General features: G+C 44.6%; 1 protein-coding gene across 2 annotated transcripts; it reads left to right on the top strand.

The window, feature by feature from the left end:
- The first annotated feature begins 21,280 nt into the window (after positions 1–21,280).
- Positions 21,281–63,185, top strand: LOC136611528 (uncharacterized). Of its 2 annotated transcripts, XM_066591200.1 has the most exons (10): positions 21,281–21,374; positions 24,074–24,123; positions 33,789–33,854; positions 36,536–36,601; positions 38,867–38,920; positions 45,298–45,330; positions 45,754–45,828; positions 50,969–51,034; positions 57,132–57,290; positions 63,025–63,185. In XM_066591200.1, exons 1-9 carry the CDS (start codon positions 21,326–21,328, stop codon positions 57,282–57,284), a joined length of 612 nt encoding a protein of 203 aa, XP_066447297.1. In that variant the 5' UTR covers positions 21,281–21,325; the 3' UTR covers positions 57,285–57,290; positions 63,025–63,185. The 2 variants fall into 2 exon arrangements, with proteins under 2 accessions (XP_066447297.1, XP_066447298.1); XM_066591201.1 differs by lacking the exons at positions 45,298–45,330; positions 45,754–45,828.
- The last annotated feature ends 8,904 nt before the right edge of the window (positions 63,186–72,089 follow it).

Raw genomic sequence — 72,089 nt, 5'->3', positions numbered from 1 at the left:
TCAGAGGCAGCACTCACCCATTCGTAAATTCATATATTTAAAGCCTTTCCCCGAAAATCACTGCAGGGCTTGCCGGCAGCCCATTGCTTTCAATGGAGCCAGCTGTAGCGCCGGCTCCATTGAATTTATTGGGAGAACATCACGCTCCTCTGCTACAGCTGTGCCAGAGGTTCGCAATTTTCACTATATGTTCTCAATGGGGTCGGCGCTGCTGTTGCCGGCCCATTGAGCACAAGGTGAAACCCTGAATGCGACAGCATCCAGGGATTTCACAATCAAAAAATACAGATGCCGCAGTTACCTGTGATTTCAAAAGCGGTGTCCTATAATTTACGCCGCAGACGTTTTTCTGTATGTAAAATTCGAACATGTGAGTGCTGCCATTGAAAAGCATATATGGTGCAATCTTTTTCACCTGCGAAAAAACGCATGTTAAAACGCCTGTGTGACTGAGCCCTCATGGTAATCAAAAAGGTTTTATGTACATCAAACTGCTATCAATGAAAACTATAGCTTATCATGTAAAACCAAGCACTAGGTCATTTCTGTCGATAAAAAAATGAAACATTTATGGGCCTTTCAATACAACAATGCCAAAAACAAATAATTTACCGTATATACCGGCGTATAGGGCGACCCCCCAACTTTCACCTTATACGCCGGTATTACAGTGGAGAAAAAAAAAATCAGTACTCACCTCCCCCGGCGTTCTGTCGCGCTCCGGCAGGATGTCGCTCGCTCCTCGTCCCCGGCGCAGCATTGCTTTCTGAATGTGGGGCTTGAAATCCCCGCCTCCAGAAAGCTAATACACACGTCGTCAGCAAGTTACATCCATTCAATGACATCATTGAATGGCTGTGATTGGCTAAAACACACGTGGCTTCAGCCAATCACACTATTCAATGACATCATTGAATGGGTGTGATTGCTAACACACGTGCGCCTTCAGCCAATCACAGCCATTCAATGATGTCATTGAATAATGTGATTGGCTGAAGCCACGTGTGTTTTAGCCAATCACAGCCATTCAATGCTGTCATTGAATAGCTGTACCGGCTGACGGCGTGTGTATTAGCTTTCTGGAAGCGGGGATTTCAAGCCCCGCATTCAGAAAGCAATGCTGCGCCGGGAACGAGGAGCGAGCGACATCCTGCCGGAGCGCGACAGAACGCCGGGGGTGGTGAGTAATGATTTTTTTTTTTTTACACTTTTTTTTTTTTGTATTACCGGCGCATAAGACGACCCCCGACTGCAGAGCAGATTTTTCGGGGTTCAAAAGTCGTCTTATACGCCGGTATATACGGTAGCAAAAACAATAATTTTGTCATTGTTGCAACCTCACAGGCAGCCAGAAGAGTTATTCTTTCATTTACTCTACACAGTAAACTCCATTACTATAAGTTATAATTTAATAAAATCTCAGTTCTGCAGCTAAGCAATTACAGATTTCCGTGTTGAACTTCATAACAGAAAACTTACTGGCTGACGTACAAAATCATTTCTCAGAAGAGCCACGTGGAACATCAGATATTTACTTATTTCATCAGCAGTTCTCATTGCACAGCCAAAACAGACAAGGAAATCTTCCTCTTCTATAATTGCACCTGTAGTCTGCAGCCAGATAGAGCTATGATGTGCTTGTGCTGATGCAAGAGGCATTCAGCAACTCCTAATAGAATGCTAGATTACTGGGTTATACTTTCACTGGGCAAAGCATATCAGGTTTTTGAAGATACATCAGTCCAATGCAGATTAGCAGAAAATGTATTCTTATAAAAATGCCAGAAAATTACAGTTTGTTAAGTTGATGATCACTAGTCTTCTGAAAAAAAATAAGTAGTGTACTATATGTAAGTCCATCATTGTGTACTGAGTGATGGTATTAGTGCAGTATGTCTCCACCAGAAGTATGGGTAGAGCAATGGGTTGGCAGGGGTGGAACACCCACAGCTGCTGATTGGCTGCCGGACACATACCTTCACAGAGCAATGCCCACACCAGCTCCTCTGGTTGGAGACATACTACAGGGACAACACACCTGCCATCATCACCACCCGGGAGCCGACATGGGATAAACACATCCACAGCAGCAGCTGCTGGCTCAGCTCTCCCTCCTTTCAGGCGATAGCAGGGCAGTTATCCAGCCGGCGGACTGCATAGGCATTCAGATGGAAGGAGAGAGCTGCCCCAATGCCTGAGTCACAGGGACTGCCTACAGCATTCTGACTGCTAGGTGGCGGCGGCTGTCAGAAAGGAAGACAAGTAGCTACTGTCTGCCAGCATCCGCTTCTCCATTGGCTGAGAGTGGCATCCTCTGGCGGAGTATAAGGAGTGCTGGGAACACACACACTCCTAGGTCAATGGCTCACGGAGCTTCGGGGGGCCCGCCACAGCGAGCTGCTGCTGACGCTGGGATGAGGAAGGGTGATGACTGTAGCAGATGGCCCTGAGTACACTCTCAATGTGGGTGACATGTCCTCCTCCTCACAAGGCTCCTCACGGGAGTAAGTATGCAGGGATCTGAGGTAGTAGAGCAGTCAGGATGCTGCAGACTCGTGAAGGTTTGTGTCCGGCCAGCCAAGCAGCAGCTTTGCGTGTTTCCTATAACTCACCCCTGCCAAACCATGTCTCCATCTATACTTCCAGTGGAGACATACAGCACTAATACCCTGAGTGATAAGTTCAGCAACTACTAGTATGAAACATGTCTCATCAATATAGTTTTATTGGAGTCCTACAAGAGCATACACATAGAAAAATGTGAGAAGGCAATGATAAAACCATAACATGCCACTTCCAATATAACAATAATATTCTCACAGATAGCTGGGTATTATCCAGAAAATAGAAAGGGAGGGAAATAATGAGAAGAATGATAAAGGAACATCAATAAGCAAGCTGTCCGTGGAATATACAGACAACACATGACCCCAATACACGGCCATTTGAATCGGCTTTAAAAGGTGTCTGTCACATACTTTTAGCCCTATAAAATAAGATTATCGCTTGAAAGCAGGTGAAGCTCGAGTCTGGGGATGTACTTTTTATACTTACCTTCCTTATCTTTCATCTGGTGTAAATGCTGAAAGGTGTCGATGAATACTTTGAGTGGAGCTACTAAGTAGTTCGCCAATTATAAAATTAGAATGGGTGGACTATTTAGCAGCGCTACATAAAGCATTCAGTGGTGGCTTTCAGCACTCACAGAGTAAAACTTACATTCTAGCACTCCAGGGGTTACATACCTTCAGCCCATAAACTTAATTGGTGGCAGATTACCTTTGCTAGCATAGGTGCAACGACCATTAGTCTGCTTCAGAGACCAATAAACAGTAGGGGGACAGGATGATAAAAACCACAGAGCTGGGACAGGAAGGCAATAAACAAACACACCCATGAGGGTAAGAGGCAGTGGGACTGACAACTAGGACTTAGACAGGATCTGAACAAAGACTGGGAGGCAGCAAACAAACAAATACAGCTTTGAATCCAGAAAAAGCACAAAATAGTGGGAGAAAGGACCTATGCTGGGTGTCTGAGGCAAATGCATAGCAACACTGAGGCAATGAGAGACAGACTCCTGGGGTGCTGTGCCAGTCAAAATCTCAGGGGGATGGCCCATCACCAGTTACTACTTCACTGGCTGCTCTGCTAGTAGGATTCACAGGCACGGCCAACGCAAACAAAGCAGGCAGAGGATACTACCTACATGCAATAGCCATTCTACCTCACCTCCTTTCTGACCCAGCTCACAATCTCTGATCCCAATATTAGACTGTGCCATACAACCATTCAAGGCTGTAGCCAGCATTAGGAAGGTGCTGGGCTAGCCACCAAGTCCAACGCTCCACCTCTCGTAGACTCTCAGGTTGTCTTACCTGAATGCCAGGCCAACTCTTCAATAAGGATGTACTGCAATGTAGAAGAGCTAACCAGTATTCTGGGAACGGCACCTAAGGGTGTGTAACTTCACATGGGCATGCATTTGTCCCACTATGTGGCTATGATAATCAAGGGCGCATAACGGGATAAAACATAACAATTGATTTAATAAGCGGTATTCTCACCGATTATTAGTACAGGCCAGAAAACATAGGACCCTAGTAAAAAATGAAAAAAGCACATACAGAATGGGAGGAACTGACCTAAGCATCAGTAAATGTGAAAAAGACTTGGGGATACTAATAGATTACTAAATGTCTTTTAAATCACGGCATGGGTGTGTCCCGTCTGATCTAAGCGGTCCCTCGCAGCACAAAAAGTACAGTAAAATGTGCAGAAGAGGGGCTATAATGTGATATCCACAGAGCAAACAGTCGCGCTATCATGACACACAAATATGAACCCCATTCTTTTGAATGAGGTCATACACATGAGTGATATTTTCGCACATGGCAACGCGAAACCAATGAAATTCTGGGGCGGAGTTTGAACTACCAGCTAAGAAAAAGAAATCTCCGTCGTTCAGACGCAGCTCCCCTTCATATTCCCGAGTGTAGTTGTGCCTGCAGCAGTGTAAATAAGACCTCACAAGCATAATATCGGGCAAAGTTTATCAGGCTGATACCGCGCTCGCCTGTGTTAATGTAGCCTTATTATGTGTAAAGGTGACCTCTGTTTTACAAGGTTTCAATCCCTATTAGGGCTCCTGCAGACGAGCGTAAGCGCAGATATGGTCACTCCTTCACAACGTATTTGCACAGTGAATGGGTTTTTCTTTAAGGTGTAGCAGCATGTATATCTTCTTTTTTCTTTCTTAATAGCTGCGCTGTTGTGTGAACATAAAAACACGCTAGCAATATGTCATGTTATCATCATTGACTCCCCCTGTAATCACCCAAAATATTCAATGAATGGCTGAGTGCTGCCTCCGATTGGACACAGCGCTCACTCAATCAGCCCCAGCACTTTCTGGAGGTGGGGATTTTTAATTCTCCGTCCAGGAGAACATACTTCAGAAGACTGCCAGGGAGCCAGGGAGAAGACTCGCCAGAGTGGACAGCGCCGGAGAGGTGTTGTATATATTTTTACATTTTTTTCAAGCAGCTTAGGCTTATTTTCAGGGAAGGGCTTATATTTTAAGCCCTTCCCCGAAAATCACTGTGGGGGTCGCCTGCATCCCATTGCTACTAATGAGGCGGCAGCAGCACTGGCCCCATTGATAGCAATGGGAGGACATGGTGGCTGTGGCAGAGGATCACAATCTTCTATGTATGTTTTCTATAGGGCCAACGCTGCTGGCACCGACTCCATTGAAAGCCACGGGCACGGAGCTGCGGTCAGGCGCATTTTGCACATCCGTGCAGCGCAGTTTTTTTGCGCACATAGCTGCGCAGAAAAACCTGCTTATCTGACTGAGCCCTAAGGGCGAAAGCACAGCTATGGAGCATAGCTGCACATGAATGAGGGGGGAGGAGTGTTCCGTTCTTGAACTTTTTAAACACAGTGCTAGTGTACACGACAGTGTGTGGGAAAGATTGGGTGAGAAAAGATTCGTCTTGCCCATAGTATTAATGGATGAGGATATTGCTAATGAAAACAAATCCATTGAAATCAATGATTTTGCTTCATTCTGTTATGTGACCAAGATTGTCACCTCCACATAATGTGACTGAAACACACCCATGTGAAGAAGACCTAAGGGTCTGTTCAGCTTCCCCCACTCATAGGCTTCAGCAGCGATGAAAGAATCACCACTGAAGCCTGCTGCCGTTTCTTCTGGGTTCTATAATGTGGGCATTGGGGTTGCAGTGCTGGGTGAGGAGCTACCGGGATATGTCAGTATTCAATGTTATTTTAATTCTATTATTGTCCCGGAAGACCCCTTTCAGGCAGTGTATTGCTGCAAAGAGCAAGACTGAAAAGTTCAGATTGCACTTTAAGGCTGCATTCAGACGAACGTATATCGGCTCGGTTTTCACGCCGAGCCGATATATGCTGTCCTCGTGTGCAGGGGGGGGGGGGGGGGGGGCGGGGGAGGATGGAAGAGCCAGGAGCAGGAACTGAGCTCCCACCCCCTCTGTGCCTCCTCTCCGCCCCTCTGCACTATTTGCAATGGGGAGAGGCGGGGTGGGGGCGGGGCTAATTCTCAGAACGAGAGGAGGCAGAGAGGGGGCGGGAGCTCAGTTCCTGCTCCTGGCTCTTCCATCCTCCCCCCCCCCTGCACACGAGGACAACGTATATCGGCTCGGCGTGAAAACCGAGCCGATATACGTTCGTCTGAATGCAGCCTAAAGAGAGTACGACAATATGGAAAGTTTAACAATGATAATTTATTCAAATGAAGTGATAATTGAGCATTGTGGGGAATAATTATCCTTTTGTAATTTATTATATCTATATACAAAGGATAAAGGTTGCAAACATCACATCACAAAGTATACGAAATGCAAATTAGATTGTTAGCTAAGTATGAGGGTTACATCTTATAATGTCACATGATTAGCTTATTGCCCATTTTTATGGCACGATTATCGTTCTGAGTTGTTAAATTCCAGGACTCTCATGGGAATTTGAACGATAGTCACCCCATGTAAATGCATGCAGTGACTGAATGAGAACTGTTCAGTCATTTGGTTTCTGCATGGAGAAAACTGAATGACTAGCCACTAGAGATGATCGAACGTGTCCGTTACGGACACTTACGCACCCGGACACCGGCTTTCCCGAACACTTCAGTGTTCGGGCGTAAATGTTCGGGGGCTGCCGGGGGGCGGGGGTCGCCGTGGCAGCGCGGGCGGCAGCAGCGGGGAACAGGGGGGAGCCCTCTCTCTCTCCCTCTCCCCCCCACTCCCCGCCGCACCCCCCCGCGCTGCCACGGCGACCGCCGAACATTTTTCGCCCGAACACGGAAGTACTCGCAAAGTTCGGTGTTCGGGCGAAAAGGGGCGGGGCCGAACATGTTCGATCATCTCTACTAGCCACTCAGTGTAAATAGAGATCATTCACTTCTGAACAACTGTATGCTTACAGTGAATGGAGGCAGGTGGGCGAGAACGCTCTATGGCCCGCTGGCCATGTTGTAAGCGATCCCTGTGATATTCACTCCTGTGTAACAGCACAGGAGCGAGCATCACTAGGACATGCTGTCAGGCATCATTTGCCTGACACTTCGTCCTGTGTAAATGGCGCTTCAGAGGTTTACAGTTGACATGTTACCAGGAACATAACTGGGAAGTTGACTCATCTGAACCAGCAACTAGGGGAGTCGAGCAGTGCTAAAACAGAGTATGTTCTTCAGTAGACCGATAGGCATGACACATCCTCATCCTGTCACCAAAGGTTTTCCTCACTTCTAGGGGTTTGGCAGATACGACATGCCCTTATTCCGCTCCAAAGCTTCCAATTTGACTCGAGAAAATGGGACCTTTTATTTTATTGTAATACAGGTGACCACATGTCTGCATTCCAAAGGCTTCTAGACAGAAAGCTGCTAACATATCTCTGTTTGAAATGGAGATCAAACAAACAGGGCCTTTTATATGGGACAATTACCACTCAAAATTCTTTCAAATTTGTTGGAATTCCGTCCAGTCAGATAATGGAATAGATTAGATTAGATGAGGCTCTATGAAGCGGAAAAATTCCCACTTGTATTGTATGCCTGTCCCCTCAGGTGGAAGAATCCACAATAAATAGCCAGGGTGGTCTGTCCAAGATGAAGGACTAGGTCACTACAAATAGACTTGGTGATTTCTATCCTGGCCATTAGATACCAAGAGAGTCAAATACTAAAAACTGGAGCAAAATCCTGAATGTTAAGTGGTGCTACCCCTATCCCTATGCTACTGCCTAATAAGAAAGGTCAGCCTAAGTAGCAACAATTGAAAAGTTGTGGTGAGGTACACCAAAATAACAAAGCAGCAGACAAAGCCTCATAGACTCCAGTCTTGATGAACCAATTTCTTCTGTAAGAGCAATGTATTGAAAGCTATCAAAACATCACTGTGAACTATCCAGTGCTGACTAGTAGGTGGGGACACTGTTGTCGTGCTTCACCTAATCTAATCTATTCCATTATCTGACTGGACTGAATTGATTCTATTGAGGGCACACTGGGAGGCCGAATCCATACTGGTACCCTTTTCATGCCACTCTTGAACAATCCCTTGGTTCAAACACCACATCTGGGTTCTCTTCTCCCGGATCGGATAAGGGAGTAGTGATTGTTTTATGCAATTGTTTCTGCATATTGAGTCTTCCATTTTTAAATTTATATTATTATTAAAAGCTAAGTTTTGAAGGGAATTACGCATTGAAGGTATTTCTAGTCCTTAAAATTCCTCTGTCGCAGTGAAAGACCATGGGATGATTATCGTTCAGAATTGTTCAAAATCATAGTCATCCCATGTAAATGCACTGTATGAGAATTGTTCAGTTTCTGTACTAGATGATGCGCCATTTAGTGTAAGCAACAGTCATTCAGTAATGACCAACTGTCTGTGAATGGAGGCGTGCGGGGTGAGAACGCTCCCCGGCCACTCCACCTCCATGTCAACAGCGCTTTCAGTGATACTCGCTCCTGTGTGACAGCCCGAGAGCAAGCATTACTGCGATGCGATGTCGGGCATTGTTTGTTCGACAGCTTGTTCAGTCTAAATGGAGCATCAGACACAAACCTATTTGCTTGCCTTTTTTTTCAGAACAATGATGGTTCAGTATATTTCATTCAAAGACTCAAAATTGTAATCAAATTGGCTGAAAAAAAATCTAAAAAACATATATTCAGTATTTTCCTGACAGGCATGCTGTTCAAGAGTCATAAATAGGTGCAAAGCTTTTCTTTTGGCATAAAGACAAACAAACAAGGTTTTCAATGAGTTATTGCGTGCACAAAATATACGCACAGAATACACAGAGAATGGGACCCATTGATATCAATGGATTAGTTCACATTAACCATTTTCTGCGTGCATTATGTGCAGACATAAGCGTATCATGAGGTGAAGCAGGGGTTGCCGCTCTGCGGGGGCCCAGAAGCCCCGCCATATTCAAAATGCACAATTGTGCATTCTGTAGAAGGCGGAGCAGTGCGACTGGCATTACACTGGCAGTCGCGTGATTGGTGCGGTTGGGGTGTGTGGCTGCTGGAGAGGAGAGGGGGGGGCGAGGCAAGGCTGACATACCCAGGCAGAGAACACTGCAGCTGTGGCTCCTCCCGGGTTACTTCTCTTCCACTAGCAGCGTGTCGGCAGCCACCAGTGGAACGTCCCGGGAACCAAGAGGCTGCTATCTGCTTCCAGAAACCTTCTTTGCTCTAGTAAACTCCTGATTGGCTCCTCCCACATGCTGGTCACATGACTGGCCACATGAGTGTGACATCATTAGAGGTCCTTGACCAACAGCACCCACCGGCACCCGACTCAGGTAGTTAACCATGTGCTGCCGGCTCCCGGGAGGAGGACCCCTCTGTCTGCTGGGAGTCTCACAAACTAGTGGAGTTACAGAGGTGAGGAGATTTACATGGAGTTCATGCAATAACCCTCCATCTATAACCTCATTGACCAGCAGTGAATGCCTGCCGTTAACTCCTTCATGACTGGCCTGTTTTAAGCACTAATGAGCAACCAATTTTTAAGTCTTTATTTTTGCGCATTCCTTGGGTCAGAACTTTTTTTTTCTTGTTGACATGCTTGTTTTGAGGATTTGCTTTTGCGTGACAAGTTGCTTATTTAACCCCTTCCCTCCCCATGACATAAGGGCACATCCTGACAGCGGGGTACTTCCCACAAAATGACGCACCCTTGCGTCATAGGGATAGGGCAAGATCATAGCAGATCTTGCACTCTCCCGCAGCGGGAGTCGGCTGCAACAGCCTGGCGCGATCGCAGAGAGCCCAACTGGTTGCCATGGCAACAGGATGTCAGATACCGGCGTCCTGTATAGCCATTGCCTAAAGATCGCTGTAATAAGAGATAAGGCATAGCAGGAGAGAAGTCATGCCATGCCTTATCGTAGCGATCTTCAGTACTACAGTCAAAGTCCCTCAGAGGGACATAGATGGTGTAAAAAAATATAATGTGCAAAAAATAAAAATGTAAAAATGTTGAACCCCTTTATGCTTTTTCTCATATTAGCATAAAAAAAAATCCGACATATTTGGTATCGTCGTGTCCGTAAAGACATGTACAATAAATAAAACATGCTTTTTATCCTGCACGGCAAAAAGGGTTAAAAAAAACGCTAAAAAACTGAGGCAAAATGCTAATTTTTAGCATTTTGCCTCCCAAAAAAACGCAATAAAAGTGATTAAAAAAAAGTATGTACCCCAAAATGGTACCAATACAAACTTTTTTTTTCACCTCAATTTTGAGCAGCATTTTTGAATGCATGGTAAAGCAGTTTTAATGCACCCCGTTATTGTGATGGGTGGGGAGGTGCGTTAGAAAACACAAAAACAGGACAGCTAGCTCTCGAAAATCACTGCTTCCGAGCTCACGTCTGAGTAATCACATTCAAATCAATGGGAGCAGTGTACCGCAATAAAAAGCGGTGTGTGTGTGTGGGAGAGTGGCCTGAGGGGCTACAAACAAATTTTCATGTAGTGCAGGAAACGCGTTAATGGGGCTAATTCATGTATGGAAATTCGTTTTGCAGATTTAGGTATGGGCATGTGGTGAGAAGGAGGGGGGGGGGGGGCGAGCTGAACTTTTGCACCCGGGCCCCTGAGCCTTTAGGTACGCCCCTGCGTGCACACATTAAAAAAATTGAATATGCTCTATTTTCCTGAGTATTTGCGCACCAAAGGGTCCCATAGAAGTCAATTGGGATGCATAAATATGCACGCAATATGAAAGGACATACGTGAAAACCAGTGTAATGGTGTAGCCACCTGTATGGATGCTACAAAGTCTTCTGGAAATTGTATGGCAGCCACAAAAGATATTTTGAGTGGGTGTTGAGCTTTTTTTCCCTACCAAAAAGGTCAAGAGGAGTCGCTATGGAGATCCTGATCTCCATGGTGGAGAAGAGGCCAGCGCTGTGGGATACCATCTGCACCGATTAAAAGGACACCGGTGGCAGGAGGTGGCGCAAAGCGAGTTTAGCAACTCTTGAGGACTTTGTACCCTTTCCTCCAGCAGAGGTACAAGCTTGCATTTCTGGCAGGTGAAGTTTGTCTTTTCCTCTGGTAGGTCTGTAAACATATAGCATACGTTGCTGCTCACCATATGGCTCTTCTTCTCTCCCATGTTGTCAGTTGGTGTCCACCTTGAAGATATATAATGTATAAGAAGTTATTAAGTGTACAGCTAACGTTGCACGGTCTGACGATGTCCTCCCAGCAGCTAGAGTTGGCTAAACTCAGCAATCTTCCCGCTCACAGCGACTCTTCCCAATAAGCACATGGGATATGTAAATTAGCTTCCTAAAGCTCCAATCCCTCTTTTTATTTCAAACTCCCATTAAGTGACCCCCCATTCTTATGGACTTCCTAATAGTCTGACATCCATACATGTGTTCTACAGCAGTGTTAGTAGGCGATACTGTAGTTGTTGCATGATGCAATGATCCGTATAACAGCGCCAACTCATGGTAAGCGTCATTTGCCTTCAAGACAGCATTTTGCGCAGTTGTGAGGAAATCATGGCAGAGCTGACAGAAATCCAACACAATCAATTGTTGGGACCCGTGTAGTGAGTGCTTCTATAACAAAGGTAGCGGAAGATTTGCTGTATCATGAGGCACAATATCCAGGATTATGACAGGGCAGAGCTAAATCACTGTGTGGATCTACTGCAGAAACCACGGCAGAATAGCTGCAAATTTTTGATGGAGTCTTAAAGCATAAAATGATGAGCGAATGAGCAAGTAGGCTCGTCGCTATGGAACGTAGATGCACATGAACCGTGGTTATTCTTTTTGAAAAGCGATAAGCCGCCAGCTTCTTCACACAACTTCTTTCTTTATTGAAAATTCATACCTAGAACAGAAGACACAAGATAAAATAAGCCCCCAACAGCCCTTGAAGCAAACATATACCTTGCCCTTTGCGCTATCATCCAGGTGGATCCCATCTCCATCCTTCTCCATGTGGGCCGCTACCGCAACTCCCTCCATTGGTGCACCTCCCACCCCGGTGGAAGAGCTTCCACCAGGGATGCTCTCCCTGCTAGACCACCCACTAGCCAGCAGGTTCAATGCCGTAACCGACACTGGGGTGGGCCAGATGTAGATGACACCCACCGCCTGCTCTACCCCAGTCCCTCCAGCCAAGCTTCTTCATCTCCCCACCAACGCCTGACACACCTGTGAGCACCTTCTCTCCCCTGTAAGTGCCCCCTAATCTACCTTCTGCAGGCGCCAACTGACTAAGCACATTAGACATAGCAGCATAGATTGTATCTCACCTGGCTGCGCAGGGGCTGTAAGCCCACCAGCCACCGATCCGTCTTCCAGACGATCCATCCAGTCCTCATCGCCACCATTCCCCTGCGCTGACCTGCTTCTCCCTGGCTGCGACCAGAACCTAGCCACCACTGTAGCTGCTATCTGCCATCTGCCGACCTCTCCTCCACTCCTGCCTCCACTGCTATCTCCCGCTGTGCGGTGGCTGCTAGCTCCTGCCTGATCAGGGACCCGGCAGGGGGGCCTCTTTACCCCTGGAACTCCCAGGGGGCCACTCCCCACACCATCTCTTTACTCTGTTGACTGTCTGGTGCTAGGCCCTGCCCCCCTGGCAGCACGGGGCTTAGTACCAGACGCAGTGCTACAACGCCAGGTGGAATTTCTCCCAGGCCTGCCGCCCCGCTCGTTGGACTTGTAGGAGAGTGCCTAAATGGGGGCCTGAGATGGACTCTTGATGCGGTGCCTGCGTGAAGGCACGTGCTCGGATCTTTGCCACGCCGGCACACTTGCCCTCCTCTCTCTCACTGCTCCTGCTGTGGGCACTGCCTCCACCACTTCCAACACATCTCCTGACATTCTCTGCAGCCACTCCAGACCATGTTCCTCCGCTGCCACCTGGATCCTTGCCAAGACTGCCTCCATCTTGGGTCAGTAACCGCCATCCTCTTCAGGCTCTTCCTTCTGTCTTCCTAAGAAATAGGGGTCACGGAGGGCGCCAGACACTTTATATATAGGCTACCAATGATAGACGTGTGATCACTCACCTGGTGCAGGGCATATCACCCCGAGGTGATTATGCCCGCACCCAACATCCTGGTATGCTTATAGCGATTACTTTATCCAGGAAGTAACAGAATCCAATGACACAAATATCCAAATTACTGGAGAGCTGCAGGTCACAAAAACTCCGTGCCTCATCAGAGGTCGGATAAAAATAAAACAGAACTACAAGAAAAAGCTGTGGACCTGCGCTACTTTCATATATAAAAAAACAATATTGAATGTCTCAATAGCCAATATTTGGATAGAGACAAAAACAGATTTTTATTTCATACACATAAAAGAGTGAGGTCTCAACCTCATACAATCGTATAAAAATACTTGCGGGATCCTATGCAACGCGTTTCGGCGTAATACACGCCTTTCTCAAGCATACAAATACATCCATAAACAGTGGTATAAATAGAACTAAATAAATTACCTACCTATTACCAAACCTCCTTGATCATGAGTGAGTGGCGATGCGTGGTGTTGTCTGGGGCGGGAGCGGATGACGTGTTAACCGTCATCGTGCGCTGTACGGCGCCCCGGATGCGGCGTATGTAGCCAACATCGGGGACATCCCCTGTATCTTGAAGCCACGCCTCCCTGAGCGTGGCGGTGCGTTCCATTGAACCCAGCACCTGTCTAACTGACGGCAACAAACGTGATGACGTGGCTCGAGATACGAAGTCACGTCTCGCTGAAGTAAATATGGAACGCAGCGCTGCGCTCCAAAGGTCACGTCTCGCTGAAGTGAATATGGAACGCAGCGCTGCGCTCCAAGGGACGTCAGAGCGGCACGTCACATAAGTTATAGTGGCACTACACGCTCTTCATATAGAGGGCTAATAAATAGACAATAACTTTTTAAATTAAACGCTTGATGCTTTATCAATAAAAAATTCTATTCATAATGATGTTATATTCTTATGTATATCTCAAATCGTTTGTGTGGACGCTAAAAGATAGCTAATACTTAATATATTGAGGTCAGAGCTCTTATGATAATAATAATATTAATAAATATATGTCAGATGTATATATATAAAATATTTACATATCGATTATTATGATCAGGGACCCGGCAGGGGGGCCTCTTTACCCCTGGAACTCCCAGGGGGCCACTCCCCACACCATCTCTTCTCTCTGTTGACTGTCTGGTGCTAGGCCCTGCCCCCCTGGCAGCACGGGGCTTAGTACCAGACGCAGTGCTACAACGCCAGGTGGAATTTCTCCCAGGCCTACCGCCCCGCTCGTTGGACTTGTAGGAGAGTGCCTAAATGGGGGCCTGAGATGGACTCTTGATGCGGTGCCTGCGTGAAGGCACATGCTCGGATCTTTGCCACACCGGCACACTTGCCCTCCTCTCTCTCACTGCTCCTGCTGTGGGCACTGCCTCCACCACTTCCAACACATCTCCTGACATTCTCTGCAGCCACTCCAGACCATGTTCCTCCGCTGCCACCTGGATCCTTGCCAAGACTGCCTCCATCTTGGGTCAGTAACCGCCATCCTCTTCAGGCTCTTCCTTCTGTCTTCCTGAACTTCTATTGCCACACCACAGACACCGGCCATCAGTCCTAGGACTTCTCTTGCAGCTGTGCATTTTTTCTTCCCTCTTCTGTCCACAGTCTTTAATTTCTCTTTTCACTCTTCTTTCCAACTCTGGTCTTCTTGTTTTTTCTTCTGCTCCCGGTCTGGCTCCTCCTCTCTTTTTCTCGTCCTTTCCACTGACTAATACCCCCACTTTTTCCCCCTCTGCTCCCAGCATTCCCTGTACTAATTCACTCCTTCATTCCCTGTTAACCCCATAATGTTTGCTTTTATTTAATGCCCTCCGGGATCAGCTCCGGTGTTTCTATACAATCAAAAAGATTAATGACCTCGCCAGATACCTGTGCAAGAGGTTAGCATGTACTAGAATTGTGCAATATGCAGGGGTGTCTATACGATGCGAAAATGAGCATTTTTCCTCAGGTATTGGCAGCTGGCAGGAAGAAAAGAAGGTATTGTTGACAGAAGAAGTGAAGACTTGCCTCAATATGTTGATGGTAACTGCCTCAGGTCCTATAATGATGTCAGAATGGGGTGGAGCTCAGCAGTGGAGACTTGTATGCGGGACAGGGAGTTTGAGGGTTCTGTGCAGAATTTTGGCTGTTCATAGTATTACACTCTGCTGGATAGTGTATTTGGATGTGGTTCCTTGGATTTGCTGGTTAATTCCCCAGCTTAGGAGTTACAGCCTTAAAGAACTACTACCACCACTGGGACTAAATTGGCTTTCACTTTCCACATCACTTTACTTATTTCAGACCTTTGTACTTCTTCAACTTCTCATACTTCTTCCTGTTGTTGCTGTCACTTACTATAGCTACATCTATTGCTACTGCTGTCTTCTGCTCCTTGCTAATTACTGCAAAGTCTGGTTGATCGGCCAATACCTGTCGGTCCATCTGGAAGTCCCCCAGGATCTTAGCCCTGTTACTGTCATTCTTCACAAATAATGATGCCAATATTGTGTTTATAGTTAATATAGATTAGGAATAATAGCAATTATAATGAAACAGGTACATAACTATATATTGCACTGAGATAGCGAAGGTCACAAGAGATCAGTATTATAAATACATGGTAAGTGAAGAATGACATTACAGACTTTGCCCTCGGACCCAGGAGCTTCAAATTAAACCTTTGGCCAATGAAAAATACTATTACTACTGGTATTTAATCTTTTTTTTTTTTAGCAGTGAATGCTGGTGGGAGCTTGTGGTTATTCCAGCTTCCAGTGGCCTGAATAATCAGGCAAACATTCTGGCAGGCAGCTATTTGATCAGGAAGAGCACATTATAAGCTTCCTGCCAGATCATTAAGTGGTCAGGGAGGTCTGGCGCAGCCGGGTTTTTTATGACTTTTGACTAAAACATGCAGAGACTTTCTGGCAAGATTCTGTTATTACTAGAGATGAGCGAACGTACTCGTCCGAGCTTGATGCTCGGGCGAATATTAGGGTGTTCGGGATGTTCGTTATTCGTAACGAACACCACACGATGTTCGGATGTTCGGGTTACTTTAACTTTCTTCCCTGAGAAATCATTTCTATATGCGCTCAATGGGGCCGGCGGCAGCAGCGCCAACCCCATTGAGAACATATAGAAGACAAATCCTTCTTCTCTGCCACAGCTGTAACAGCTGTGACAGAGAAGAACGATGTTTGCCCATTGAATTCAATGGAACCGGCAATACAGCCGACTCCACTGAATGCAATGGGCTGCCGGCGATCGCGGGATGAATTGTCGGAAAGGGGTTAAATATATAAGCCCTTTCCTGCAATTCATCCAGAAATGTGTAAAAATAAAAAATATATATATACTCACCTGGTGCCGACAGACGGAGTTCAGCGCGGCAGGCTGCAGTTCTCCTGAACTGCTCTGAACAGCTGTTAGTAGTATTCAGCAGCCGGGGATTTAAAATCCCCGCCTGCTGAATAAGATGCCTCTGAATGGTCACAGCCTGACCAATCAGAGGCCAGCCCTCACTCACACCCATTCATGAATTCATGAATGGGTGAGTGAGGGCTGCCTCTGATTGGCTCAGGGGCAGCTCTCCTGCCCCTGAGCCAATCAGAGGCAGCCCTCACTCACCCATTCATGAATTCATGAATGGGTGTGAGTGAGGGCTGGCCTCTGATTGGTCAGGCTGTGACCATTCAGAGGCATCTTATTCAGCAGGCGGGGATTTTAAATCCCCGGCTGCTGAATACTACTAACAGCTGTTCAGAGCAGTTCAGGAGAACTGCAGCCTGCCGCGCTGAACTCCGTCTGTCGGCACCAGGTGAGTATATATATATTTTTTATTTTTACACATTTCTGGATGAATTGCAGGAAAGGGCTTATATATTTAACCCCTTTCCGACAATTCATCCCGCGATCGCCGGCAGCCCATTGCATTCAGTGGAGTCGGCTGTATTGACGGCTCCATTGAATTCAATGGGCTAACATCGTTCTTCTCTGCCACAGCTGTTACAGCTGTGGCAGAGGAGAACTTGCTGTGTCGTTCCCATCATTTTCTTGAATTGCCAAGATTTTCACACATGAAAACCTTAGCGAGCATCGGCGAAATACAAAAATGTTCCGGTCGCCCATTGACTTCAATGGGGTTCGTTATTCGAAACGAACACCCGAACATCGCGGGAAGTTCGTTTCGAATAACTCGAACCCGAACATTTTGGTGTTCGCTCATCTTTAGTTATTACCATAAAGTGCATTTTATAGTCTGAAAAATATGGTAACTAATTTTATCTTCTTAACTAAATTAGTTTTTTTCTATTTCTTGCAGAAAAATTGGACCTTCTGCAGTTCAAATAAAGAAAACTCAGATCACAGCAAGGTTCTATGGTGACCTGAGATTGGTTCAGCAAAACTGTAAGATTTGATTGCTCTGGGCAGTAATATTGTAGTAGTTACAAAGACAACTAACCCTCTTGATGGATAAGGATAATATCCATTTTAGAGAAGCCCCTACTACTGCCCCTTCTCACCCAGAGGACTGCTCCCCTGCACACCCTCTCCCTTCCAGACTTCTCTTCATAGACAATGCCTCACCTCTCCCTCTAGTACTCTTACCTATGACCCTTCTCTTTCACAGACTGCTCTACATGGCCCTTTTCTCACAGACAGCTTTCACACCCTATTTTGACAACCATAAATGTTCTATGTTTTAATCAAAATAGCTTTGTGTGGCCTTGTTTTTTCCCAGGGTGAGTTATACATAGTTTCTGTTGTTGCCCGTTAGAGTACATATAACTTTTAAATCACTTTTTATTCCCCTTTTTTGGGCAGTAAAGTGATCAAATAACAGCATTTTTGACATTGTGCTTTTTAACCCATTCCCGCTTCAGGGCGTAAGTTTACGTCCTGGGAGCGGGGTACTTCCCGCAACAGGGCGTAAACTTATGTCCTGGGGATAGCGCGAGATCACATATGATACCGCGCTATCCCGCAGCAGGAGCCGGCTGTCAGTCACAGCCGGCGTCCCGCTGCAACAGTAAGTAGATCGCGGCAGAAAAAGAGTTCACAGAGGGAGCGAACTCCCTCTGTGTTTTCGACCGGCTCCCGCGATGTCATCGCGTAAGCCCGGCCTTTCGCCATGGCAACAGGACGCCAGACACTGGCGTCCTTGGTTGCCAGTGCCTGAGATCGCTGTATAAGCGCTAAGAGCTCCGTACATCAAAAAATAAAAAAGTTACAGGACTTTGAATGCAGCGATTTAGAAAAAAAAAAGGATTTCCAAAAAAAGGGTTTTTATTGCAGAAAAGTGGAAAAACCTAAAAAAAGTAAGAATTTTGGTATCGTTGTAACCGTACCGGCCCGCAGAAAAAAAGGATTGTGTCATTTATGCTGCATGATTAACACAGCATAAAAAAATAAATAAATAAATCTATGAATTGATGCATTTTCTCTCCTTGCTATCATAAAAAAATAAACGTTTTAAATATAGTCAATGTACCCAAAAAGGACGCCGATAAAAACTACAGTTCGCCACGCAAAAAACAAGCCCTTATACGGCCGCGTCGACAGAAAAATAAAAAAGTTATGGCTTTTGATAAATGGAGAAGAAAAATTGTTGTGTCCTTAAGCCCAAAATAGGCCATGTCATTAAGGGGTTAATGGTGTATACTGTGTTGGATAATAATTAGCATGATAATTATTAGAATGTTTTAATAGCTTGGATATTTAAAGGGGTTGTCTCGCGAAAGCAAGTGGGGTTAAGTACTTCTGTATGGCCATATTAATGCACTTTGTAATATACATCGTGCATTAAATATGAGCCATACAGAAGTTATTCACGTACCTGCTCCGTTGCTGGCGTCCCCGTCTCCATGGCTCCGTCTAATTTCGGTGTCTTCTTGCTTTTTTAGACTCGCTTGCGCAGATGGGTCTTCTCCCTTCGGCTCCGCTCGGCAGCAGCGGCGTTTTGGCTCCGCCCCCTTGTACGTGTCATTTCGTAGCTCCGCCCCGTCACATGTGCCGATTCCAGCCAATCAGGAGGCTGGAATCGGCACATGTAACGGGGGCGGAGCTACGCGATAACGGAGCCATGGAGACGGGGACGCCAGCAACGGAGCAGGTAAGTGAGACAACCCCTTTAAGGAGGCAGCAATACAAATTATGCTTTTAATATTTATATTTAGCATATGCTAAATTAGTTTTATATTTTAAAATGTTGAAATATTAAAAACATGTTTCAGTCCCACAAGTGGACTTGAGCATGTGAGTTCTTGGTCACTTGTACAATACTCCAGGATACTTCTGTACTGCAGTATATAGTATTTTAGCCTGGCAGGGTGTAACATAACTATTATGATGGCTGAGCTGGGAACCTTTAATAGGCTCACTCCAGAGAGGCAGTGTTTTGATACCCTGCAGTAGTACAGCATTGGTCCGATCAGCAAACATCGGTGTTATGGTTTCACAGACATTGTCCAGGATTCGATCTGGACCTGATGTGACATCAGAGCATCAGCCACAGACCATGTGATGTGCCTGGTAGCGCAGATGCAGATTCAGTATGTATAAAACATTGTGCTCTGTGGTTGTCTAATAGGCTGGCTGGGATGTTTTGGTGGGGTTACACAGGTACTGGTTATACTATAAGCTATCCTGGTTCTGTGTAATGAGGATAGGGAGTTGTTCTGGTCAGTGTTTGGTGCTGTGTGGATTCAGTGTCAGTTTGTATTGCTATCCTGTTGTTCTATTCTGCTCCTTCCATGTATTCTCGCTCCATTTATTCCCATTTATTACTATTCCATTGGGGATCCTTTGGGTGCTCTTCTTTAGCGCTTACACCATCTAGTCATGTTTCAGGAAGCCCAAGATTCTTGTTGCCAGGTTGCCCTTTTTAAAGTGGGTGCCACCAGTGGTTAGGCAGGTTTAGTTTTTTTTAGATCAGGGATATATCTTGACCCTCCTTTTTGGTTTCCCAGATATGTATCCTGCCTCTTTGTCCCATCTAGTCATTCTGGTCTCCCATGTTGTCCATGACAAGAGGAAGCCCACTCCTACTCTCTAACCACTCAGATGCCACAGTAGCTGTTGGCCAAAGCAACTGAGGCATTAGGTGGATGGAAGCAGAGTTTCGTCTAATTCTGGCCATTGAAAGCAGGTATTACCTTGCATCCATCACACATGGAGCAGGCTGAGCTGCTGAACTCTAATGACAAGTTACCAAGGGTATCTCATTTTGAAAACACATTTAAATACTTTATAGTGATTTATGAGTTAGAGTGGAGTTCCCCATTCAAGAGGACTACTTCAGGAGACCCATTGATTTTATTGGGGACTGAGTAATGCTCCATTGCCCCCGCACATGATCTGCTTGGAAACTGAACTCTGGCTGTCAGGTTCCTGCACAGATTATAGATGATTGCTGGAGTTTTCCAGAGACAGAACATTCTTAGATAAGCTCATTGTCAAGGGACCTCTCAGAGACAGGAATTGTCCAACGTGAACATCCAATTTAATAAGAAGCTGGTAGGAATATTGCCCCTGTCATGTTTTGATTTTTGACTTGTGATTTGCTCTAAAAAGAATTTGTACATGAATTTGTAATTGGGATGAAAATAATTAAGCCAACAATGTATTTATAGTTAATACAGAATAGGAAACCAGGCACACAGCTATAAACTGCATAGAAATGGCAAAGGTTAAAAGAGAAAATTGCTATAATAAATGGAACATGGTAGGTGGGGGTGCCATGACAGACTTTGTACTGGGGCCCTGGAGCTTCAAACTAAACCTGGCTAATAAAAAATATATTTTTTACTCTCTGTTTTGTATTATTTCTATTATTGGTGTAATTATTACTAAATAATTATTACATTTAAAACATCTTCCTATTTTAAAAACTTTAGAACTTAAAAATATAATCAATTTAGAATCCTGCGCATCTAATCACTGCAGGTACAATGGGACCCAAAGTGAATATAGAATGTTTAGAAGAAAATACATCTTTTTGATAAATATAGACAGTAAGCACATCCTAGTAATAAAGTTTTGGCATAATGACAACATTTACTACTGTGCCAATCAGCAAATAAGGAAAGATGACAACATCGCCCTCAAGCATCATCTTGGATCTATATAAAGGGTGCCCGTAACACTAAGATTTAAAACCAGCTCTTATTTTCTCTTGAAGTTAAGAGCTTAACTACACCTGCATCATGAAACTTGCAGTCATCTTCCTCTGTCTGAGCGTTGCCAGTTTCATTGGTAAGTTTTACATTAATTGCATTTTATTGGTTAATTAGGTAAATTAATTGTCTTATTATTTTCATGATGCTTATATGAAAATCTCTGTTTAAATATCGACTTAAAAATTAGTTTTGCCGTGTTTGGTGCTCTATGGGTAAGGAAAATTACCTCCTATCTCTCATCAGTCAAAAGTTGTCCCCATATGCAAGTAAGGAAAAACGGTTGAACATAACCAAAACTTTGCCTCTGCAGGTTTGTAAAATGTCACGGTAGAAATTAAATGAAATGCAACAAATTGTTATTATAAGTAAAACAGTTTAATGAAAAAAATCATAAGTGAAAGATTATAATTCTTTTCAGTATCTTACATTTTTATGTTCTACTGGATAAAAACATACAGTGATGCCATGTACTATTTCTATCTTCTATCTGTCTCATCTATGCAGTCAGTTTAAATTCTCATCAATGGTTAAAATAAGATTTCATTTCTATTACAAAACATGACGTATAATAATACAAGGTCATTTAACTGTACCTGTAAATGTACCTATAAGATTTGTGTTAATTCATAGTTATTATTACCTTAGTATCCACCAAGACTTGTTTGGGCCTTTATGGCAGTCTTTATTTTATTTTGCCTCTCTGAGTTTCAGCAACCATAACTGTATATTTTTTTCATTGACATTGATGTATGACTCTGTTTTAAGAGGATGACATTGTAGCTTTTTATGCACTATTTGGGGATATAAATAACTCATTGTGTCATTTATAGACTATTTTTGCTTGGCAGATACAAAAAAATGCAATTTTGCCCTCGTGTATAATCATATTTCATAATGCTTGAGGTTCGAGGTCACTTTAAATAACCTTTTTTAACTTCTCCCAGTTTTTATGGTCATGTGGATATAAACTGTTTTTCATGCAGCATATGCGTGACAAATGTTCTTTCATGCTTAGAATGACTTTTTAAATTTTTTTATTCCTTTTAATACAAGTTTTTTTTAAGTTCCATGAAGACATTGCTTTTTAACTCACTTAGAATGTATGGGCATACTTCTTTATGCTAAAACATAATGCTCAAAGACATTATGACGCAAGCTGTGCTGATGCAACATCTAATGTCCTAACAAAGGCTTTGTAAAGACATCTCTAGGATCCTTTCTAGGTTATTTGAATTCTTTGATCATAACCCATTCATATTGACTGAGGAAATGAATGAGTTAAATGATTGGAATCAGCATTTCCTCCTATCCTGAATGATAGAGGAGACAGTAAAGCCTGGTTTAGATACAAGGATTATCGCTCAAAAGATGTCTTTTGAGCGATAATTGTTGTGTGCCTTTACAGTGCAAGGTGATCACTCAACCGATGAGCGATCACTTGGCGCTCCGAGCAGTGGATGCAGAAGACTACTTCTGCATCCAGCTGTTTTCTTCTCGGAGCACCCAGCTGTTATACAGCCAAGCGCTCCAGGCGGGCTATGCAGAGCACAGCTGGACCGCTGTGTTCTTCATACCACGTCTGTGTTCAGCGAGTGGGATACAGCTGAAATAATAGTATCAGCTGTATCCTGCTGTGAATTCCTGATAAGACAAATCGTTGTCTTTCAGCATGCTGAAAGACAACAATCAGCAACTGCTTAAAGAAAACTGCATGATGTCGGAGCAGTTAGACACGACGATTATCGCTCAAAAGACAGCTTTTGAGCAAATATTGAGCGATAATCATTGTGTCTAAATGGGCCTTAAGCTTTTATTAGATAGCTGAGCACCAGTGTAGGATATATTGAAAATTATTTAAGCCATGATATGATTGGGTTAGTGAGGGAGGTGAAAAATCTCTAAAACACAATTTACAATAGCAACAAAATGCAATGGATACATTCTATAGTAAATAAGTGGAACCTATGCTGCATGCATGCCCACAGTATGTGATGATTGAGCCAAAGAGGTCTTATAACATAGGAGGACTACTTTAACCCCTTAACGACCACCGATATGGCAAAAACAAACTATATAAGTTTGGTATCGTAGTAATCGTACTAACCCATAGAATAAAGTTATCATGTCATTTTTGTTGCACTTTGTGTGCCGTAGAAAAAAGAAGCACTGAAAATGGCAAAATGTTTTCCAGTACATTAAATATCACCATTGAAAACTACAATTTGTCCCGCAAAAAACAAGCCCTCATACAGTGACGTCGATGGCTAAGTAAAGGAGCTACGATTTGTCATAAGTGGGAAGGAAAAAACGAAAATGAAAAAAAAAAAAGGGCTGCGTCATTAAGGGGTTAATAAACAATATTATTTAAAACAGAATGATGTACAGATGCTGACAGAATCCTATATTAAAACACTGCAATACATAAGACAAACCGATTCAGTGTAGAACAGGGTAATTCACATGAAAGGAGAAAAGAACGTATCAGTGAGACTTGGGTGACTCTGGAACCATACGGTATCTCCATTGCTGGTAACCTTTGCTATTTTCCATCAAGTGATGTACACATTACTGTATCATAAGTACGTTACAAAGTTATGTAAGAGAATTGGAAGTTTGCTTTATTGCTTTTTTGTATCCTTTGGTTCCCTTTATATGCTGGATATGGACTACGGGGCAATGATTGTCCTTGGGCTCTCAAATGTTTCTTAACATCAAAGGATAACAAGTTTCTGGTTTTGCTTACAATGATGTCTCCCCTGTTTTAATTCCTTACAGGCACCAGCAAAGAACAAGTCCCTGATACTGGTTCTACTCAGACTTTGACAGTAAGAGCAATTTTTTAATACTTTTTTATCTTACATAAGATATAGAGATGAGCGAGCACGCTCGGATAATGCAGTTACTCCAGCGAGCATCGCTGTTCTCGAGTAACTGCATTCTCGTCCGAGCAGGTGCGGGGGGGGGGGGGGGGGGGATAGCGGGGGGGGGGGGATAGTGAGGGATCTCGCTCATCTCTAATAAGATACTATTATCTAATTATCACCACAGATAGTGTACACCAAAGTGTTAATGAAAACACACAAGCTTTTCCAAATCAGATGCAATAGTCATCTTCTATGGATTGTGCTAATGGAAGAGTGGGCCATTCTCTAGATAGATGTGCAATAAAGATAATGATTAGTATGGTGCTGCTGCAGCTTTGTAAGGATAAATGGATTGTAGAGAGTTGTTGAGTGTGGAAAGTAAGAATCAGGTGGTAGTGTATAAAAAAACACAGATAGATAGATAGAAATACAGGCAATATATGTGGTTGAGTGACCAGTCATCGTTGCATTGAGAATTGCACAAGATGAGATGCGGTTGGAATGAATGATATGTATATTATATGAGGTTACTATAAAATAAATAGACACGTTCAATGTTATGTTAATAACTAAATTCATTAAACATGTAGACACGCACTATGCACAGTACATGCATGACGTCAGCATCGTGTGAGCACCCAGGAAGCAAGATATTTCAGAAGATCTATTTGCTAGTAGCCTGCAATATTGGTTCAGAGGAAAGCAAAAAAATTGTCTGTTGAGCACAAATCTGTCAGTCAGAATAAATATGTGATATTGTGGCACTCAAGAAAGACATCCAGGCCCTTCCTAAACTCTTCTAGTGAGTTACTCATCACTACATCCTTATTCTGAGGACATTGTCCCAGTCAATAAGGCTAAGGGGATCTGTAAGCTGAGTCAGTTCTGGCTTCCTGAAGTTCGGTGTATTTGAGGTTCCCCAACAACAAAACACCCAACTGAAAGACACAAGTGGAAATGTATTATATTATGGTCACCATTTCCTAGGTTCCCCCTGAGCTGCACCTTTTGCGGTGGCCGCTAAAGCCCCATTTAGATGGGACGAATGTCGGGCAAACAATGCCCAATACTCGTCCCCGCACAGACTTGCCCTGTGCTGCTGCTGGGGGGCTAGTGTCGCTGGCTCACAGCGGGGCGGCAACAGGAGATTTCTCTCCTCAGGCTCCCACGCCCCTCTCTATTTAGTTAACATAGTGGCTATTCAGTACTGAACAGCTACTATTTACACTTATCACTCATAGTTAAAGTTATCACTCATCATTTATGCAACATTTTTTTTCACGTTTCACTTTTAGTGGGTTATAACGTTGTTTAGGAAGTATTACGCTATTTCATGCGGATAATTGCTTTTTATTTTCTTTACATAGAAAGAAAACTAAATAAAATTAACCCCATAGTGACCAAGCCTGTTTGCGCCTTAATGACCAGGCCAAATTTTGGAAATCTGACACGTGTCACTTTAATATAGAATAACTCTGTAAAGGTTTTGCGTATCCAAGTGATTCAGACATTGTTTTTTTACATGTTTTATTTCATTTTAGGTAGTAAAAATAATGTGATAGAATTTGTGTATATTTATTAAAAGCGCCAAAATTGGGAAAAAGTTTAAAATGTTTTAATTTTTTTCACATTTTCAATTGTAATATATCAAATATGTGCAATTGCGTCATTTTTGTACAGCACTCATATGAATGAAGACTTTCACCCCAAAAGTGATACTCCTGCTTGTCCCGTGTTGAGAAACATATGCATTGTGGCCCTAGTCTACTAAAAGGACACATGGCTACGTGTATAATGGAGGGAACACCCATTGGATTTCAGGGCACAGCTGAATAAAATCTAAGCCCCATTGCACACTCGTGCAAAAAAAAAGTTACTCCCTAAAATGATCCCCCCATCCCCATTTTTTGCCATTCCCTAAATCTTAGATAAAAGAAATGATGTAAACTGTGTGGTATGTCTGAAGACAGGGAAAATTACAGAGGCTGGTTGGGGATGGGCACATGGGGCAATAAAACTGTGTATCCCTCCTCCGCTATTTTTTGGGGGAAGGGGGTTACCTCAGCAGCAGGGATGGGGTGTGAAAAGTGAGCCCGGCTGTGGCCCTGCGTACGGCCGTGTACTGCGCATAACTGCGTACTCACACAGGCGTTCACCCGCTATACACCTATATTTGTTTATATTTCTTGCACTGCGACTTAGCGATGATGTGGGTACCTGCAGCCCGTACACAATGTAGTTGTGTATGCTCTGCGGGTATATTGATGACCATGGAGCACAATGGGCTCTATGTCACGGACATCCGCAGTTGAATAGAACATATTGTGTTCTGCTTTCTGCGAGTAGATTATGTAATTCCGATCTGCTAATGTGAGCGGAATTGTGCAATCCAATGCATTACCGCTGATCAAACGCATGCGGAATCCGCAATTGATATACGGTCATGTGAGACTGGCCTAAAGGTAGATCACTACCTTTTTACCATGTAACTGGGGACCGCTCAACAAGGCCACCGGTCACTGCTCCAGGCTCTTGGCTACCGTTGGTCGCCAGAAGCAAGGGGATTTTAAATTTCCCAAGCCCTTCCCGTCTTCTGCGCATGTGTCTATCATTTTTTACTCATTTGGTTTAATGCATGTCTATTGACTGCTCCACTGATTAGGAACCTTACTATAATCAGTTCTTCATAGTCAGTTTGTGACCAAACCTCATATAGGGGTAAATCTGTCTATATTGACTAGATCCGATCCGATCAGCTATCTGCAGTCAGTTTGTCACCAGTTCTGAACTGCAGACGGGAGTGCTAATGAAGAATGACAATGCATAAAACTTCTGTAGGTGTGCATCTGTCTATGGTAACTAAATCAGGTCCTAACCCTGTTTAGTACTACCTGGGAGAATGATTCAGTAGCAACTAACTGAAATAGAGCAATGTCTATAGCAGGACCCCACGGTGGTCTTGATCCAATAACCTAGGCTACCTAGAAATGTCCTACAGAGACCACTAAACCTAACTAAAGATTTTAGAACCTATGACCTGCAGCAACAAAAGAATAAAAAATAAACATGCGGAATCCATCTCTGCTGTGTGCAGGTGGCCGTAGGGTGTAAGTCCTCATTCATAGGTGTGTTGTACAATAAAAGCTGTCGTTACAATGACAAAATTGGCAAAAAAATGAAAATCACACTTTTTTTCTTCCGTTTTGCTTACATTCATTCAAAAATTATGAGGCCAAGATACACAGTACACCCCTAGATAAATTCATCATGGGGTCTGGTTTTCAAAATGGGATCATTTGTGAGGTTTTCTATTGCTTTGGCAGCTCATGGGCTCTACAAGTATTCAGTGGTGCCTGAAACACTTTTAAGGCGAAATTTATGTTCTGAAAGCCACTGGATATTCCTTTTCTTTTGGGCCCCTTTGTGCATAGAGACATAAGATTACGTTCACAAGGGGGATATTTCTGTACACAGGACAAATAAATTCTGGGATGTGCATTCTCGTTTTCACATGCATTATGCAAAAAAAAGTCTTTAAAATGACATATTTGCAAATATCTTTCTCCTCTGATTTGCATTTACTCCCCAATAATTAATTGTTGGGTCAAAATACTCATGACACCTATCAACGAATACATATACGGATTCAATTTTTAAAATGGGGTCATTTGTGGGGGCATCTATCATTCTGACTAGAGATGAGCGAGCACGCCCGGTAAGGTCAGTTACTCGCTCATCAGCCTCACTCATCTCGAGTAACTGCCTCCTCGTCCGAGTGTGCCCGGGGTGGCGGCGAGGGTGAGAGCACACTCAAACGAGAAGGCAGTTACTTGAGATGAGCGAGGCTGATGAGCGAGTAACTGACCTTACCGAGCGTGCTCGCTCATCTCTAATTCTGACACATATGATCCTTTGCAATCTTGGCTTGGAGTAGGAAAACAAAATATTCCTCAAAAACTGCACATCTCCTAAATTGCTTCAAATGTGCTTCTAGAATAAAGTAAAAAGAAGGAAATACATATGTCCTCAAAATGTGTACAATATGCTTGCACAGATTTGACATACTGCAGTTGCAAATATGGAAAAATGACAATTGTTTTTTAATTTGTCCACAATTGTTGTACTTTTAATAAAAATACACAAATTCTGTGTTAAAGTGAGACATATCAGAGTTCCTAGATGTGGCCTGGTCATTAAGGCACAAACATACTTCGTTACTAAGAGGTTAATATTAAGTCCAAAAGAGTCATCCCCCTACTTGGGTCCTGCACAAGTTGATGATGACAATTCTCTTTAGTTATTGACACAAACTTGATTCCTTTATGAGATCCTAGCTTTCAGTTACTCAGTTTCCCATAATTTGCTATATTTGGTGGTTTCTATCAAACTACTATTAGGACCGTATTATTATTTTTCGCTCTATATATTTCTATACACAGAGACTTCACCTATATCCTCCCTCACATATCTCTTCCCAGAGTGCTGCCTTTAAATAGGATTTTACATCAAGTAAAACCTATTTCTGGCTTTTACCATCCCTTCTGAACAAACAGTAACCCTTTACATTAACCATGCAGCCATAGCTCTCCTCCAACCATGTCTTGGTCATTTCCACTAGGTCATACTTTTTCTCAGAAATTATTACTTCCAGTTTGCCGCCTTTATTAGTCACACTAGTCACAGGTCTAGCATGCAGTTTTGATGGGTTTTTTTTACTTGGTGTGTCTACATTAACTGCTTTAACTGTACCCCTCCTATCATTCCAATCCACATTTTGATCACTTATGCTTGTTTTTGAGCGATAATCGTTTACAGGGCAAGGTGATTGCACAAAATTCGCTTAAACAGCAGTTTGATTGACAGTTTTGAGCGATCACTTTGCGCTCCGGGCAGGGTATGCAGAAGACAGCTAAAGCGCTGTCTTCTGTATACTCCTGCTATGTTCACGGACCGCACAGCTGTTATACAGCTGAGCACTCCGAGCGGGGTATGCAGAACACAGCAGGAGAGCTGTGTTCTTCATACCAGGGGTGTTGCTAAAGGCTCAGAGGCCCAGGTGCCAAAGATCAGGTTGGGTCCCAACCTCACCATAACCAAACCTAGATCATGCTGCATACAGCTGCAAAACGAATTTCCATGTATGATCTAGCCCCTTGGCATAATCTTTCCAAACATGATTCATTTCTTCTACTACATGAAATATAGTTTGCAGCCCCTTAGACCACTCTCACACACACACCACTTTTATTAGTATTAGCGAGGCGTCCGGAGCACCGTGCTAACAGTGATACAATGTTCCCATTGATTTTAATGGGATTACTCAGACCTGAGCTTGAACGTGTTGTTTCTATCGATGCAATCTTCGAGAGCTGCCTGTTCTACTTTTGCGTTTTCACAGTTTTTAATGCACCTCCTCACCCATCACAATGATGAGGTGCATTAAAAAGTGCTGTCTAATGCTGGACTATGCGTTCAAAAACACTGCTTGAAATTGCAATAAAAATGCCATGATTTTGAGCTGTGTTTTCTGTACGCATGTGTGAGAGTGGCCATAGGGTGTATTCATGTTTTTTGTTATACTTTTGAACCACAATAAAGTGGTTTAATTGTGTGTAAGGTGTGCAATTATATATAGCATATACAGGGAGATGTATACCTTATACCAGCCATAGATAGATATGAGAGAGAAAGAGAGATATGAGAGATAGATGGATGGATGGATAGATATGATAGAGATAGATATAACATAGACAAGCAGATAGATAGATGCATACCCCGGGGCCTGGACCAGCTGTATAGAGTGTCAGCAAGAGGGGAGCAACAGGGAGATGACATCATCATCCCTGCTCCACTTCATGCCATGGCTTGCTGTCCAGTGCATCTGTGTCTGCTTCTCTTCTCCTCCTTCCTCCATTCCCCCCCTCCTCCAACTCCCCCTGTCCTCCCTTCAAGTCCTTCCTGCTGCCTTCTTCTCATCTCTGGCTCCTGCTGTCTAACGGACTGCACTAATCACGTGGCCGCCAACAGTGCGACCTGATGTGCATGTGTATATGGTGGAGAGCGGCCTCTGGGCCCTCTTAAGCGCAGGGGCTGGGTCACCATTGTGACCTCAGCAACCCCTGACGGTAGGCCTATGCTTCATACCCAGCCTGTGTTCAGGGAGCAGGATACAGCTGAGAAAATAGTATCAGCTGTATCCCGCTGTGAACTCCTGATAAGGCTGATCGTTCTCTTTTAGCATGCTGAAAGAGAATGATCAGAGATTCGTTAACGAAAACTGCACAATGTCAGTGCAGTTAGACCCAACAATTCTCGCTCAAAAGACTGCTTTGAGCCATTTTTGAGCGAGAATCACTTTGTCTAAACCAGCCATTAGTTATTGTTAGAGATGAGCGAGCCTACTCGGCCACGCCCCTTTTTCACCCGAGCACCGCGATTTTCGAGTACTTCCGTACTCGGGCGAAAAGATTCGGGGGGCGCCGTGGGTGAGTGGGGGGTTGCAGCAGGGAGTGGGGGGGGGGGGAGAGAGAGAGGGCTCCCCCCTGTTCCCCGCTGCTACCCCCCGCTCCGCCACGCCTCCCCAGCCCCCCGAATCTTTTCACCCGAGAACTGAAGTACTCGAAAATCGCGGTGCTCGATCGAGTAATTACTCGAAACGAGTAGGTTCGCTCATCTCTAGTTATTGTCTTTTTCATCCTCCCCTCTATCTCTGTGGTTGCCACCTCTTGGTAATTAGTTTAAACACTCTTCTAATCATCTAGCTATCATCGCTCAGAGCACAGCTGCGCATCCCCCCATTGAGATTCAGTTAATCAATATCACAGAACCTGTAACCAACAGAAAAGTCAGCCCAGTTCTCCAGGAGCCCAAAGCCCTCCTTCCTAGACCATCTCTTGAACATGTGGTAAAGGCAAAATTGAAAAAAATACTATTTTGGGGGTCCTTGCTCGAAGCTTACCTTCAAGGTCCCTGAAATAAATTTAAGGATTTTCCACATATCCCTAACTTTGTTATTGGAGCCAAAGTAAGCCATGATTCTAGGTCATCACCAAACCCGTCCAGTAATCAACCCAATCTGCAATGTGCCAAACGTGAGCACTAGAAAGACAACACAGTGTTCAATGATATAAGTGTTTGTAACAGATTGCCCTGCCTGTCCCCTTAATAATATCATCTCCTCTACCAGGACCTGTCTAGCCTGCCCTGCATTCCTATTCCCCTTTTTACCAGAGCAGACTTCCGTCTGACGACCTGAAGACATGTCATGCTGCAGCAGTGCTAACCCTTAAATGGCATTTCCCTCATCCACCAATTTAGCAAAAATGTGCCAGATTAGAACTAGCCTCTTTGTCACTCGTGTCTCCTTGTGTCACCCATCTCGCAGTCTTGTCATCCTCACCTCCATGCTACCATCCACCCCCACATCTGACCCAGCGAGTGTCTGCTCAGTGACAACAAATGCCTTTTCTTGTTGTCAATGGAACTCAGGGTAGCAAGCTGCTTATTTCCATCCAAGCTCAGGGATTCTAAATGCGTGATATGAACACATTTCGTACAAAAGTATGCATGGTATGAGCTGTATGCGGAACAGCATTATCAATCATGGGGCACACTTTAAATAGTAGAAAGGGTACAGATAAAAATACAACTTAAAAATAACAGATAAATGACTAAATTGCAATTCACATAATTAAAGGGGTATTCTGGCGATAGGTTTTTTTCAGTTTTCACCCATCCACTGAATAGGTGTAAAATGATGGCTCAATGGGCCTGGGCAGACAGAGGTAGTTTTACACAGTGCTCAGCTTCTTCTGTCAGACGCACTGAAATGCATGAAGCATCACGGCTCCATTCATTTCAGTTGGGCAGACAGAGATTGCTGAGCAGAACGCTCGGCTGTCTGCGCCGTTGAGAGGAATGGAGCCTCTGCTGCCCATGTGTGACTAGCGGCTCCATCCCCACTGCACTACAGAAATGGGGGAATGGATCTTAAATGTGAAATGGGAGGGGAGGGGGGGCAGGGGTCCCCATTCTCAGGAACAGCCGTCAGACCCCCTACCGATCTATTAGTTTTCAAACATGCAACAAACTGAAAAATATATCCCATCACCAAAATACCCCTCAGGACACACTACACTTTAGGCCATTATACACAGACATACACAAGCTCCTCACTTGCTTTTTCTGGTTACTTATTGTCGAGGGTTAATTTGTTCAAACAGACTGGTCAGTTATGTTGTCGGTTCCAAATTGACCTAAGCAGGAGGAGCGCTCCTTCGAGAGTCAAAGTACTGACCATACAAACGGTATATGGTGAAGTAATGAACTCTAAGTCTTTATTGGCATAGTCTCAGTTTATATAGAAGATCGCCCACGCAGGGATGCGACCTCTGGTAATACAAGGAATAACCTCATGATTTCCACACATCTTAAACTCATGACTTCTATATCTGACAATAAACTTATGACATTTAGACTTGATATATGACTTTTAAGAAATAGCTGATTTCACATGACTTTCAGACAACATATTAATTTTAGACAGAGAGAGATGAAAACTCTTTGCGGTTAGGCCCTGTCTTGCTACATCCCGAGACATCTGGCCTTAGAACTTCCTGATTCCAATAGGTCAGACGTAGACCTTCAGTGTAGGCAGAAACCACAGGTTACTTCCTCAAAATCAGTCATGACTTCTGTTACACATACAATATACTGCTAAAATATTCATTTTGCTAAAATAGATTGATAAGCATATATACGGTACTCATTTTTCATAAGCGACATTTATTACTTTCTTTACAGCCCCTCTTGGCCCTTATCATTATGAAGCTCATAGTTGTAGCAGCTCCTGCAGAGTAAGGGCGCCCACCCACTGGCGATTTTTTTTTCTTTGCGTTTTGCGTTTTTTCTCAAGAGCAATTAGAATTAAATGTGCTCCTGTCCACTTGCGTTTTTTTTTTGCAGTCCGTTGCAATTTTTAACATAGGAACTGTCAGTTGCATATGTGTCCTTATTTTTCTCTTAATGCACCCATGAATGTCAATGGAAATTAACAGAAAAGGCGCGAAAAAGGCGCAAAAATGCAGTGAAAACGCGCGGAAAACGCTGCGTTTTTCACGCACGAAAATCGCAAACGCCAGTGGATGGGCGCCCTAATACGTTGATTTCTAGAAATTGCTGAACGTGTCTGTCTGTTTTATAGTAACCCTGTATAAACTGTATATAGTTATTGGACATGCTCTCTGCTCCAATAGATGAGGGTGATAAATATAAAGCTCCCCTCGACTAACTCAGCGGGTCCTAAAAGGGTACTTGAGTTTTCCAGACCTGAAGGCCCCTTTGAAGTTCCTGTTCTGTCATTTAAAAGGAGTTCTCAACACCACAATCCTGTTTTTAATGAAAGCCACATGAAAAGCAAAGTGATCAACAGATATCACAGAACAAGGTTGCAGCTGTCCCCAAATTCCCCTTGTGGAGACAATTACTAGGAAGATGTAGTATCATATGGAGTTCAATTAAGGGAATGTTGTTGTCTCGTCCTCCAGAAAGGCTCAATAGAACGTAAAAATAATGCTCTCCTTACTGGTATTTACTGATCTGTTTGTTACTTGTCATTTTTATTTCAGAACATGCATTGCTATGCTTTGATTAACACCTATGCTGAGGGTTGGTACTGCTGGAAATATGCACAGGTAAATTTTAACATAAATGTATAAAACAATATATTTACCCCTTTTCCCTCAGGGGTACTGGCTGGGTATGACGTGGGCTTCCTGCTATATTACAGCAGTACATGTAGATCACAGGGGTACCGGCTGGGTATGACGTGGGCTTCCTGCTATATTGCAGCACAACATGTTTATCACAGGGGTACCAGATGGGTATGACGTGGGCTTCCTGCTATATTACAGCACAACATGTTCATCAAAGGGGTACCAGCTGGGTATGACGTGGGCTTCCTGCTATATTACAGCAGTACATGTACATCACAGGGGTACCGGCTGGGTATGACGTGGGCTTCCTGTTATATTACAGCAGTCCATGTACATCACAGGGGTACCGGCTGGGTATGAGGTGGGCTTCCTGCTATATTACAGCAGTACATGTACATCACAGGGGTACCGGCTGGGTATGACGTGGGCTTCCTGTTATATTACAGCAGTCCATGTACATCACAGGGGTACCGGCTGGGTATGAGGTGGGCTTCCTGCTATATTACAGCAGTACATGTACATCACAGGGGTATCGGCTGGGTATGACGTGGGCTTCTTGCTATATTACAGCACAACATGTTCATCACAGGGGTACCAGCTGGGTATGACGTGGGCTTCCTGTTATATTACAGCAGTACATGTACATCACAGGGGTACCGGCTGGGTATGACGTGGGCTTACTGTTATATTACAGCAGTACATGTATATCACAGGGATACCGGCTGGGTATGAGGTGGGCTTCCTGCTATATTACAGCAGTCCATGTACATCACAGGGGTACCGGCTGGGTATGAGGTGGGCTTCCTGTTATATTACAGCAGTCCATGTACATCACAGGGGTACCGGCTGGGTATGACGTGGGCTTCCTGCTATATTACAGCAGCCCATGTACATCACAGGGGTACCGGCTGGGTATGATGTGGGCTTCCTGTTATATTACAGCAGTGCATGTACATCACAGGGGTACCGGCTGGGTATGACGTGGGCTTCCTGCTATATTACAGCAGCCCATGTACATCACAGGGGTACCGGCTGGGTATGACGTGGGCTTCCTGCTATATTACAGCAGTGCATGTACATCACAGGGGTACCGGCTGGGTATGACGTGGGCTTCCTGCTATATTACAGCAGTCCATGTATATCACAGGGGTACCGGCTGGGTATGATGTGGGCTTGCTGCTATATTCCAGCAGTCCATGTGCTGATGGGCTTTCTAGTGACCCCCCGCCAGTATATAGTCCAGTGCTACATGTGTTATACTGCGGCAGGATCAGCTCCTCATTTACACAGCAGTCTGTATTGTTTCTCTGGTGCGCCGTGTATATTGTACAGGTCCCTGAAGAAACTCTTGCCCTCCAGACTGAAAGTGATTCCCCGTCTTCCAGAAGCTCTTACTCCCCCTTATATGTAATGATTTGCTTTATTTGTATTAGTTATCCTATTTCTTCTTTAGGCTGTGTTCACACGAGATGGAATTTCCACAGAATTTCAGTGTGGAATGTCCTAATCCCGGGATTAGCCAGCAAAGTGGACTGGATTTTTGCAAAAATCTCATCCACATGCTGCGGCCAAGCCGCACTGAAACTGACATGCTGCGTGGAAAATAAAGATGCGGCATGTCAATTCATTTTTTATTACCCGCAGCACCCTCTCTCCTCTCTGTAGGGATAGATGGCCGTAGCGGAGATGCAGGCGGCAAAGCTGCTTCAAAACCTGAGACTGGGGTCGCGGGTTTTGAAGCTGCGCTTATCCCTTGGAAATCTCGCGGTCTTTCGGTGCGGCCAAGCAGCGATATTTTCATCTTGTGAGAACCCAGCCTAAGAAGGGTTGTCTAGGCTGTTTTTAAATTACTTCTCCTCATCTCAAAACATAATACATGGTCCTATATTCACCCCTCCTGGGTCCCTGCAGCTCCAGCAGCACAGGTCAGGTCTCTCCTATAACACTGGGCTTACAGGCTGCAGTCAGGCTTTATACGGGGCATCAGAGGCTGCTGCAGCCAATCACAAACCCTAATGTTAGAACGCTGCGGTCTGTGATTGGCTGCAGCAGTCTGTGATGTCTCATTCAGTTTGAGACATGCAGGGGCTTGGGAAAGGAAGTATAGGATAATTTATTGTGTATTGACATGCAATGACCTTAGACAACCCCTTGCATCCTTATTTTGTCCTATTGATGTTTAAGGGCTTCATAACCAAGTACTAGTTTTCTGTTAATTTATGGTCTCAAGTTACAATGCTTGCATTAGAATAAAATGTTATAACTAGAGTGTAATATGCAACCAGATGTGAACCATAGGACCAGCATGCACTGGGGGCGGGGCCATACTGTACCCTGATAACCATGGGTACCGTTCCCCTGGGGTGGACACTGTGCAGCTTACTCACTGGAGATTAGTTAGTGTATAATGATATTCTGGGTCCAGACAAATATCACTGGTGGAGCAGGGAACTGCAACAGAATGTTACTGGAGACTGGATACTGCTGGGTTACAAGGTATCAGATACAACACAGATCATAACACATCACTGTTAGAGGTGGAGGGATTGGTAATATGAGTATAGTGAAGATGTTCGTCTAATCAGCAATAGATTGTCACCATGTCACTCACAATATACCTGGTCAAAAGCAAATCAGCTAAAGTTTACTTTTCTTTACAGAACTGCCCTGAAAATGAATGTAACAGGTGGCACACAAATGCATGTGAATGCTGTTATCATTGTCTGGTAATTTTATCTTAAACGTGAAATATAGTGTTTTATTAAAGTTTCTCACATTAATATGACATAATAAAATACAATATAACATTGTAATGGTGGTAAACCATCAGTGCCTTGAAGCATATATACCAGACTAAGGCCTCCTTCCCACGAACAGATTTCCGCCGCGTAATCCGCCTACCGCCGCCGTGTCATATGACACGGCCGGCCGCGTCATGTGACGCGGCGGCGGTGGGCGGGGAAGCGTCATGCGGGAGCGAAGACGCCGGACCCGCTGGTAAGTATGGAGTCTCTGGGGGGCGCCGTGACGGGCTTCGCCGCGGAATATTCCGTGGCGGAGCCCGTCACGCTCGTGTGAAGCCGGCCTAAGGGTGCTTTTACACGGGACGGCTTGTCGGGCGCAGATGCCCAACAGGTTGTGCCAGCGAATCGCTCCTGTGCTTTTACACAGGAATGATCATTGCTAGTGAATGGAGGTGCAGCCGGCCGGGGGTCATTCTGGCCCGCCTTCATTCACAGTAAACAGGCAGTTGTTCATAGATGAATGATTGTTTACATGACTGATCCGTCGTTCAGTTTGCATATTTGAAAAAATGGAAAACTAAGCAAATTGATTGTCTGTCGTTCAGTTGTGCATGTACCCACTACAGGGAAATCCCTCTCCCCTGCAGAGAACCCCTCAATCACTGCTACAGGCGAATCCCTCCTTTCTTCCCTTCATGGAACCCCCCCATCCCAGCTACGGGGGAAATCCCACCATCTCCCCTGTGGGTGAATCTCTCCTTGTTGGCTGAGATGAAGAGGGTTCCCGGGGGATTCCCTTCATTTCTCTCTCTCTGCAGTGAAAGAAAGCCCCACAGACATGAAGGGGTTTCTCCCGGGGACTCCATTCATCTCTCTCCTTTCGGAGCAGCAACGCTTTTTTTTCAGCAAAACACTGCTCCCGATCGAGTGAGTATGTGATTAAGCCCAGGACTTGAGAGCAGAAAATCTTCCATTCACACAATTTTCTGGCGTGTTAGGCAAAATTTTTGGGGGGTGGCTAACTTCTATGTGATTCAGATACCCATGTGAACAAGCCTTTAGGCCTCATGTCCACTAGCTAAATGGAATTGCGGATTTCGCAGCGGATTTTGCCCATAGGGAATCATTGGCTATCCGCGGTCCATTAAATTGATTTTTGCACCCGCGGATGGCATTTTAAAAGATTTGCGTTTTTCACGCACAGGAGAAAAAACGTGGCATGCTCCATTCTGCCGCGGACTCCACACAGATCGGCCACATTGATAGCAATGTGTGCGGATATCTGCATGCAAAAAAAATACCATTTAAAACAAATCCGCGCGAAATCCGCAGCAGATTCTGCTCAAATTGTATTTTTCTAGTGGACATGAGGCCTTTGGGCTTAAACAGATGACCATGATTTGGCCAATTTTGAATGCAATTGTTTCGTTTTCACAGTTGTCTTTCTTATGCAATGTTCCACCACATGAGAAAAAACAGGCTATGCCCTATATAAACTTAGTGTTTCTACGTGCAATATAAGATAGGGCAGGACCTATCTTTCATCTACTGTATTTTTTAACTCACGCGAATACGGGCAAAATTAGGAGATGCTGTGATTTTTTTTTTTTCATGAGTGTGAAATGCGCAAATGAAAAGTGCATGCCTGCATACCCAAATGCAACTCAATGGGGTATAACATCTGTACATAATATGTGCATAATATGGGACAAAAATGTACCCGTGTAATTGAGGCATAATTAGTGTGAGAACAGAAGAAGGAGATCGCATGTCTACATCCCGACTTCAAAATATATTCATCTTAAAGTTGATATGAAAGCTATGAATATATAAATGAGAATTATATAAAGACTAGATGTGATAAAGTAAGGTTAACACCGATACACTATATGTGCTATATAATAACATAAAATACTTAACTCCTTCAGCAAGTTGATTGCTCACGGCAGATTGGAAGGCCTCGATACAAACAGATCTGACTTCATTTTGGATCTCTACTGGTAAATAAGCAAATGGGCTGTATTAAGCCAATGGGAAAACTAGACAGCAACAAAACGGTTAATAGTGTTGTGTGAGAGCATCGAGCAGAATGAGCTTATAAATAATAGATCAGAATAAAACAATCACATGAGGTATATCCAACACGGATAGATTTCAGGACAACACTGGTTAATATTCCATCCTTCATAAGTAGTTCTTGCAATATTGAAAAGGTTCACGCTTAATGATTTTTTTTTCTCTTTTCAGACATCATTATGTAGAATGTGTAACCAGACGCCTCAGAAAATGCTAGGATACTGGGTAAGACCCGTCCTTGCTATTTTATATTATTGGCTCACTGCTAAACTTTATTTGATTTCAACGGGGTGTTGTATCAAATTATCTAATGACAGTACTTTCACTTGGATGAACCTTTCGATGACCTAGTTTCTTCTTTTATGTTCTGTTCTCACATTCTTGCTTACAAAAAGTGTTGGCGCGATGTCGTAGCATAGGTGGGCTGGTGCTATGAACCGAAGTGATACACATGATCTTATCATCCAGTGGTCCCCCACCTCCCCGGAGGCCAGACACCTGGATGAAGCCTCACAGTCTGTCATGCAGCTACGCTCTCACCCTTACTCCCACACTCCTGAGGGTACGGAGGTCTAGGCTGGCTGTTTTAACTTTTTTATTTTTTTGCTGTCTTAGTCTGCAATTCTCGCAATATCAGTTGGATAAGATTGATTCACATTGTCACTGACTATGTAAGATAATTTATTCTGATTGTAAGCGATTAATCCTCTATATATTGTGAGGGATTAGCGTTTAGGGGCAGTAGCAGCGTGGGCATCCGTGGCCAGAGACAGTGACACCGGGCAACAACGTTCTTTAGTCCAGGCTTTGCCTGGGTTTATTGCAGCAGAAACATAACCAAAAAAGGAAATAAACACCTGCTCGCCTGAGCTCTCACTATACATATGCTTGTTCCTGACTACTCACTGTCAGAATACTTCTTGCTTGCTGCACTCAGCCAGTCCGGTCCTCAGACCTGTGGAGGTCTCACCACACCCTCCTGGGTGTTGAGGTTAGGGGCGTCACCCTGTCAACCTCGCCTTGTGGCTCTCTCAGCCCACCCGCTGGGCTAGCCGGGCTCCTTGCTCCACAGAGCCCTCTCTCTGGCTCTCAGTCAGACGCTCTCTCTCTCTGGCTCTCAGCCAGATGCTCTCTCTAACCTGCAGGCCCAGGCTTTATAAGGCCTGGTACCAGCCCCACCTGGTACGTGGGAGTGGCAATCCCACCCTTCACTTTGACCACTCCCGGAAAGCCGGCCCGGACTATGCGGCTTGGAGCCACTTACAAAACTACAACGTGTCAGTAACATAGCGTTACTGACACAGAAATGCTGGCTTCCTCCACCGAGCCCAGGCCGCTCGGTGGCACGTATCCACCCTCCAGCACATTGTCAGTCACTGTCTTACAATATATAAAGACGAAAGCCCTCACTGACTCACTGACTGACTCACTGACTAACTGACTCGCCAAAAGTTCTCCAACTTCCCGATGTCGTAGAAACATGAAATTTGGCACGAGCATAGATTATCTCCAAAATTGGAAAAGTAATTGGGTCCCAACTCGATTATTAAATTCTAGCACAAAAGAATTGGCGTCAAAATTTTATGTACATAATCTAAATCTCTCACTTCCCAATGTCATAGAAACTTAAAATTTGGCCCGCGCATTGAATATGTCATATATATGAAAAGTTAATAGGTCCCAACTTGATTTTTCAATTCTATGCGCAAAAGAATTAGCGTCCAAATTTTACGTACGGAATGTAATTTTCTCACTTCCCGGTGTCAAAGAAAATCGAAAATTGGCAGGAGCATTGATTATGTCATAAATAGGAAAAGCTAATGGGTCCCAACTCGATTATTCAATGCTATGCGCAAAAGAATTAGCGTCCAAATTTTACGTACGGAATGTAATTTTCTCACATTCCGGTGTCATAGAAACGTGAAATTTGGCACGAGCATTGATTGTCATAAATAGGAAAAGCTAATGGGTCCCAACTCAATTATTCAATGCTATGCGCAAAAGAATTAGCGTCCAAATTTTACGTACGGAATGTAATTTTCTCACATTCCGGTGTCATAGAAACGTGAAATTTGGCACGAGCATTGATTATGTCATAAATAGGAAAAGCTAATGGGTCCTAACTCGATTATTCAATTCTATGCGCAAAAGAATTAGCGTCCAAATTTTACGTACGGAATGTAATTTTCTCACTTTCCGGTGTCATAGAAACGTGAAATTTGGCACGAGCATTGATTATGTCATAAATAGGAAAAGCTAATGGGTCCCAACTCGATTATTCAATTCTATGCGCAAAAGAATTAGCGTCCAAATTTTACGTACGGAATGTAATTTTCTCACTTCCCGGTGTCAAAGAAAATCGAAAATTGGCAGGAGCATTGATTATGTCATAAATAGGAAAAGCTAATGGGTCCCAACTCGATTATTCAATGCTATGCGCAAAAGAATTAGCGTCCAAATTTTATGTACGGAATGTAATTTTCTCACATTCCGGTGTCATAGAAACGTGAAATTTGGCACGAGCATTGATTGTCATAAATAGGAAAAGCTAATGGGTCCCAACTCAATTATTCAATGCTATGCGCAAAAGAATTAGCGTCCAAATTTTACGTACGGAATGTAATTTTCTCACATTCCGGTGTCATAGAAACGTGAAATTTGGCACGAGCATTGATTATGTCATAAATAGGAAAAGCTAATGGGTCCTAACTCGATTATTCAATTCTATGCGCAAAAGAATTAGCGTCCAAATTTTACGTACGGAATGTAATTTTCTCACTTTCCGGTGTCATAGAAACGTGAAATTTGGCACGAGCATTGATTATGTCATAAATAGGAAAAGCTAATGGGTCCCAACTCGATTATTCAATTCTATGCGCAAAAGAATTAGCGTCCAAATTTTACGTACGGAATGTAATTTTCTCACTTTCCGGTGTCATAGAAACGTGAAATTTGGCACGAGCATTAATTATGTCAGAAATAGGAAAAGATAATGGGTCCCAACTCGATTATTCAATTCTAGCGCAAAAGAATGAGCGTCCAAATTTTACTTACGGAATGTAATTTTCTCACTTTCCGGTGTCATAGAAACATGAAATTTGGCATGAGCATTGATTATGTCATAAATAGGAAAAGTTAATGGGTCCCAACTCGATTATTCAATTCTAAGCGCAAAAGAATTAGCGTCCACATTTTACATACAAAATCTAATTCTCTCACTTCCCGGTGTCGTAGAAACATGAAATTTGGCAAAAGCATTGAGTATGTCATAAATAGGAAAAGCTAATGGGTGCCAACTCGATTATTCAATTCTAGCGCAAAAAAATTAGTGTCCAAATTTTACGTACGGGATCTAATTCTCTCACTTCCCGATGTCCTAGAAACATGAAATTTGCCAAAAGCATTGAATATGTCATAAATAGGAAAAGTTAATGGGTCCCAACTCGATTATTTAATTCTAAGTGCAAAAGAATTAGCGTCCAAATTTTACGTATGGAATCTTATTCTATCACTTCCTGATGTCATTTTATATAAAGGAAACGTTGCTTGGTTACCTCCCATGGTGTTTCCCGGGTAACGCAGAGAACTATGCAAAATGGTGAACATATGTTTTTCATGAGTATTTTGACCCCCAAGTTTTTTTTTCAGGAATTAATTCAATTTAGAGGAGAAAAAGTAAAATTTCATATTTTTGTAAATCTGTCTTTTTTTCCTATAGTTTACATGAAAATAAGGATTTACAGCCCAAAATGGATACCCCTGTTTCTCCCGTGTTCAGAAATATACCCATAGTGGCCCTAATGTTATATCTGAGTCCACAACGGGGCCCAAAATGAATGGAGTAGTCAGTGGCTTTCAAAACAGAAATTTTGCTTGAAGTCCTTTTAGGCCCCATTGCCCACATGTAGAGTTCTTGAGCGCCCAAAACCATAGAAAACCCCCCAAAAGGACCCCATTTTGAAAACTAGACCCCTTAAGGAATTAATCTAGGGGTGTACTGCATATTTCGACACCAAGGTTTTTGAATGAATTCAAGTCAAGCAAAAGGAAAAAATTGTGATTTTCGTTTTTTTGGCAATTCTGTCATTTTAAAAACAGCTTTTTTTGTACAGCACACATATGAATGAAGACTTGCACCCAAAAATGGATACCCCTGTTTGTCCCGTGTTCAGAGACATACCCTTTGTGGCCCTAATCTTATGTCTGGATGTACAACAGGGCCCAAAATGAAAGGAGTAGTCAGTGGCTTTCAGAACATAGATTTTGCTTGAAGTCCTTTTAGGCCCCATTGCCCACTTGTAGAGTTCTTGAGCGGCCAAAACCATAAAGAACCCCCACAAATGACCCCATTTTGAAAACTAGTCTCCTTAACGAATTTATCTAGGGGTGTACTGTGTATTTTGACCCCACAGTTTTTTAATAAATTCAAGCAAAGCAAAAGGAAAAAATTAGGATTTTCGTTTTTTTGGCAATTCTGTTATTTTAAAAACAGCTTTTTTTGTACAGCACACATATGAAGGAAGACTTGCACCCCAAAACGGATACCCCTGTTTGTGCTGTTTTCAGAAATACACCCATTGGGGCCCTAATCTTATGTCCGCATGCACAATGGGGCCCAAAATGAAAGGAGTAATCGGTGGCTTTCAGAACATAGATTTTGCTTGAAATCCTTTTAGGCCCCATTGCCCACTTGTAGAGTTCTTGAGCGACCAAAACCATAAAGAACCCCACAAATGACCCCATTTTGAAAACTAGACCCCTTAACGAATTAATCTAGGGGTGTACTGTGTATTTTAACCCTACAATTTTAGAATAGATCTAAGCAAAGCAGCAAGAAAAAAATTACAATTTTCATTTTTTGGGCTATTGCGTCAATTTAAAAATAGGTTTTTGGTACAGCACATGTATAAATGAAGACTTTCTCCCCAAAATGGATAACCCTGTTTGTCCCGTGTTCAGAATCATACCCATTGTGGCCCTAATAGACTTACAGGACACATGGCTAGGCCTACAATGAAAGGAATACCCGTTGGATTTCAGGGTACAACTGAATAAATTCCAGGCCCCATTGCCCACTTATAGAGCCATTGAGCGGCCAAAACTATAAAGAACCCCCTCAAATGACCCAATTTTGAAAACTAGACCCCTTAATGAATTCATCTAGGGGTGTACTGCGTATTTTGATCCCACAGTATTTGAATGAATCTAAGCAAAGCAGAAGGAAAAAGTTACGATTTTCAATTTTTTGGCAATTTTTTAAATTTAAAAACTATTTTTTTGTACAGGGTACATAGGAATGAAGACATTCACCCCCAAATGGATACCCCTGTTTGTCCCGAGTTCAGAAACATACCCATTGTGGCCCTAATTTACTTACAGGACCCATGGCAAGGCCTATAAAGGAGGGAACACCCGTTGGATTTCAGGGCACAACTGAATAAATCTCAGGCCCCATTGCTTATTTGTACGGAGTAAAAATTGACTCCCTAAAAATTTTCTCCCCCGCCCCCACACACTCCGCACCCTTTTCGGCGTTCGCAAATCTTAGATAAAAGTAATAATGTGAACTGTGTGGTATTTCCGAAGACAGGGTAATTACGGAGGCTGGTTGGGATGGGTACATGGGGCAATAAAACCGTGTATCCCCCCTCCTCTCATGCCTTTTGGGGGGTATTTCTTGACCTCAGTGGTGGGTATGGGGTGTAAAAAGTGGCGCTCTGTGAGTCTCCGTAAGCTTGATGAGGTGCGGCGGTCTCACACAGCAAGCGCTCAACAAGCTGCTCCTGGAACTGCTTCTTGTAAAATACGGGGCTTCTTGTAAAATACGTATTACAGGTAGCGGTCTGAATAACGCCGGGCTCACGCAGCTGTAGGTGGAATCCGCTTGCGGAGGCCCGCAGCGAATCCCAGCTGTGAGCCTAGCTGTGACCCTGCGTATGCGCATAACTGCCTACTCACACGGGCGGTCATGCGCAGTACACCTTTTTTTTGTTTGTATTTCCCGCACGGTCGCTTAGCGATGACACTGGTACCCGCAGCCCGTACACAACGTAGTTGCGTATGGGCAGCGGGTATATCCATGACCATGGAGCACAATAGGCTCTATGCTGCGGATATCCGCGGTAAAATAGAACCTGCTGCGTTCTCTTTTCTGCGAGTGGATTACACAATTCCAACCTACTAATGTGAGCGGGATTGTGTAATCCAATGCGATTGATCTCCGTAATACCGCGGATCAGACGCATCGATTGGATAGCGCCAATAAAAAGACTGGAGAAATAGCAGAGCCTTAGTTGTAGTCATGGGAAACCACTTTAATCTGCTTGCATGGAAAGCCAGATTCATGGAGTACATGGCAAAATGACAGAAAATCTGCACAAAGAGGCAGAAGATTTTTGTTCCTTTTTTTAACATAATCGTGCCGGTCACTCGCTTAAAATGAGAAATACATTTTTTCAAATAAACATTTATGCAAAATCTCTTGAAAAGTGCAGTAAAACGTAAAGGTCTGAACTTGGTCTTCTAGTGCTTATAGTAAACACATGTAAGAAAACATTGTCAAATCTAAGAACTCTACATTGTTTTATCTTTATCTTTGTTAGGGATGCACAACTGATCAGGCAAATGCGATCACAGTAAGTATAAACCTACAATTTAAAGCGGATTTTCATATCAACTAATGGACAGATGCACATCATCAAATCAGAATTCAGTTACATCATAGACAGGAGGTCAAACATATGTATTAAATGAGCAGAGGCATTACTATTACTGTTGTTTGGCTTTCTTGTAGCTCCCATTTTAGCAGATATCCCAACAGAATGCAGCAAAATTAGTTGTCAAGCATAAATGAAACATGAATGAAACATCACAGCTTAAGGGATTTAACAGAAAGGTAGCACTGTATATGATGATTGGAACGTTTCTTCACATTGGCTGCTGTGTAACGGAGCTAGAGGATTGTTTAATGGGTTAATACTTCTTTACATGTAATTATTACTAATGACAACTGATTACTAAAGGTATTATATTTAAAAAAATCAACTTTTATATTTCAGAGTGGGAGTCTCTCTCTCATTATAAAACACTGCGGTAGCACTGATTATGTTCTGAAAATATGTGGTCAAATACTGGTAAGCTACAGTTTTATTCTGCTCCTCCTCAGACTGGGAACAAGAAAATAGCAGTGAAGCGCAGACAAACTGTAAGATTCACAGACATTCTCTGTAGTCACAGCTGATGCGGCATCTGAGATATAAAACGAGTATTCACGGCAACCTACGGATAGTCAGATTTGTCTGCTAACTACTGTAACTAGACCTGATGTCCGCGAACATAAAATGTTTGGAAGAATGGTTGTTGTGAATCTCCCCCTCTCCATGCCGCTTGTCTCTTCCCCCATCCATACCGCTTGTCTCTCCATGTGTGCCAGGGTTGTCAATCCCAAAGGGGGCCAGGGCCGTGTGTGTTTGTGAGCTGGGGTGTTAGTGTCGGGGGTGTCAGTGTCACGTGTGTGTGATCTGAGGGTGTCAGTGCTGCATGTATGTGAGCTGGCAGTGTCAGTGTTGGGGGTGTGTGAGCAAAAGGTGTCAGTGTCGCGTGTGTGAGCTCGGGGTGTCAGTGCTGGGGGGGTGTGAGCGAGGGATGTCAGTGTCGCGTGTGTGTGAGCAGGGGCTGTCAGTGTCGCGTGTGTGTGAGCTGGGGGTGTCAGTGCTGGGGGTGTGTGAGCCAGGGGTGTCAGTAACACATGTGTGTGAGCTGGCAGTGTCAGTGTTGGGGGGGTCAGTGCCACATGTGTGTGAGCCAGGGGTGTCAGTGTCGCGTGTGTGTGAGCTCGGGGTGTCAGTGCTGGGGGGGTGTGAGCGAGGGATGTCAGTGTCGCGTGTGTGTGAGCAGGGGCTCTCAGTGTCGCGTGTGTGTGAGATGGGGGTGTCAGTGCTGGGGGGTGTGAGCCAGGGGAGTCAGTGTCGCGTGTGTGTGAGCTGGCGGTGTCAGTTTTGGGGGTGTCAGTGCCGGGGTTGTCAGTGTCGCATGTATGTGAGAAGTGGGTGTCAGTGCTGCGTGCGTGTGTGTGAGCTGCGGGTGTCAGTGCTACGTGTGTGTGAGCTGGGGGTGTCAGTGCAACGTGTGTGTGTGAGCTGGGGGTGTCAGTGCTACATGTGTGTGTGAGCTGGGGGTGTCAGTGCTACGTGCGTGTGTGAGCTGGGGGTGTCAGTGCTACGTGCGTGTGTGAGCTGGGGGTGTCAGTGCTACGTGCATGTGTGAGCTGGGGGTGTGAGTGCTACGTGCGTGTGTGAGCTGGGGGTGTCAGTGCTACGTGTGTGAGCTGGGGGTGTCAGTGCTACGTGTGTGAGCTGGGGGTGTCAGTGCTACATTTGTGTGAGCTGGGGGTGTTAGTGCCGCATATGTGTGAGCTGGTGGTGTCACTGACACGTGTGTGAGCTGGGGTTGTCAGTGACACGTGTGTGTGTGTGAGCTGGGGTTGTCAGTGACACGTGTATGTGTGTGAGCTGGGCGTGTCGGTGCTGAGGGTGTCAGTGCCGCATATGTGTGAGCTGGGGGTGTCAGTGACACGTGTGTGAGCTGGGGTTGTCAGTGACACGTGTGTGTGTGAGCTGGGGGTGTCAGTGCTACATTTGTGTGAGCTGGGGGTGTTAGTGCCGCATATGTGTGAGCTGGTGGTGTCACTGACACGTGTGTGAGCTGGGGCTGTCAGTGACACATGTGTGTGTGTGAGCTGGGGTTGTCAGTGACACGTGTATGTGTGTGAGCTGGGGGTGTCGGTGCTGAGGGTGTCAGTGCCGCATATGTGTGAGCTGGGGGTGTCAGTGACACGTGTGTGAGCTGGGGTTGTCAGTGACACGTGTGTGTGTGAGCTGGGGTTGTCAGTGACACGTGTGTGTGTGAGCTGGGGTTGTCAGTGACACGTGTGTGTGTGTGAGCTGGGGGTGTCGGTGCTGGGGGTGTCAGTGCCACATGTGTGTGACCTGGGGGTGTCAGTGCCAGGGGTTTCAGTGTCAGGGTGTCATTCATACTGGGATGTTTGTCTCTCAACAACACTTCAGCCAGCAGGGACGTTCATAGTCTCGGGGCAGTGAAGGAGTGAGACGCCAAGGGACTATGAATGGCGCTTAGCAACTCTTTAATCTCCCTAATGGCATTTGCCTATACTTTAACCCCTTAGTGACAAAGCCTGTTTGTGCCTTGATGACCCCACCAAATTTTGGAAATCTGACATGTATCAATTTGACATAGAATAACTCCGTAAAGGTTTTGCACATCCAAGTGATTCTGACATTGTTTTTCATCAAACGTTGTACTTCATTCAGGTGGCGAAAATAGTCCAATAGAATTTGTGTATATTTATTAAAAGCACCAAAATTGGGAAAATTTGGGGAAAAAAATCATTTTTTCACATTTTCAACTGCGATATCTCAAATATGTGCGAACATACTGTACAAATTCTTGATAAGATATATATTTCCATCTATTTACTTTATTCTGGGTACACATTAGAAAAAGTTCAGTTTTTTTTTAACCATTTAAGAGACGTGCAAATTTAACATTGATTTTCAGCATTTTGAGGAACACTTTATTTTCCGGCACCAAGCCAAGATTACAAAGGCTCATAGGAGTCAGAATGATAGAGACTCCAACAAATGACCCCATTTTAAAAACGACACGGCTTAATGTATTCACTGAGGGGGTCAGGAGTATTTTTACCCCACAGATTTCTTTCAGGAATTAATGCAATTTAGAGGAGAAAAAATAAAATTTCATGTTTTTGCAAATATGCCATTTAAAAGATGGAATTTTTTTTTCTACAATGCACATGAAAATGTGTATTTGCACCCAAAATGGATACCCCCGTTTGTCCTGTGTTTAGAAACATACCGATTTTTGCCCTAATCTTGTGTCCACAACAGGGTCTGCAGGGTCTGTTGTATGCACAACAGGGTCCAAACCGAAAAGAGCAGACGGTGACTTTCAGAACAGTAATTTTGCTTGAAGGCGATTTCAGCCCCATTGCCCAATTGTAGAGCCCTTGATGGACCAAAACGATATAGAACCCCCACAAATGACCCCATTTTGAAAACTAGACCTCTTAATGAATTTATCTAGGGGTGTGCTGCGCATTTTGACCCAACGATTTTTGAATGAATCTAAGCAAAGCAGAAGGAAAAAAATTACGATTTTCATTTTTTTGGGCTATCATGTCACTTTTAAACCCATTTTTTTTTTGTACAGCATACATATCAATGAAGACTTGTACCACAAAATGGATCCCCCTGTTTGCCCTGTGTTCAGAAACATAGCCATTGTAGCCCTAAAATTATGTCCGTATTCACAATGGGGCCCAAAACGAAAGGAGCAGCGGGTGACTTTTAGAACAGACATTTTGCTTGAAGGCGTTTCAGGCCCCATTGCCCACTTGTAGAACCCTTGAGCAGCCAAAACGACGGAGGACCCCCACAAATGACCCTTATTTTGAAAACTAGACCACTTAACAAATTCATCTAGAGGTGACCTGTATATTTTAACCCCACAGTTTTTGAATGAATCTGAGCAAAGCAGATGGAAAAAAATTATCATTTTCATTTTTTTGGCAATTGTGTCATTTTAAAAACATTTTTTTTTGTATAGCGTACATAAGAATGAAAAAGTTCACCCCAAAATGGATACCCCCGTTTGTCCCGTATTCAGTGACATACCCATTGTGGCCTTAATATTATGTCTGTATGCACAACGGGGCTCAAAACAAAAGGCGCATCAAACTTCAACTGTGTCTTAAATTTTACGTAATCGCCATTATCTATTGGATAACGGCGATCACGTGACCGGAAACTACTCACTGCAGACCTCAGTCACTGCTCCAGGCTCTTGGCTACATTTAGTAGCCAGGAGCAAGAAGACTTTGAATTTCCAGGGCCCACAACAGCTTTTGCGCTTGTGTCCGCGATTTTGCTAATGGGCACATGCGCCAAAGTTGGGGAAAGGTCCGTGGATAAAGATCCCATCGGGGGACATTACCAGAGGCCTTAGGTAAGTAATTTCACCTCCCCTCACGAATCTGATCTGTGATTGGAGGTGAAATTTTCACTTCTTTTACGTGATCGCCGTTTTCAATTGGAAAATGGCGATCACGTGACCAGGAACCACGTTTTGCAGGCCCCGGTGAAATCCAGGCTCTCCGCTACATTTGGTAGCCAGGAGCAGGGATATTTTAAATTACCCTGGCAATCTGCGCCTTTTGCACATGCGTCTGCCATTTTGGCGGCGGGCACGTGCGCAGAAGCCGTGGTGAAATCCATGGATAAATGCTGTGCCTTAGGTACGTTATTTCATCTCCCCTCACGGATATGATCCGTGAGGGGAGATGAAACTTAAACTTTTTTTTCTTTATTTAAAACTTTTTAAAAACTTTTTTTTTACTTTACATGATCGCTGTTATCCATTGGATAGCAGCGATCATGTGACCAGGAACCGCATACAGCGGCTCCCGGTGACATCCCTCTGCTCTCGGCTACACATGGGAGCCGGGAGCAGAAGAATTTTTAAATCTCCCGGGCCGCGCGCGCCTTCTGTGCGCGCGCCCGACGTATGACGGCGCTGACAGGACCAGGGAGGCTGGGACACCGCCGGTCATTGCAGAGAAGGCGGGTGAGTACTTTCAGCTGCCCTGATGGATCCGATCCACTGGGGCAGCAGAATCTTTAACTTGTTTTTAACTTTTCACTAACTTTTATATGATTTACCGAATGCCGGCGATCATGTGACCGGGGGATGGGACCCGCGGCCCGGAATGGCAGCTTCAAGTTGCCGGCTACCTCTTGGAGCCGGCAGCATGGAGCTGTCACGTCCTCAGCTTGCAGGGCCTTAATCCCTGCAGGAAACATATTTCTACGTCCTCAGGGAATAAGGCCCAGCAAGCTAGGACGTAAAAAGGCTACGGGCTGGTCGTTAAGGGGTTAACATGAGGAGCTTTGAGGTAGCCCGACGCGTCACTGAATATACCCGACTCAAATTTGGGGATTTTACAGCGGTGGTGAGGGTCTAAGGAATCAAACGTGACAAAAATCATCCTACTAAAGTGAGGCAAACTGGTAAAAGACTGGTGCAGGAAAAAGCCTGTAGGGTTATTTATATTAGATTACTGACAATAATATTGCGTAAAATGCACTCAGGAGTTACAATAATGAAAATTACCGTAGTACACAGGAAATTATATACAGGTACTAAATATATGGTTTTATGTTTTTTCATAATCCGCAGGAAAGCTGGTTGGCTCACGCTAATATTTGCCTTTACGACCACCTGCCAACACATCTAGGCATATGGGTAAGTGCTTCATTTAGCTGTAGGTATACATGCTATTTAGTTATCTGACTACTCACTTGCCAATGGAAGACACCTTTCATAAAAAGTCATTTTTTCCTTTTAAATTACCTTAAATCAACCCATTTCTAAACTCTTCCATTTCAATTGCATAGTATATTATCAATGACTGCAGCAACACAGTTTGCCATACATAAATTATACATTTGATGGAAGTAACTAGTGCGCTGGAGATGGAGAACCCCCACCCCCTAATGACGCGGCCCTTTTTTTTCCTCCCCCCTTTTTTAAAAATCGTAACGTCGCTGTATGAGGGCTTGTTTTTTGTGGGACGAGTTGTATTGTTCAATGGTACTAGTTAACGTACCATATAATGTACTGAAAAACTTTTTAAAAATTCTAAGTGGAGTAAAATGAAATAAAAATGACATTCCGCCATCTTTCAGTGCGTCTCTCCAAACTGCAGCAAAATTGACATGACAACTTTATTCTATGGGTCAGTACGATTACTACGATACCAGACATGTAAAGTTTTTTCTGCTGTACTACTTTTATTTTTTTTAATTATTTTCTGCCGCCATATTCTGCGCGCAATAACTTTTTTATTTTTCGATGTAGTTGTGCGAGGGCTCATTTTTTGCAAGATGTCCTGTAGTTTACGTTGGTACTATTTCAGAATATACACGATTGCAGTTATTGCCCGCGGGCGTCAACTATACTAAACAGCTAATGCCCATGCTGTATGAAGAGAGGTCGCCTCACGATCTCTTTTCATACATACCCCGCACCTGCATGACGTAAATGTACGTCATAAAGCAGGAAGGGATTAAAGGGGTATTTAAGTTTTAACACATAAACGTACAAAATTGTAAAAAAAATTGTACTATTTTATACTTTCTGTATCAATTCCTTCTGATTTTCAAGGCCTCTTCCTGCTGTCATTCAATAGACACTCTCATTGCTAACTCCCAGAAGATACAAATGAGTCCTGGTCATGTGATGGACACCCCGCTGCATGGCTCATTGATACCCATAATGTATCTGTAACTGGTCCTGCAGCCCTGCGCCCATCATATGACCACAACAGAAGTCTGTTTGATGGAAAGAGGCAATGAAGGTTCCCACTTGAATCTTGAAACCCACGAGGAATTAGAAATCTAAAGGCCCATTTACATGGAACGAATGTCGGGCAAACGATGCCCAACATTCGTCCATGCACATACTCGCTCCCATGCTACTGCACGAGAGCAAGTATTGTTGGGTCACAGTGGGGCAGCAGCAGGAGATTTCCCTCCTCACTTTACCCCGCCCTTCTCCATTCACTTAACATACCGGCGGTTTAGTACTGAACAGCTGCTACTTACACTGAACGCTAATTGTCCATCTTTTATACAGCAATAGGGGTCACTATTACTACTAGAGCCGCAATAGGGGTCACTATTACTACTGGGGCAAATATAGGGGATGCCATTACTACTGGGGCTACCAATGTAGATTGTCACTATTACTACACGGGGCCACCAATATAGGGGGTCACTATTACAACATGGGGCAGATTTTCTGTGGAATTCACAGTATCTGTAGCAGCAAAGTGGATGGGATTTTAAAAATCTCATCCACACGCTGTGGAAAAAATCTGCACAAAACCCAAGCGGATATTGACATGTGGAGCAGGATTTAATTCCTGGAGCATGTTAATTTTGAATAGAATGTATATCAATAGCCCATCCAGTGTTCCAGGATTCCTCTCAGTTTTTTTAAACAGCCCTGTGCTTTTCATAAGGGTAAAAATAATATGTTGTGACAAGCCACGCCCCGGACCCATCCCTTGGCCACACCCTCTGTCCTGCTTTGGGGCTACACAAAAAACTTTTGCTTCAAAAAGGGTTCCATGGCTGAAAAGGCTTGGGGACCACGGGCATAAAAGTTTGACGTTTTTGGCTTCTTTTTTTAAGGAGTGATCCAGACACTTAAATATTGCTTGCAATGCTTTAAAATAATAAAATACATAAAATTCAGCTCAAAGGGAATGTGTCATAAGAAAAAGACCTATTTGTATAAATCAATTATCATGTGAAATTTATTTTTTTAATCTCACAATAATCCTAAAAGCCTGAATTGTTCATGCTGACCACTTTCAGCCTAATAAAGGTGGAGAATACTTTTCAGCAGTCATCTTACTAACATCACAGGCAGGATTATAATGTTGGGTAACACCGTTTCCCCCAAAATAAGACAGTGTCTTATATTAATTTTTGTTCAAAAAGTTTTAACTTTTTTACATGTATAGCTGCCTGGACACTATTGAAATTGACTTTTTTAATTAACTGTTAGCAGGGCTTAATTTTGGATTAGGGCTTATATTTCAAGCATCCTCAAAAAGCCTGAAAAATCATTTTGCATCCTCAAAAATTCTGGAAAATCATGCTATGTCTTATTTTCAGGGTATGTCTTATTTTCAGGGAAACAGGGTATATGTAGATAACCAATGCTCATTTTCTCCCCCTCCTTGCACAGACCACAAACCATGGCTATAACAGGCAATGGCTCAAGTCCTGTCAATTGCATGAATGGCCAATATAAAGCATCTTCCTAAAATCTCTGAATGCTGTGAAAAGCAGACCAGGCAAGATGTCCGCCTCCATAGTCACAGACCGACAATAGAATGAAAAAAACTACAATTAGAAAATAAAATCAGATTAGAAAAATGTAGTGTTTTACTATCTGGTCCTAATTAGTTAAGAATAGAGATGAGCGAACCTACTCGTTTTGAGTAATTACTCGATCGAGCACCGCAATTTTCGCGTACTTCAGTACTCGGGTGAAAAGATTCGGGGGCGCCGGGAGGCGTGGCGGAGCGGGGGGTAGCAGCGGGGAACAGGGGGGAGCCCTCTCTCTCTCCCCCCCACTCCCGGATACAACCCCCCACTCACCCACGGCGCCCCCCGAATCTTTTCGCCCGAGTACGGAAGTACTCGAAAATCGCGGTGCTCGGGCCAAAAAGGGGCGTGGCCGAGTAGGCTCGCTCATCTCTAGTTAAGAAATATAACCGATACATTTCCTTTAATAATCTCCTGGCACTTTCATACTAATATTTCTTGGGCCCACTGCCTGTCTCTGTAGCCTGTGCTCTACCAATGATTGGCTGCAGTGCTGACATGTCCAAATCAACAGGGATCAAACATACAGAGTGCCGGGTGATAGTTAAGATTTCTAAAATTATTTTTAGTATTTTCCAGCATTCTGAATGTAAAAAAATAAGTGGCCAGACCCTTTATATAAAGATGCCATCTTTCATTTTATACTGTGCACCCAGACTGGTAAGTTAACGGTGTTTGCCAGGTATTATTATCCTCAGGATAAGTCATCAATATCTTATTGGTTGGGGTCTGCTGCAGATCAGTTGTTCAGGCACCCACTGCATGGAGCAGAAACACGTTGCTCCGACCCCTGTGTAATGGCTGGCAGTGATAACTACAGGCGCAGCTCCCATTAAAATCAGTGAGAGCTGCACCTGCAGTTACCAGCTCTGGCCACTACACAGGGGTTGGAACAATGTGCTTCCCCTCCATACCCTGTGTGTTTTACCGGTGACAGCAGGCGCTGCGGCAGCTGATTGGTCAGAGTACTGAGCAGTGGATCCCAGCCGATCAGCTATTGATCACTTATCCTGACGATAGGTCACCAATAAAAAGCGCCTGGAAAACCCTTTTAACATGAATCATCTGCAAAGAATTATATCCTGCCATGACCTTATTGCTGATGTCATGGATGGATTAGTGTAGCGTTGCTGGGGGAGTTTAACCTGTTTAGTGCTATTTGACATACCTGTATATCCAAATGTACAATAATGTAAGGTACTTGGCCATACAAGTCCATCCAAACCCTCCCCAGACACCGCTGCGGTGCCGGTAGGAGGAGCTGCTGCAGAGATGGCCGTCTTTGTTCCTTTCTGTCAGCTAGGAGTAAAAGTTCTATAAGACAGTCTTCGGCCGAGCAAAGACCCCCAGGGCTGCCCGGTGTAAATGTCGTTCGGACCCAGTATATCTATATCCATACAGGTGCTGGTTGTTGTTTCTACTGCCAAGGCAATAGTACACGGCAGAGTAATAAAGGCAGACCGGTTACATGTTACCATGGAAACCCCTTATTGTAAAGAGGTTGTGATGAGACACCCCTCCAACATTACAAACATCATTAAATTATCATTAGAGATGAGCGAGCATACTCGTCCGAGCTTGATACTCGTTCGAGTATTAGGGTGTTCGAGATGCTCGTTACTCGTAACGAGTACCACGCGGTGTTCGGGTTACTTTCATTTTCTTCCCTGAGAAATTTGCGCGCTTTTCTGGCCAATAGAAAGACAGGGAAGGCATTACAACTTCCCCCTGCAACGTTCAAGCCCTATACCACCCCCTGCTGTGAGTGGCTGGCGAGATTAGGTGTCACCCGAGTATTAAAATCTGCCCTCCCGCGGCTCGCCACAGATGCCTTCTGACATAAATCAGGGAAAGTGCTGCTGCTATAGGGAGAGCGTTAGGAGTTATTTTAGGCTTCAAGAACCCCAACTGTCCTTCTTAGGCCATAGAAATCGCAGATCGCACCTATGTGCGATCTGCGATTCCTGTTCTCTTCTCTATATGCGCTCAATGGGGCTGGCGGCAGCAGCGCCGACCCCATTGAAAACATATAGAAGACAAATCATTCTTCTCTGCCACAGCTGTAACAGCTGTGGCAGAGAAGAACGATGTTTGCCCATTGAATTCAATGGAGCCGGCAATACAGCAGGTTTCACTGAATGCAATGGGCTGCCGGCGATCGCGGGATGAATTGTCGGGAAGGGCTTAAATATATAAGCCCTTCCCTGCAATTCATCCAGAAATGTGTTACAATAAAAATATATACCGGCGTATAAGGCGACAGGGCGTATAAGTCGACCCCCCAACTGTCACCTTATACGCCGGGAATACAGTGGAGCAAAGAATAAAAATCATTACTCACTTCTCCTGGCGTTCTGCAGTGCTGCTGCAGGCTGTCGCTCCCTCCTGGTCCCCGGCAGAGCATTGCTTTCTCTACGAAGGGCTTTAAATCCCCGCCTCCAGAAACACACGTGCCTTCAGCCAATCACAGCCATTCAATGACATCATTGTCATTGGCTGTGATTGGCTGAAGGCACGTGTGTTTCTGGAGGCGGGGATTTCAACCACTGCGTCCAGAAAGCAATGCTCTGCCGGGGACCAGGAGGGAGCGACAGCCTGCAGGAGCACCACAGAACGCCCGGTGAAGTGAGTAATGATTTTTATTCTTTGCTCCGCTGTATTCCCGGCGTATAAGGTGACAGTTGGGGGGTCGCCTTATACGCCGGTATATATTTTTATTGTAACACATTTCTGGATGAATTGCAGGGAAGGGCTTATATATTTAAGCCCTTCCCGACAATTCATCCTGCGATCGCCGACAGCCCATTGCTTTCAGTGGAACCTGCTGTATTGCTGGCTCCATTGAATTCAATGGGCAAACATCGTTCTTCTCTGCCACAGCTGTTACAGCTATGGCAGAGGAGAACGATCTTTATGCTGACAGTGCGGGGGGGGGGGGGCACTCTTGCCGCTATTGTGGCTTAATAGTGGGACCTGGGAACTTGAGATGCAGCCCAACATGTAGCCCCTCGCCTGCCCTGTCCGTTTCTGTGTCGTTCCCATCACTTTCTTGAATTGCCCAGATTTTCACAAACGAAAACCTTAGCGAGCATCGGCAATATACAAAAATGCTCGGGTCGCCCATTGACTTCAATGGGGTTCGTTACTCGAAACGAACCCTCGAGCATCGAGAAAAGTTCGTCCCGAGTAACGAGCACCCGAGCATTTTGGTGCTCGCTCATCTCTAATTATCATCATAATAGGGGAGGTCAGATAGTGAGGCCCAATGGGGACAGGGCCCAGTGTAAGGGTTCCCTGTACCGCACCGCAGATCATGTGTGCTTTATACAAAAATGAGTAAAATATAGAAAATACATTTTTAATCCTGGGAGCTAGAAGCTATATTTGTATTGTATATTTCCTTGCAAAATCTGCATGTTGATAAATGTTTTTCCTTTCAGGATTGTGGAGAGGTCCTGAACAATTGCACTTGGCTGGGTCGTACCGTTGGCGCTATTTTAGCGAACGTGTCTGCAAAAGTTACCAACTTATTTAGTGGTCTTAGTAAATCACTATTTGCTGCAATTGGACCAATATGTAGATGTACATGGTAAAGTAAGGTAATGAAATGAAGCCATTTTTATCTGTTTCCGATATTTACATTAGTAATACAATTCATGCTAAATCAGACAAATTAACCCGTTATAAATCCATGTAACTAATTACTATCCTGGGCACTAAATAAATGCTAATTACTTGCTGCTATACTGATTTGCTTCTTTGCGCCATTATCTTTATTATATAAATTTAAACGGACTCAGCGTGGCTTCCCATTGAATAGCACACTTCATAAACTATGCAGTTTGTGCTGCAGAAGCGTACTACTGTTCCCAGCAATCACATACTTCATTTTAACATGCACAGTTTCTTATAGATGTAGCAAAGTTCACCTTGACTATAATGGTTTTCTGTGACCAGTTATCTTATTTTAGGCCAATGAGAAGCGGTTTTCTTAATGCAACAGACCATTGAAAAGCTATTGAAAGGGCAAATGAACTGCGGTAGAGAACATTATTTTAACATTAAAGAGGTTCCACGGAGATTGCTAGTTATACACTATACATTAGATTGAGGATAACTTGCTGATCAGTGGAGGTCTCGCTGCTGATACCCTGGCCGGTCTTAAGAACAAGGGTGCCATATTTCCTGTAGTCCTTACTGCGGGGTAACTGCACCCTCCCCCCCTGCCTTCAGTGAGGAGTAGACTGAATGGAGCGCTGGTCGTGCAAGTGCAATAGTGCTCCATTTACTTTTAATGGGACTGCCCAGATAGCTGAGTGGCACGTACTCGGGTATTTCCATCACCCCCATTGAAATGAATGGAACGCTGACCTTGCATACTCGCCTAACACTTCATTCATGTACACAGAACTGTGTGTGTGTGGGGGGGGGGGGGGGGGAGTGAAGATACCCCCACAGTGACAGCAGACAGGGATATGGGAGTCCCATTCTTGAGATTGGTCTGCAGCAAGTGATCCCCTATCCTGTGGATAGAGCATAACTTGTAAACTTGTACAACCCCTCTAAACATTTCTACATCTTTAGGTTAAAAAATAACACCTGTCTCTTTAGTTCAACCCTTTTCAGATAATTTTGAGAAAGAACTTTTGAGAAAAATCTTTAAAATCCCAAAATACCATTTGTCACTATATAAGTATTTGGTCCTTTCAAGGCTGTCCTAGTAGCTGCTATTACTACTTCTTGTGGTGGGCCTTCCACTGCTTATCTATTCTAACCGTAAAGTACCCTTTCATATACTGATGTCCCATGGTTCTTTGTACTGTTCTGTGGACCGTGTATTTACTTATACAGGTAAATGTGATCATCTGTAAATGGTCTTTTCTCTAACCTGGAAGAGAGCGCACACCTCTCATATAATAATCTAGAACCCTCTCCAGTACTCGTAGAATCATAAAATGGTAGAGCTGGAAGGGACCTTCAGGGTCATCGGGTCCAACCCCCTGCTCAGTACAGGATACCCTAAATCATCCCAGACAAATATTTGTCCAGCCGCTGTTTGAACACTTCCATTGAAGGAGAACTCCCCACTCCCATGGTAACCTGTTCCACTCATTGATCACCCCCATTGTCTAATATCTAATCTGTGTCTCCTCCCTTTTAGTTTCATACCATTGCTTCTAGGCTTTCCTTGCGCAAATGGGAATAGGACTGATCCCTCTGCACTGTGACAGCCCTTTAGATATTTGTAGACAGCTTGTTACGTTCGTGTGGACAAATAAGCACCAGGCCCACACAAACGTGACCCGAAAAGACGGGTTTGGAGACAACTGACCCTATACTGCTGGGAGGATGACATGGCCCTACCTAAGAAACCTTGGCCAACTGAAAGGGGGACACTCACCACCAGGCGGAACTGACAAAATACACAAACTCACCACACAAACCTTGCACTTTACAGCAGATGGAAAAGCTGAATATGAAAAGCGAGGAATTAGTTTGTGCATTGTCCAATGAACTTAAGCTGCAAGTCATGTCAAGGCTTCTCGTGTCTTGCAGTCCCTAATCTAGCAAGACACTAACATAGACATGGACATGTAGACACACACACAGTACACACAAGAGAACTGTTCACACCAAATGTCTGGCCACTTGCACAGGCATACAACACAAGTCACTGTTCCCACCAGACTATAACAGGTAGTGCACACAACACAGACTCCACCCAGAGCTCACATGTATACAGATGAAAGTCCACAGCAAATCTAAAGTGTCCTCATACCAGGGGGATAAACAGTCAGCCATGATGCTGACAAAGGAAAATGAGTCAGACATCACCCATCTGACACAAACAAGACATAAGATGTTTGGAGGCCGCACCTGACAGGGGAAGGGAAGAGGGGGGCAGCATATGATACAGACAAGGACTACAGGTGTCCAAACAACCTTTGGGAAGCAGAGAGACACAACAGACCTACATGCAAACACAGCTCTGAGTGGGCACAAAACAGATACATCCAAACAGTACAAAGACCAGCATCAATTACTGAGAGATGCTGGTTTGTATATGCTGCAGACTAAAGGGGATTGGCTGCTGGAAAATACCACACCCAGCCAGCTCAATTAACCCCTACCTGTGAAGGTGTGCTACTAGAACCCAGTAGTACAACAGGTTCCAACAGCAAAACTTGACACAGCTATTAATTCTCCCCTAAGACTTCTTTTTTTGCAAGCTAAACATTCCCAGATCCTTTAACCTTTCTTCATAGGACATGATTTGCAGACCGCTCACCATCTTGGTAACTCTTCTCTGAACTTGCTCCAGTTTGTCTGTCTTTTTTAAAGTGGGGTGCCCAGAACTGGACACAGTATTTCAGATGAGGTCTGACTAAGGAAGAGTAGAGGGAGATAATTACCTCACGTGATCTAGACTCTATGCTTCTCTTAATACATCCCAGAATTGTGTTTGCCTTTTTGGCTGCTGCATCACATTGTTGACTCATGTTCAGTCTATGATCTATTAGTATACCCTGGTCTTTTTTGCATGAGCAGCTGCTTAGCCCAATGGATACTCTTGTATAATCTTTTAAAGTAAGGAATCCCATATTTGTGATGTGGCCTTTCAACAGAATTATAGAGTGGTGATATTATATGGGGATCACCACTGATGTAACTAGGGGGGTGCAGGGGATGTAGCTGCTCCCAGGTACAGGACCCTTAGGAGGCCCATAAGGCCTATCTTCTCCATATAGTAAGCCTAGTGGTATGAATAAAGCATTATAATTGGGGGCCCTGGTACAGATTTTGCATTGGGGCCCAAAAGCTTCAGATTATGGCTCTGTGGGTCCCAATAGGTTTTATTTACTTTTGTAACTGCTGCTTGACATTGAGCACTGCTGCTTAGCTTACTTATAACCAGTATCAGCTTCTTGGTAAAATCTTAGTTCCAGGGAGAAAACCTCTTTCTGCTGTTGGATCCACATGGGCAAGGTGGTGACATTATTCGTTCTTAGGCTCTGTTCACACCATACTTTTGAGCTTCCTGTCACACTTCTGTTACATGGTGCCTTTTATAGTACTTACTGTTTACCATGTTCTTGCCATCATCACAGTCGTTCCCAGTAAAGCCATTAGCAAATGACTGTCAGCTGCGCAGTTGGATCGCTACTTCCCCAAAGTGATGTTAGACATTTTTGATACAAAAGTGCCTCGCATCTACACGGAAATCACATGTTGGTGAGTGTGATATCAGGCCGTGTTTGACGGCACAATATTGCACTCGCTTGTGTGAAATTAGCCTAGGGCCACTTTTACATATCTCACACGAATATGAACCCCAGTGGGGTCATATACTTAAAGGGGTTGTCCCGAGGCAGCAAGTGGGTCTATACACTTCTGCATGGCCATAATAATGCACTTTGTAATGTACATTGTGCATTAATTATGAGCCATACAGAAGTTATAAAAAGTTTTATACTTACCTGCTCCGTTGCTAGTGTCCTCGTCTCCATGGTGCCGACTAATTTTCGCCCTCCGATGGCCAAATTAGCCGCGCTTGCGCAGTCCGGGTCTTCTCCTCTTCTCTATGGGGCTCCGTGTAGCTCCGTGTAGCTCCGCCCCGTCACGTGCCGATTCCAGCCAATCAGGAGGCTGGAATCGGCAATGGACCGCACAGAAGCCCTGCGGTCCATGAAGACAGAGGATCCCGGCGGCCATCTTCAGCAGGTGAGTATGAAGACGCCGGACCGCCGGGATTCAGGTAAGCGCTGTGCGGGTGGTTTTTTTAACCCCTGCATCGGGGTTGTCTCGCGCCGAACGGGGGGGGGGTTTAAAAAAAAAAAACCCGTTTCGGCGCGGGACATCTCCTTTAAGCATTTTTTTTTCCCATGTCCTATCTTTTTGTGTCTCTCAGAACACATCACCTATTGTTTTCAAGAAAGCTGCTTCGGAGGTTCGCAACTTTACTGAAGTGTTGGAAGATGTTTTTTGGAAAAAAAAAAGCCACACGTCTGCGGGTACATCGCCCATGCATGATTTTGGGCCGAGTTCCACGTGTGTAGGTAGCCTAAGGCCGCTTTCAGATGACCGCATACTAAGGCGGGTTTGGTCCGGATTTTACAGAATGTAATACAGAGCTAATGTAAAGCTACAGTGTTTATCTATTTACATGGGTATATTTTTCACAGCTGCGTTTTAAAAACACAGCAATCATTATTTCTGTCTCTGTTACGTGAAAAATACACGCATTTTATTTTAGAGAAATGAATTCAAATAGGGAGAAAATTATATTTAATCAATATTGTCATCAGATTTTGATTTGTACGGCATTTGCATTGATTGGTAATATTTTCTATTGGGCATACGTGGATCCGTGGTTGCCCAGGTGAAAATACACTGCCAGATACAGATGAGATACTGATGATAGAAGGATGCAATATCCTCTATAACATGCTTGTATTATGGATCCATATTCTGGACGTGTTACAAAACACTTGTATGAAACCTTAGGCCTCCCTCACACAGGGCATTTGCAGAAACACAGCGTTTTTCAACGCTCCGTCTTCTGCAGATTCTGCCCGGTTTCAGCGGCGCTGGCATTCTTTATGTCGGCGTTTTGGCTGCGTTTTCAGCACAGCTGAAAACGCAGCCAAGGATCCTGAAGAAATAAAAGTAATACACACCGAGCCGCTGCCGTCCGGGACGTGGCCGCTGTTCTCTGCCTCTGATCCGGACTTCCTCTGCACTCACAAGTCTATTGCCGTAGGCCAGGTTTGAGAACCCCGCTTCCAGCAATAAATTGCTGTGATTGGGCATCGAGGTTGCCGGCTGTGATTGGTAACGTGTCATGAAGTCGCATGGAGCTTTCCCAGTGCATTCCAGGGGTTAATGGGATCCCAGTAGTTGTGTGGCCTATCCTAACCACCAATGTCTGTCCTGAGACAGCCCTGCAGGTTCCTGGGTTCACGGAGCGCCCATTTAGTACAGAGGGAACAGTGCCTGCTGTAGAGGAACAGACCGTCACTACGTGATAGGAACCCAGTGGGATCAATGAGGGCTTCCCTGCTTAGGAAAGTGGCTGCCAAGAAGAGTGATGGCAGACATTGTGTGTGGGGCGGAGGGCATCCTCTGAGCGCCCGCTGCTTGGGAACCATCAGAGGTTGACCACTCCCTGCTGCGCGCTCCTCTAAATACCATAGCAGGATTTTCCTACTGAAAAGACATGATTGGGCCCTGAGGATACCTGTCCATGTAATAAGGGATACAGTTACACACACAGTACATATATGTAGTATCTTCCATTGTTCCCCACTAACCATGGCTTCTTGTGTTTTGCAGGTACCTTACATCACTATGGCACAGGCATGCCACAAGATCTGATTTCTTTCTAATCACCTCTCTATCTATACATTTGGATAATAGAATGAAAACTGTTATCTGAAGAGAAGTAATTGTACCTCTGATTGGTTCTTTTACAATAAATTACTTTCTGAGCATTACATTGAGATTGTCTGTTACATTATTGGAACCCCCAAGATACTGGGGAGAAATAGTCAAATGTTTGATCCCATCATCTCAGACTGAATGTGGCACATTGATGCCAACAGCCTCCAAGTACAAATGTAATATATGTTCTATAAACTTACTTCATTAGTTAATAAGATTCCCCAAAGGTTCAGATCTGAGCTGAAACCAAGCAGAAGACGTAATTTAAAGGGGTTGTCCCGTGCCGAAGCAGGTTTTTTTTTTTTCAACCCCCCCCCCCCCCCCCCCCCGTTCGGCGCAAGACAACCCCTATGCAGGGATTAAAAAAGAACACCGGACAGCGCTTACCTGAATCCCCGCGCTCCGGTGACTTCTTACTTACCTGCTGAAGATGGCCGCCGGGATCTTCTCCCTCGGTGGACCGCAGGGCTTCTGTGCGGTCCATTGCCGATTCCAGCCTCCTGATTGGCTGGAATCGGCACGTGACGGGGCGGAGCTACACGGAGGCGGCATCCTGCACGAGTGGCCCCATTGAGAAAAGAAGAAGACCCGGACTGCGCAAGCGCGTCTAATTTGGCCATTAGACGCCGAAAATTAGGCGGGCTCCATGGAAACGAGGACGCTAGCAACGGAACAGGTAAGTGAAAAACTTCTTATAACTTCTGTATGGCTCATAATGAATGCACAATGTACATTACAAAGTGCATTAATATGGCCATACAGAAGTGTATAGACCCACTTGCTGCCGCGGGACAACCCCTTTAAGCTTCTACTCAAAGCCAGGAGGACTCTGACATGCAGTGAGGGAGGGGAATCATGGGCAGCATTCAGCGGGAGAGCGGGCGAGAGAGCCACGGAGGGGGAGAGAACAGTCATGAAGGGGCATCCTGTGTGGTGAGTGGTGAACCATGCTAGGGCATCCTCTGTGGTGAGGGGTGAACCATGCTAGGGCATCCTGTGTGGTGAAGGGTGAACCATGCTTGGGCATCCTGTGTGATGTGAGGGGTGAACTATGCTAGGGCATCCTGTGTGGGGAGGGGGTGAACCATGCTAGGGCATCCTGTGTGGTGAGTGGTGAACCATGCTAGGGCATCCTGTGATGAGGCGGTGAACTATGCTAGGGCATCCTGTGTGGTGAGGGGTGAACCATGCTAGGGCATCCTGTGTGGTGAGGGGTGAACCATGCTAGGGCATCCTGTGTGATGTGAGGGGTGAACTATGCTAGGGCATCCTGTGTGGGGAGGGGTTGAACCATGCTGTAGCATCCTGTGTGGTGAGGGGTGAACCATGCTAGGGCATCCTGTGTGATGTGAGGGGTGAACTATGCTAGAGCATCCTGTGTGGTGAGGGGTGAACCATGCTAGGGCATCCTGTGTGGTGAGGGGTGAACCATGCTAGGGCATCCTGTGATGAGGCGCTGAACTATGCTAGGGCATTCTGTGTGGTGAGTGGGTAAAATATGCAAGGGCAGTGATGGCAAACCTTTTAGAGACCGAGTGCCCAAACTGCAACCTAAAACCCACTTATTTATCGCAAAGTGCCAACATGTCAGGGGCGGGGCTTATCACGACGTATGATTTTTACCCCCGTCGTTCTAAAAAGGACAAGGCCGCTTCAAAATAGACAGGGAGCACATTTTGACTGCTTTTAGGATGCGGAAATACTATCTGTGGAAATTTCTGCAGCATTCAAAAAGTAGTCAAAATCTGCCCCCTGTCTATTTTGAAAGAGCCCCGCCTATTTCCACCACCTGTAAACATACCCCAGCGGTAATAGTGACCCCACATCACAGCAGCCCCTGCGGTAATAGTGACACCCCAGCGATAATAGTGACCCCCACATCACAGAGGCCCCAGCGGTAATAGTGACCCCCACAGCGGCCCCAACGGTGATAGTGACCTCCACCCCACAGCGGCCCCAGTGGTAAGTGACACCCCCCACAGTGGCCCCAGTGGTAATAGTGACCCCCACCCCACAGCGGCTGAAGCGGTAATAGTGACCCCCACCCCACAGCGGCCCCAGAGGTAATAGTGACCCCCCCCCACACCCCACAGTGGCCCCCAGTGCATTAGGGACACCCTCCAGTGCAGTAGTGACACCCCCCAGTGCAGTAGTGACACCCCCCAGCAGCCCCCCAGTGCAGTAGTGACACCCCACAGCGACCCCCCCCCCCCCAGTGCAGTAGTGACACTCCACAGTGCCCCTCCCGAGACCCACATACTTACCTCCTTCTCCTCCTCGTCCTCCTCCTGGAAGCTCAGCTCCTCTTCTGGTCAGCGATGGTCCCGGCATGCATATTAACTTTTTCTTACCTACTTCTGCCTCAATAGGTAATTCCCAGCAACCTGATTGGTTGTTTGGTGAATCAGCCAGCTCAAACAACCAATCAGGTTGCTGGGAATTGCTGATTGTGGCAAAAGTGGGGAAGAAAGAGTTAATATGCTCCCGGCACACACTCTGACTTCAGTGTGCTGCCGGATGCCTCCCCCCTCCCGGCGGAACCAAGAAGTAGGAGACGTCGGGGCAGGGGGGAGGGGGATTCCAGCTGCACACTGAAGTCAGTGTGTGCCGGGATCAGCGCGGCTAGCAGTGCCGTTTGTGAATGCCGGCAGGGGAGCCGCAGCCCCTGCTGGTATTCACAAGTGGTGAGTGGCCGATCGAGCGCGTGCCATTAGGGAGGGCTCTGCGTGCCGCCTCTGGCACCGGTGCCATAGGTTCGCCACCACTGTGCTAGGGCATCCGATGTGATGGGGAGTGAACCATGCTAGGGCATCCTGTGGGATGTGATGAACCATGCTGGGGCATCTTGTGTGCTAACGGGTCACCCATGCTAGGGCATCCTGTGAGGTGAGAGGTGAACCATGCTAGGGCCTTCTGAGTGGTGAGGGTATCCTGTGTGGTGAGAGGTGAACTATGCTACAGCATCCTGTGTGGTGAGGGTTGAACCATGATAGGGTATCCTGTGTGATGTGAGGGATGAACCATGCTAGGGCATCCTGTGGTGAGGGGGTGAACCAAGCTTCGGCATCCTGTGTGGTGAGGGGTGAACCATGCTTAGGCATCCTGTGTGGTGAGGGGTGAACCATGCTAGGGCATTCTGTGTGGTGAGGGGGTGAACCATGCTAGGGCATCCTGTGTGGTGAGGGGGTGAACCATGCTAGGGCATTCTGTGTGGTGAGGGGGTGAACCATGCTAGGGCATCCTGTGTGGTGAGGGGGTGAACCATGCTAGGGCATCCTGTGTGGTGAGGGGTGAACCATGCTAGGGCATCCTGTGTGATGGGAAGAAAGAGCCATAAGGATATGATATATTCTCAAGTAGCAGAAAATTGGGAGAGGGAGGAGTTTGTTCACGGAGGACAATTTGAATCAAATGCTGCATGAAAACTACAATGGAAAACACGTTGATCTGTGCCATTGGTGCTGCTGTTGTTGTGATTTTTGATGCACATCCGCAGCAGATTTAAATTTTTCGTTGTGGTTTTGATGCTGAAAGGGGCTGGATGGAACTACAGGCAACAGTGTGAGATGGAGAGCAGTGTGGTTTCTGTTTAACAAGATTTTTTGTCATTTCCGGAATTTCAGGAAAAGTGCGGTCAACTAGCTATCCTCCCGAAAAGGGAGATAAAACAGTAATTATAAGGGTGAGCAGCAGAGTCGGCCCACAGCAGTTCTACACTGATACCAAATCCACAAACTGCTGACCTTTATGTAGGAACTTCCCTTTTATAGCCTTGTGATTGGGTCTCCTGACATAAATGGTCTCCAGGGAGATCCCAATAAGGGCTGGAGTATATAGCAGGAGGTGTTGTTGGTACTTATTCCTCTTCTGTGATCGCTTGTTCTCTCCCCTCAGGGCTCGGCACAGTCAGTCCACTGTAGAGGCCGTCACTCGCCGCAGGGTCTGGTGACTCTCCTGTCGGGGTTCTGACAGTAATCCATAGGACTCCAGGCTCTTCCATACATCCCGACAACAGCTCTCACTGCCATTAACTCATCTATCTCACTAGCTGACGACTGTGTCCCTATGACAACTCCTACGGGCACACTCCAGTATGCTGCTATCTTTCCCTATAACAGACTATCACTATACTATTGCCCCTCTCCCTTGTACTGACACTGACTTGTCTGTGCTGTACACAGACTGGCTATATTCTCTCTAACCCATCTATCCCACGACTGCGTCCCTATGACAACTCCTACAGGCATGCTCCTCACCGCCTTGTTTTCTGCTGTACACAGACTGACAGCTGGCTATACTCTCACTAACCCATCTATCCCACGACTGCATCCCTATGACAACTCCTACAGGCACGCTCCTTACCGGACTGACAGCTGGCTGTACTCTCACTAACCCATCTATCTCACTATCTGATGACTGCCTCCCTGTGATAACTCCTACGGGCACGCTCCACACCGTCTTGTTCTCTGCTGTACACGGACTGGTAGCTGGCTATACTCTCACTAACTGACCTCTCTCACTATGTCTCATTTGATTCTCTCTTCTCCTGCCGGCTCCTACACTCTGCAGTTATTGCACTCTCTAGTACATCAGCTGCACTCCCCTCTGTCTGGCCATCGGCTCACTGACTGACTGACATTAGTCTCTATCTTTCCACAGGGATGGCTGGCCCGACTCCTCTGTCTGCTCTTCTCTGACTGGACCGGACGCTTTCTTAGTCTTTTCCCCCATGCGCTACTCAGGTGTATTCAGTCAGCGGGCCCTCCAATCACAGGCTTCCACTCTCCTGTCTCCTTACCATTTATCTGCCAATCAGAGTCCCTGGCACATTCTCGCACCTGACCAATCAGAGCTGTGTCTGCCTGTAGCCAAGGAGATAAGGATGGTGGCCGGCCAGACTGTAACTAGCTCCCTGTAACGGCTTATTAACCTGCCGGTTAACCCCTGCTTGCCCGGGACGTTTTGTAAATGCCGCAAAATAGGGCAAACATTTTGGAGAACCGATCTTTGGGCCGCTACAAAAGGACTGATGTGTAATAAGTTCTATTCGGTTTTGCTGGAGAATAATCACTCTGCATACAGTCTTATTTTATGTCAGAATCTGCGACAGATACGACCCGAGCCTTAGAGAGTGCCACCATAACAGCGCTGGTTCAGGGACCAGGCATAGTTAGAAGCACACCTTAATGGAAGACATCTGCTGCGACACGCTGCACGCACCACATCATTCTTCCCTCTCGGTGGTGGTTTAGGCGGTGTTCCCACGCTGCGCAGCCACTGTGGATTCTCTGCAGTGGAAGTTACGGTACAAGCAATGTAGCTGAGGTTTCGGGAAACACATCATTAGGGCGGCTTCACACGGACGTGTTTGTGCCGCACATTGAGTACAAGGAATTAGCGCATGTAATACGCAGAGAATAGAACCATTGATGTCAACGCTTTTGTTCTCTTTATCGATTTCTTTTTTGTGCACATTTTGGTGACGTGCAAAAAAAATTGTACCTGCTCTATCTTTCTGCCCCATAGAAGTCTATGGGGGGTGCACAAATGTGCAATACGCTGTCCAATGCCATGAAAGACAGAACACATCTGGACCTCATTAGGCTAAATAGCATTTTAAATCAGGGCTGGGGGGGGGGGGGGGGGTCACGCGAATATGAACACGCAATGCGTGCGCAAAAAAAGTGCCGTTCTATGAGGCGATACATGCGCAAATCAACCTGAGATGAGTGTATTTGCGCATGTGCCCATCTGAAGTCACCCTACAAGTTTGGAGACATGTACATGTGTTATGTGCAGTGGGCGTATGCCTGGTGAGTTTCTGTAGTGTGGCATATGTGTAGATAGCTGTCAGATTACATGTCTGTAGCATAAGTGACATGTCTGTAGCATGTGTGATGTCTGTAGTGTGACGTGTATATAGCTGTGCAGATTACATATCTGTAGCATGTGACATGTCTGTAGCATGTGTGATGTCTGTAGTGTGACATATACGTATATAGCTGTGCAGATTACATGTCTGTAGCATGTGTGATGTCTGTAGTGTGACATATAGGTATATAGCTGTGCAGATTACATGTCTGTAGCATGCGTGATGTCTGTAGTGTGACATGTGTATATAGCTGTGCAGATTACATGTCTGTAGCATGTGTGACGCGTCTGTAGTGTGACATGTGTATATAGCTGTGCAGATTACATGTCTGTAGCATGTGTGACACGTCTGTAGTGTAACATATGTGTATATAGCTATGCAGATTACATGTCTGTAGCATGTGTGGTGTGTCTGCAGTGTGACACGTGTTTATAGCTGTGCAGATTACATGCCTGTAGCATGTGCCACGTGTCTGTAGTGTGACATGTGTACATAGCTGTGCAGATTACATGTCTGTAGCATGTGTGATGTGTCTGCAGTGTGACATATGTGTATATAGCTATGCAGATTACATGTCTGTAGCATGTGTGACGTGTCTGCAGTGTGACAGGTGTATATAGCTGTGCAGATTACATGCCTGTAGCATGTGCCACGTATATGTACTGTGACATGTGTACATAGCTGTACAGATTGCATGTGTGATGTGTCTGTAGTGTGACATATGTGTATATAGCTGTGCAGATTACATGTCTGTAGCATGTGTAATGTGTCTGCAGTGAGATATCTATATATATAAAGACAAAAGCCCTCATTGACTCACTGACTCACTGATTCACTGACTGACTCGCCACTAATTCTCTAACTTCCCGATATCGTAGAAACATGAAATTTGGCAAAAGCAAAGAATATGTCGAAAATAGGAAAAGTAAAGGGATCCCAACCCGATTATTGAATTCTAGCGCAAAAGAATTAGCGTCAAAATTTTATGTACGGAATGTAATTCTCTCATTTCCCAATGTCATAGAAACGTGAAATTTTGCATGAGGATTATGTCATAAATAGGAAAAGCTAACGGGTTCCAACTCGAATATTCAATTCTATGCGCAAAAGAATTAGCGTCCAAATTTTACGTACGGAATGTAATTCACTCACTTTTCCGTGTCATAGAAACGTGAAATTTTGAACGGGCATTGATTATGTCATAAATAGGAAAAGCTAATGGGTCCCAACTCGATTGTTTAATTCTAAGCGCAAAAGAATTAGTGTTCAAATTTACGTACGGAATCTAATTCTCTCACTTCCCGGTGGCATAGAAACTCAAAATTTGGCATGAGCATTGATTATGTCATAAATAAAAAAAGTTAATGGGTCCCAACTCGATTATTCGATTCTAAGTGAAAAAGAAATAGCATATAAATTTTACGTACGGAATCTAATTCTCTCACTTCTCGATGTCATAGAAACGTGAAATTTGGCACGAGCATTGATTATGTCATAAATAGGAAAAGCTAATGGGTCCCAACTCGATTATTCAATTCTAAGCACAAAACAATTAGCGTCCAAATTTTACGTATGGAATCTATTTCTCTCACTTCTTGGTGTAATAGAAACTTGAGATTTGGCACGGGCATTGACTGTGTCATAAATATGAAAAGCTAATGGGTCCCAACTCAATTATTCAATTCTAAGCGCAAAAGAATTAGCGTCCAAATTTTGCGTACGGAATGTAATTCTCTCACTTCCTGATGTCATTTTATATAAAGAAAACGTTGCATGGTTACCTGCACGTGGTGTTTCCTGGGTAACGCAAAGAACCATGCAAAATGGTGAAAATATTTTTTCCCCGGTATCCCTAAAGTAACCGCGACTTCATAAGATTTTCCGTGTGAACACCAGATAAACACCAGTACCAAATTAACTCAGGCGAAGCCGGGTATATCAGCTAGTTAGTATATAAGCATAAGATCAGTTCTAAGGTTAAGACCATGTGGAAATCTGTTTTTAAACTGCATAATCCAATAATTCTCTCTTGAAAGTAATTTTTTAAACCAATCTCCATCTCTTGCTGGGTGGAACACCATTTCAATGCCAGTGACTATAAATGAGAGTATATCCCCCTTTGGTGGATTTCCCCAAAATGACTGGATGCTGCAGGCAGGGAATGCCTCAATATATCTGAGGGGGGATCAGAGCAGATATAGGCTCAACAATATGTAGTATTGTTCCCCAAAGATAGTACATTCAATAACATAAATCACATGAGCGGTGGTATAATTTATAAATGAACTAGCTTACCCGTTGCGCGTTGCTGCGAAGTCAGATAGACATGCATACATTTGTTTTTATATATATACATAACAACCAATCACAGCACATCTTTCATGTTACCTCAGTGGTATAATATATAACAACCAATCGCAGCGCAGCTTATATGTTACCTCAGCTTTATAATATATAACACCCAATCACAGCACAGCTTTCATGTTACCTCAGCAGTATAATGCATAACAACCAATCACAGCACAGCTTTCATGTCACTTCAGCGATATGATATATAGCAACCAATCACAGCGCAGCTTTAATTTTACCTCAGCAGTATAATATATAACAACTAGAGATGAGCGAGCACCAAAATGCTCGGGTGCTCATTACTCGAGACGAACTTTTCGCGATGCTCGAGGGTTCGTTTCGAATAACGAACCCCATTGAAGTCAATGGGCGACCCGAGAATTTTTGTATATCGCCGATGCTCGCTAAGGTTTTCATTTGTGAAAATCTGGGCAATTCAAGAAAGTGATGGGAACGACACAGCAACGGATAGGGCAGGCGAGGGGCAACATGTTGGGCTGCATTTCAAGTTCCCAGGTCCCACTATTAAGCCACAATAGCAGCAAGAGTGCCACCCCCCCCCCCCCCAACAACTTTTACTTCTGAAAAGCCCTCATTAGCAATGGATACCTTAGCTAAGCACCACACTACCTCCAACAAAGCACAATCACTGCCTGCATGACACTCCGCTGCCACTTCTCCTGGGTTACATGCTGACCAACCACCCCCCCCCCCCCCCACGACCCAGTGTCCACAG

This window comes from Eleutherodactylus coqui, chromosome 2 (genome assembly GCF_035609145.1).
Source record: "Eleutherodactylus coqui strain aEleCoq1 chromosome 2, aEleCoq1.hap1, whole genome shotgun sequence".
In the NCBI taxonomy this organism is placed as follows: Eukaryota; Metazoa; Chordata; class Amphibia; order Anura; family Eleutherodactylidae; genus Eleutherodactylus; species Eleutherodactylus coqui.
The sequence above is the reverse complement of the archived record's forward strand: the minus strand, read 5'-3'. Positions and strand labels throughout refer to the sequence as shown.

Bases quoted from the DNA above. Each gene is read 5' to 3' on its own strand.
- LOC136611528 (XM_066591200.1), top strand. From the start codon at position 21,326: ATGAAACTTGCAGTCATCTTCCTCTGTCTGAGCGTTGCCAGTTTCATT. The intron at 21,375-24,073 runs GTAAGTTTTACA...AATTCCTTACAG, and splicing joins GAGCGTTGCCAGTTTCATTG to GCACCAGCAAAGAACAAGTC. The intron at 51,035-57,131 runs GTAAGTGCTTCA...TTTTCCTTTCAG, and splicing joins CAACACATCTAGGCATATGG to GATTGTGGAGAGGTCCTGAA.